Genomic DNA, 72089 nt, shown 5'->3' with positions numbered 1-72089 from the left:
GCGTACGGACGGAAGCACGGAATTCTTACGAACGGACATCTGTTTGGCATTTCTTTTGTTACAAAGTTTCTAACAAAATTGTCTTAAAGTACCCAGTTAGCAGTGCGAGATGAATAGAATTTACCAATGCCTTTTATAATCAGTTTTAACCCAAATATACATGTCTTTTGGTTTCTCAGCAGCCCATTTATGTCCCAGTTTTTTTTTCCTATAAAAAACGAGACTGACAGTAACAATTAGGCGCATTTTCTTATTATGTCGAATCAAGACAAGAATATCATAGAACGGTGAATTAACAATGATAACAATAAGCACCATCGAAAAAAAAGTATTTATAAAATCATATTTGGATTTCGAGTTGTCCAGTATCGAATGCTGGATTAATTTGGCCACTCTCTTGATTATCTGAGGATGTCCGCCTCCTATGCACAGGTTTCGCTGGTGGACGAGGTACAGGTTTCGCTGGTGGACGAGGTACAGGTTTCAAAGGTGGACGATGTACAGACTCAAAAGGTGGACGCAATGCTTGCTTCAAAGGCACTTCAGGCTTCTCATTTTCTGCACTAGCTGAGGAAATTTGTCGTCTTGGAACAGGTTTAGTAGGTGGTTTGAGAGACTGAATCACATCACCAAGTCGTTTTATAGTATCTACCTCCTCATACCCATTATTCATGCTTTCATGTTCCGTTTCCTTTGCAGGACTACCGTTGTCGGCATTTATACTGGTATCAGTGCCAGTCCTTTGACTTTTGTTCTTTGATTTTATTCGAGGAATTGGTCTTGGTGGTATGCTTGGCAACACTTTTCTTTTTTCATCGTCAGATATGTTTTTAGAAATTTGATCGTCAGATATTTTTTTAGAAATTTGACTATCGTTGTTTACAAAACCTGTATAGTCAATAGTTTTTTTAACATTTTCGTTCTCTGAACTATCAATGTCGGGTAAACGCCTTGGGTGATTCTGTGGTAATGTCGGTCGACTATTCTGTGGAATTTTCTGGATTTCTCCTATACTGTCATAGCCATCAGGTATGGTTATACCATTAAGGGAGGACATAGGCATCCTGTCTACATTCCTATCGATTGTATCTGTAGATGAGTTTGACATACCACTCGCTCTTTTATAGTGTACGGGCTTACTCGTTCGTTTGCTTAAATCAGGACTTGGTTTTGGAGCTGAAAATGCTTTCTTCTTTGGCTTGTTTGGTGGTACTAGAGGTTTAACCTTAGGTTTATTTGGTGCTGTATAATGAACGTCATCTGTAGTTGTTACTGGCATGGTAGCAGGCATCATATATCCATCAATGTGCTCTTTAATAAAATAAAAAAAACAACATCATATGAGCTTCTACAGAAATAAAACAAGATGTGTTTATTCTACTTTCTCGTTAAACAGCATGTCCAAAATATTTTTCTACTTTCTATTAAATTCATTAGAAAATTATACATATCAATTTGATAAACGTGCACTTATGACAAAAGGACATGTATGTCTGAGTATTACAAATATTCCACAGCCGACCAACATACGAATAAACTATGACACAAATGTTCATTCTCAGTATAGTTGTGCGTAAAGTGGTATATTTCTATCACACGGCACTGCGGTGGAATGATCATTGTTATATACAAACATCAAGTGTTCAGGCCACATATGCACCATCAGGCTGTACGGCTGTATACATTATGTCTTTTTAATTTGATCTTAATATGTACTGTCTCCATTTTTTTCGTTATGTCGTTATGTTTTTGAAATGCAGGTTAGGTTAAAAACATCATGATGAAAAAAAACGTATATATATAAACGTTTTTAAGTTTGACGATGTTAGACTAGTTATTGTTGGATCACAATATGTATCCGTGTAAGAAATAATGCCCTAAGCCCACGCGATTATTGATAATTGTGTATGATTTAAACTGACAATGCAAAAAATAAATGGCTGTTTCAGAATTTGGTAAAACCCAATCTTCCTAGTCAAAAATGCAAAGTACGTAAATCACGATATGGCGTAGTGCGTATAATGTAAATAAAGTGAGAAAATGGATGTAAAACCAATTAATCGGTAAAAAGCTTGACAAGAGTAGTTTAAAGTTCAATAAGAGTAGTTTAAAGAGTAGTGTAAAGCTCGACAAGAGTAGTTTAAAGCGATTAATGATGAAGGAATGTTATGGTGTATATTTTATATAAAAAAAAAGTTGTTAGTTTTAGTAAAGAATGTGGACAAATGGGTTCGTGGGGAACTAGAAGTGGATAACTATATTATAAACTGTAGTAGCAGGATCCAGACATTTACTTACATTTGCTGTAATAATCAAACGCTTACCAAGTTTCTGTAATCACACGACACGTGTAAGTAACGGAAATAATGCTATATATCATTTCAAGTAATTCTGTTATTTCTTACACTATAGTCAACACTTTTATTGAACTAACTCAAAATAAGTACAGAACAATTAGACTTTAAAACCAACTAAAAACCCTAAATCCTTCTGTGACATTCCTGTACATAAGTCTATTTTGACACACATAATTGTTAAAATACTCACCAGAGGAACCATCCCCAATGACGCTTATCGGAATATTTGCAACACTGGGTTGAGAGGATAGATTACTTCCTCGTCTCGGGGGAGGATGGTGTGGCTTCTCTCTCATTACTGATACAAAACCGATATTATCCTGTAAAGTTTAGAAATGCATTGTACAAAACTTATATTTTCCTGTAATACAAAACCCGTATTATAATGGAAAGGAGAGAAATCCATTGAACAAATCCGATATTATCTTGTACGTGTAAGAAATGCAATAACCTTTAGCCTGCTGGCGGCAAGTGATTCTGCCACTGCAACCAGTGCAGACCAAGATCAGCCTGCACATGCGTGCAGGCTGATCATGGTCTGCACTGTTCGCCATTCAGTCAGTATATTTTTGGTAAGCACCCCTTTCAAAAGTTAATGGCACTGTCCAAATTGAAAGATGGCCAAGTTCATTATAGAAATTTAGCAGGTGGAGGGTTAAATAATAGCGATATTATCTTGTAAATGCAAGAAACGCATTTAACAAAACTGATATTATCTTGTAAATGCAGGAAATGCATTGAACAAACTGAAAACACAACGTTACCTCGAAGTAAATCATATAACATCTATTAATATCTTTACACTTTCATGTATAAGTAATTATGTAAGAGCAGTAATAATCATACATACGTATGCGTTATCCACGGACGGTTTACGTCCATTTGCGGCTGCCTTTTTCGCCTTCCTTCGCTTCAGGAATATACACATGATTACAACCAATACAGTTACAACTACCGCTCCTGCCACACAACCAGCAACAACAAAAACCAAGCCTGAATCTAAGAACGTATTAAACAGTATATAAAGCATGCTTTAATGAACCACAAAAGTCGTGGAGGTTGTGCGTATGAGCGGGTATGATACGGGTACTGAATTGTCCAGAAAGCGGATTCGTGAGAGATTCAAATAAGCGTAAAGTTTCGTCACAATCGGGCTAGAATAGATTAGTACAAACTTCACCAAAGATATGCGATTATATAACTACGTTTGATGTTTTCAGACACGCATGCAGATATCGGCTGGAAATGTACGAAAGTAGAAAATGTGAAAAATAAACTAAAATGTGAACAAGAAATATATCAACAGCGCGAGAACTATTTCTTTTGGGCAACTGAATAATGAAACTGTCAAAGAGTACAATATAAGAATAATGGAGTCCAATCAAATATTTGTATAAAATAATATTCTGATTAAGACGCTGCACGGGGACGTAGTGTGTTGCATATTTCATAACCTCACATGTAGAGACTGTCATTAAGAATCTGCTATCACTTTTCTTGCTTACCTTCTAGGTTTCCATTGGAACTTCTTATTAATTTGCTGTAACATTTAAAACTGCTGGTTTGTCGTATTTTTTATAGAAAGTTGTTGAACATGTGTAATGATTCAAGCATGTTTTAAAATACAGGCAGACGCTATAATAAGGTTACCTTGTGCTTCCACAGGTGTTTCTGTGGAGGTAATTTCTGTTTGTTTTGTAATTTTTGTGGTACTTTCCGGTTTAGTGCGTGATGGCTGTGTTCCCCTTGTAGCTGTTGTTTTCGTGGTAGAAGCTGATTTTCTTGTAACAGTTGTGGGTTTTGTAGTAGGTGGTGTTGTTGTTGTTGTTGTCGTTGTAGGTGTGGTCCGTTTTGTTGTAGGTGTGGTCCGTTTTGTTGTAGGTGTGGTCAATTTTATTGTAGGTGTGGTCAATTTTGTTGTAGGTGTGGTCCTTTTAGTTGTCGTAGACGTTGTTGTTGTAACTGTTTTTGCCGGATCAAAACACGTTTCACAACAGATGGTTAGTTCTTGAGCAGTATACCGCCAGCAACTATCACTGCGACATCCGCTAGCCTTGTCACCGAATTCACACCCTGAATTATACGATAGAGTTACTTCCTGTGTTTTATATCATAGAAGGTTATTATCCTTCTCGTCATGACTCTAATATATCAAATCTTATATTGATATAAATTCTGCAGTTTTTATGATATTTAGTTCATTTTGATAAATATAAATTCATGTTTTCGCTTAATAAAACTAAAAGCATTCTCTTTGTGAGATGAAAAATATGATTGTTGAAATTCTACCTGGTAACGCGGAATTCTTTACTTGTGCACATGTTCCACAACAGTACTCTTCATTGCTGTAGCATCCGTATCTTGGCATACTGGAGCAAAAGCTTCTTCCGTGATCACCAAATTCACATGCTGTATTCAAAATTTGTATGATTTAATGATATTATACCAAATATATAATAAAGAACAACTCAAACTTTTGAACACTGTTTTACTATTTCTTTTCTATCATGTTTAGGCTTGGAGACTAGATACAGCAAGCTATGCTTTACCACATGTTTCATAGAATTTCTGATATCAATATTTGACAAAGATATAATTAAGAAAATTTCTAAGTTAAGAAAGAAAAGTTTCCAGATTCGGTAGCTTCTCTTGGCTGACCCGGACAAAAGCTGAAATATTTTATATTAAATACAAACTGATAAATAACAAATTGTTCAAATTTCTTTTCGTATGCGCTTTTATCTTTGTATATTAAGTGATATAAAATCATATCATGGTTAAATGGATGGAGTGAATACGAAATTTTACCTATTTAATCTAATAACATTGAACTTAATCCAACAGATGGAACAATGTGTGTGGTCCTTGTTTTAATGGGATCAACAATTATATCAAAATAACCCCATGGGTTTTAAATGATATGGAAGTTACAAAATTTGACGGGTGGACGGACAAGCGAACGAACAACTTACTGAACGAAACTAGGTCTCAGTGATACATACTTGCCCTTACTAGAAAAATTAGCAAAACTAGGTCTTAGTTATGCATGCTTGCACGTAAACCCTTACTAGAAAAAATAGCAAAACTAGGCCTTAGTTATGCATGCTTGCACGTAAACCCTTACTAGAAAAAATAGCAAAACTAGGTCTTAGTTATGCATGCTTGCACGTAAACCCTTACTAGAAAAGATAGCAAAACTAGGTCTTAGTTATGCATGCTTGCACGTAAACCCTTACACTAGAAAAAATAGCAAAACTAGGTCTTAGTTATGCATGCTTGCACATAAAGACGAGTACTACAATGTACTTGTCTTTCAGTGACAAACGTTTTCCCTAAACACCGCTAAACACGAGAATTAGGTCTAAGAGATAATACTTGTCCCTATAGTTAACACGAGTTGTAACTGAACGAATTGTGTTTCAAAGAGAAATTTCTTGCCCATTATCACTATCAGTAATTAAGTGACCGAAACTAGAGATACATACTTGCATCACCCGTTCTCTTGGAATTGCAGCTTTCACAACAATTTCCCCCGGTGTAATCACCGTAACATTTCGCAGGGTCATCCGCTATATATTGTGCACAGGTTTTACCCGTGTTATCAAAAAGACCTGGTCTGTCTCCAATTGCACAATTATCTGCGTTGTTATTTGGGGCACGTGCTGATGCCACACACCTTCCCTGGTCACACCACTGCAACGACAAAAGGGGAAAATCAATATTTCGTCTCCTGGGAAATTGACTTGAAAAGTCAAGAAAGTTAACTGTCGATACACTTTGTTTTATGTAATGACACGAACTTACACCGGTTACCGAAGATGGTTATTGTATATGTGGAGATGCGACACTCACATCGACTTACGAGGATGGTTATCATATATGTGAAGATACGAAACTCACATTGACTTAACGAGGATGGTTATCATATATGACTCACATCAACTTAACGAGGATGGATATCATATATGTAAAGATAAGAGACTCACATTGACTTAATGAGGATGGTTATCATATATGTGAAGATACGAAACTCACATCGACTTAACGAGGATGGTTATCATATATGTGAAGATACGAAACTCAAATCGACTTTACGAGGATGGTTATCATATATGTGAAGATACGAAACTCACATCGACTTAACGAGGGTGGTTATCATATATGTGAAGATACGAAACTCAAATTGACTTAACGAGCATTGTTATCATATATGTAGAGGTGGTCACATCATATATGTGACGATACGAAACTCACATTGACTTAACGAGGATGCTTATCAAATATGACTCACATCGACTGAACGAGGATGGTTATCATATATGCGAGGATACGAAACTCACATCGACATAATGAGTATGGTTATCATTTATGACTCACATCGACTTAACGAGGATGGTTATCATATATGTGAAGAGACGAAACTCACATCGACTCAACGAGGATGGTTATCATATATATGACTCACATTGACCTAACGAGGATGGTTATCATCATATATGTGAAGATACGAAACTCACATCGACTTAACGAGGATGGTTATCATATATGACTCACGTCGACTTAACGAGGATGATTATCATATATGTGGAGATACGAAACTCACATTGACTTAACGAGGATGGTTATTATACATATGAAGATACGAAACTCACATCGACTTAACGAGGAACTTAACGAGGATGTTTATCATATGGTCAGAGACCACCAATTCAAAAAAGTACAGAGAACTTACTGGGAATGAGGTAATTGTATACCTGGGAATAAGGTAACGTCAGTGCGTTTTGATTGGTCAGTCATGTAAACAAACCCAGGAAGTGATTATTTTTTCAAAATTGATGTTTTTTCACTGCATTTACAGTATTTTATTATACATTTTGACAAAATTTGCTACATTTTATGTGGATTGAAAAAAAGTTTTATCAAACGAATTTCTCCCGCCATGTTAATGATGTAAACAGGGGGTCATCTCATTCACACGAAAATTACTTAAATAAAGTATCACTATTCATATGTTTTTCGTCCGATATTTTGGTAGAACTAAGATAGCTCTTGAAAAATTTGTAATTAGATATACATGTTTCGATGTATGGAAGGCCGTACACGCCATAATGTTACAATGTAAGTCTATGAGAAAACAATTGGTGGTCTCTAACCATATATGTGAAGATAAGAAACTCACATTGACTTAACGGGTGTGTGTGCGTACGTACGTGCGTGCGTGTGTGTTTAACGCCTTTTTCAACAATTTTTTCAGTCATATACTTGTAGTAGCAGTAAATACAATGCCAAACTTTATAGTGCTGCTTCACTGGAATATCACGCGGTAGACACATGACATGATACCCAACCCAGTCAAATTATACTGACGCCGGGCTGACCAGTCCTGGCACTATCCTCTTAATGCTGGATGCCAGCCGAGGAAGCTACTAGTACATTTTTACGTCTTTGGTATAACGCGGCCAGGGATCGAACCCACGACCTCCCGCACTCGAAGCGGGCGCTCTACCACTAGGCTACCGAGGTGGTTTGACTTAACGAGGATGGTTATCATATATGACTCACATCGACTTAACGAGGACGGTTATCATACATAAGGGTATACTAAACTCACATCGATCAACAAGGACGGTTATTATACATTAGGGTACATCAGGATATACGAAACTCGCATCGTCTTAACGAGGATGGTTATCACATATGACTCATATCGACTTAACGGGGACGGTTATTATACATAAAAGTATACTAGTACTAAAATCAAATCTATCAACAAGAACGGTTATTATACATCAGGGTTTACGAAACTCACATCGATCAACAAGGACGGTTATTATACATCAGGGTACATGAGGGTATACGAAACTAGCATCTATGAACAAGGACGGTTATTATACATGAGGGTATACGAAACTCACATTGATCAACAAGGACGGTTATTATACATCAGGGTACATCATGCTATACGAAACTCACATCGATCAACAAGGACGGTTATTATACATAAGGGTATACGAAACTGACATCTGTCCACAAGGATGATTATTAAACATGAGGGTACTGGTATACGAAACTCACATTGATGAACAAGGACGGTTATTTATATACATATGGGTATACGAAACCAGACGATTATCATACACTAACCTATATGGAGACTGCTATACTTATATTTTTTTCCAAGTCAGAAAAAAATGTTTTACTTTGCAGGGATGTTGAAATTGAAATGGTTGTATAAACACCTTTCTTTTCATAACAACGAAGTTTTTGATCTTATATGTAAATATACTTAGTATAATGGTGAACTAACTTCGAGACTGAACGAACTGTCCCTTCTGCAGGCACGCTGCTATAAAAATGTTATATATATATATATATATTCGCCTTATGCACGATGTTTTCCTCTTAAGGTATACCTTTTTATTAGTGTAGTAATATCTTATTTTTTCTTCATTGTTTCAACTGAAGGGAAATGTGTTATAATAGTACAACACATTCCTTCTTACTCTAATTCAGACTTCACTTTTTGCGTAACACATACATACCTTCCCTTTACCACAAGGTGTGCCCTCTGCAGGAATGGTGCTGTAGCACTGTGACGTGCCTGGCTGGTTACAATACATTAAGATACAGATTGTATCATAATCTTGAATCGACTGAAAAAGGTTTATGTAATGTTTTAAAAATATATATGCTATGGACCAGGTTATGTGCATTAAGTATAACAACAGGATTAAGAATGAAATGATTAATGTGAATGGTCAGAATATCATCAATGGTAAGCAATATCTATGATAACAACCTGCACCTCCAGTATGCACTTTAAGTGTACGTATATTTTTCTGAAAACATTCTCCAAGTATCATTTATGATAAGCCTCCTACCTACTAGATATGCTTCAATAATAATGCAATGTGGCTTCGTCTTGTTCTTATGACGGGGTGATACTTACCCTACAGACATATGATCCTTCTCCAAATCTATAAACACATGTATCATCGGCAGGATACGCCTCAGCCATGGGCTTCAGTGTCGTTGGCAGCTTGGATGAACTACTTGTCTCCAGCATACAGTTGCTATTGCTTTTGTTTCGTAAAAAAGAAACCAACTATTGTGACTTTTAATTGAAACTGGACGCTAAAACTAATATATATCCGAATATAAAACTAGGTAAAAGATAACGTTGCAGTTTTGTTTAGCATTCTTGGATAAAAACTGCTTTTTCACTAGAGTCGCCTACGTATTGGAATAAAAAAAAATGTTGAAAAATCTTCAGTACATGCTTTTGGTAGTGTTGCTGATTTCGGGCCCCGGTTATTGATACTTACAACATGTTTATCGTTATCACATATGAAACAAGAGCTGTCACTATTCCTGACAAATGCCCGCAATCATTTATGCCAAGTAATTTTAAAATCCCTTCATCGATGGCAGAGTTATGGACGGGACAACAAACCTCTAAATGTGACCTTGACCTTAGAGCTGGATTTTGCGCAAGGCATGTCGTCTCATTATGGGGAGCATTTATGCCAAGTTATTTCAAAATGAACCGGAAACGAAACAGACCCTGTTTTCACCTTTGATGTTTTAGTGTTACCTTGACCTTGGAGCTAGCCGTCTGGGTCTTGCGCATGACACGTCGTCTCATTGTGGTGAACATTTATGCCAATTTATTTCAAAATCCCTTTATAGATGGCAGAGTTACAGCCCGGAAGAGAATTTACTCTTCGGGGGCATAAAAATAAATTTAGTTGTCGTTAAAATTTTTTTATGTGAGTGAGTAAGTGAGTTGCGTTTTACGGTGAATCGACACAAAAAAGTCATATATCGCTGATTTTTATGCGAGAATAGCGATAATACGCGTTTGTTTTGTGTATTGTCTGCAGAAGTCCTTGGGATAAGTTTGTAACCTCGACCTTTGGTCCCGGTCACAAACATTCCCGCGGCCTTCTGTAGTTAATACACAAAAAACGTGTATTATCCCTACATTGGAACTGGTAACGAATATAAAACTGGACATAAGATAACGCTGCAGTTTTGTTTGGCATTGCAACTGGTAACGAATAAACACCTGGGCATAAGATTTTTCAGCATTGGACATGGTAACGTACATACACCTGAGTATAAGATAACGTTGCAGTTTGTTAAGCACTGGGCATGGTAACGTATATACACTTGAGTGTAAGATAACGCACTGGGCATGGTAACGAATATACACCTGAGTATAAGATAACGCTGCAGTTTGTTAAGCACTGGTCATGGTAACGTATATACACCTGAGAATAAGATAACGCTGCATTTTGTTAAGCACTGGACATGGTAACGTTAAACACCTGAGTATAAGATAACGCTGCAGTTGTTAGCATGGCATGTACGTATATACACCTGAGTTTAAGATAACGCTGCAGTTGTTAAGCACTGGGCATGGTAACGTATATACACCTGAGTATAAGATAACGTTGCAGTTTGTTAAGCACTGGGCATGGTAACGTATATACACCTGAGTATAAGATAACGTTGCAGTTTGTTAAGCACTGGGCATGGTAACGTATATACACCTGAGTTTAAGATAACGCTGCAGTTTGTTAAGCACTGGGCATGGTAACGAATATACACCTGAGTAAAAGATAACGTTGCAGTTTTGTCAAACACTGGACCTGGTAACGAATATACACCTAGGTATAAGATAACGTTGCAGTTTTTTTTTAGCTCTTGACCCGGTAATGAATATACACCTGGGTATAAGATAACGTTGCAGTTTTTTCAGCTCTTGATCCGGTAATGAATATACATTTGTACACCTGGGTATAAGATAACGTTGCAGTTTTTTTTTTTGCTCTTGACCCGGTAATGAATATACACCTGAGTATAAGATAACGTTGAAGTTTTGTTAAGCACTGGACATGGTAACGAGGTAACAAATCTTATTTAGAACTACAGTCTGCTGTCAATACATACAATAAATATACTTAATTAGGAGTTGTTAGACCATAGTATTCTCACCTGTCAAGATTGTTTATGTATGCTTTAATTTTTTGTGCAGAACAAGATGAAAACTTCCAGAGATTTTGTCCTCTAACTTGGTCATTAACAACACTGTTAACGCTAGCCATTATGTAGTTGTCATTTCCGTTACACGTGTTACCATCACCGTCATGTAAGGCACCCAGGCTGTAAAATAAATATTATTTTACGAGCAACAAGTGTCACTACTGAATTGGATAATAATAATTAAGAATAAATAATGAATTAAGCTTACAATGAACTACTGACACACTTACCTCTGAACTACTGACACACTTACCTCTGAAGTACTGACACACTTACCACTGAACGAACTACTGACACACTTACCACTGAAGTACTGACACACTTACCACTGAACGAACTACTGACACACTTACCTCTGAAGTACTGACACACTTACCACTGAACGAACTACTGACACACTTACCTCTGAAGTACTGACACACTTACCACTGAACGAACTACTGACACACTTACCTCTGAAGTACTGACACACTTACCACTGAACGAACTACTGACATACTTACCTCTGAAGTACTGACACACTTACCTCTGAAGTACTGACACACTTACCACTGAACGAACTACTGACACACTTACCTCTGAAGTACTGACACACTTACCACTGAACGAACTACTGACACACTTACCTCTGAAGTACTGACACACTTACCACTGAACGAACTACTGACACACTTACCTCTGAAGTACTGACACACTTACCACTGAACGAACTATTGACATACTTACCTCTGAACTACTGGCACACTTACCACTGAACGAACTACTGACATACTTACCTCTGAAGTACTGACACACTTACCTCTGAAGTACTGACACACTGACCACTGAACGAACTACTGACATACTTACCTCTGAAGTACTGATACACTTACCTCTGAACTACTGACACCCTTACTTCTGAAAACATGCATTTAATGATAGTCTCTTTCCTGAATGTCATTTATCTTATTTCATATCTACACATAAAACTGGAGTGAATCAGTTTTTGTCCATCGGGAATGATTTATTTCCGTTGTGAATACTACTTTTTGATCCACCATGTCCGTAAGAGTGTTTAGTGATTTTCAGATTTATTTTGCAAGACCCAGATCAAAGTTATAAACTACGCGACAGGTCCCCATTAGACTGGCTCCCGTACCTACGTTTTTGTCTGTCATATTTTTCGTATGTTAAGTTTTCCTCACTAACAGAGGACGTAACTCCAGCAGGTTGTTTCTGTATTAACATGTTTATTGCTCCTGGCTCCGAACATATGTTATGTATAGCCGTTAGATAAAAATGTAATATTTTAGAGACTTAAAATTTGCTTATAAAATGTTTGCAGTATTTGTTTAAAAAAAAAAAAGAGTAACCATTCAGCCAGGGAGTCAGGCAACGTCTTAATGGGTGGCGGTAGGATTTTTTTTTTAATTCAAATGTGTCTTAAAATTATCAGTTTTACAACCAAATGCTTTTCTGACAAGTGATTTTTTTTTCTGTTGTTTCGAATTATATTGCTTTCATGCTTATCAAGACATCTTGAAGACCAAAACGGAAAATTTGGAAGTTCTTCTATTACCATTGTTACATGCTTTAACATTGAAATATACCTTTCCAACTCGCTCCTTTTGATATATTAAAACCTAATTAGAATTTTTTGAAAATTAAAGTTCCTTCAGAATGATGTTTAATATAAATGATATTTCATGCTTAAAAAGAGAACTAATGAGAAATTGTAACATAAAAGGTGGACCAAACAGTTTTCATACTAAATAGATATAACTATTAATACCTATGTCCAAGTTCATGAGCAGCCGTTGTCATGGTTACGAAGTTGAAGCTGTCCTCAACTATAGATGTACTATCTGAGGTACAGAGGACTTCAGTGTATGCAATCCCTGAAAATATACAAGTTAACCTACAATTTCTTCATACATGCTTCAACATTTCATTTGAGAATGCCTTAAATCAAATAAAACAGGAGTTAGCATCTTACTAGTACATGACATTCAACAAGAATTCTTCTCTAAGGGCATATTGAGTGCATTCGCAAAGTAAACCGCTGTCCAATTATCAACGTATTTTGTATAAACATTGCATCAATATGTATAAGAATATTACGTTTATTAAGTTATTTAACATTGTTCTGTACAATACGGAGATGTATTTGGACGAGTAGATAGATAGATATGATAGGATAGGATAGGATAGGAATTGGGATAGGGATAGGGATAGGGATAGGGATAGGATAAGATAAGATGATAGGATAGGATAGGATAGGATAGGATAGGATAGGATAGGATAGGATAGGATAGGATAGGGATAGGGATAGGGATAGGGATAGGATAGGACAGGACAGGACAGGATAGGGATAGGGATAGGAATTGGGATAGGGATAGGGATAGGGATAGGATATGAATTGGGATAGGGATAGGGATAGGGATACGATAAGATAAGATGATAGGATAGGATAGGGATAGGGATAGGGATAGGGATAGGGATAGGGATAGGGATAGGATAGGGATAGGATAGGGATAGGGATAGGGATAGGGATAGGATAGGGATAGGGATAGGGACAGGGACAGGGACAGGGACAGGGACAGGGACAAGGATAGGATAGGATAGGATAGGATGGGCATGGGCATGGGCATGGGCATGGGCATGGGCATGGGGATGGGGATAGGATAGGGATAGGGATAGGGATAGGGATAGGATAGGATAGGATAGGGATAGGGATAGGGATAGGGTAGGGATAGGGATAGGGATAGGATAGGATAGGATAAGATAGGATAAGATAAGATGATAGGATAGGATAGGATAGGATAGGATAGGATAGGGATAGGGATAGGGATAGGGATAGGATAGGATAGGATAGGATAGGATAAGATAATAGGATAGGATAGGATAAGATAGGATAGGATAGGAAAGGATAGAATAAGATAAGATAAGATAAGATAAGATAGATAGATAGATAGATAGATAGATAGATAGATAGACAGATAGATAGATTTTAATATTGTTCTGTATAAAACGGAGATGTATTTGGACGAGTAGATAGATAGATAGACAGATAGACAGACAGACAGACAGACAGAATAAGATATAGAGAATCTGTCATTGGTCTTCGGTTAAGATCAGAAAATCCCAACCCGAGGGCGCACCGCTCAAGTCTTAAACGAGACTGTGCGGTATCATATTGTATCATAGCTCGGTGTTTTTTCTTAACAAATTTGATGCAGGTAATTCGTATACTCTGAGTACAGAGTGCGGTAACTAAAAGTGTGCAGGTATTTAATACCCGCACGCTAGTTACCGCACTGTTGGATAGGAAAGTATGCCAGCGTGTCTGGAACAGTAGACAGCGAAGTGTATTTTATTGATTTTCTGCTCTAGCATTGGTTTGTTTAACCTGGACTTTACACATTTGTAAAGCAAGGATTTTAAGTACTCACTGAACTGCTGTATATGGCAATGTGGAACGCTTACAACTACCATATATGGATGGCTATGATACAAAACAGAAAGAACATTAAAACTCTCGGGTAAAAGATTTATACTCGGGGGCTACGCCCCCTCGTACAAATCGTTTACCCTGGTATTTCAATGCTCTTTCTACTACATACACTACCTCTGTTGAATCAGTTAAACAGATGTATAGTCACATACTGAAAGTCACTTACCGGAACTATCTCCAGATCCTGCACTTACAACGTCATATCTATCAAAACAGTGAAAATCAATGGTGTTACTTTCATATAACAGTTCGAAATATCTATGATAGTAAAAGAATAACATGTCTTTAAAACATTTTCTTTCTTTCTTTTTTTTTTTTTTGAAAGTCTATCCCGCTTAAAAAAAACTAAAATTCAGTTACCCCGATGTTTGTAATTTGTATTAATTTTGTTAAAGCTGTCCAAAATAAACAATTTGATAGCATATATGTTGAGTAGAAATATATACCCTGTGAAACCCATGGCATGATCAAACTGTGGCATATTAGTTTGATCTTTTATCCACTGCGTGAAGGATTCAAGAGTTGCACTACTCGACACTCTGCCATTGACCATGTTGTCCTCAGACCAAGGTGATGACTGTGGAGTCTGTATAATTATATAAATAGATAGCTCGCAAACTACAATCTAAGCATACAATCCCAATATTTGAAATAAGGTATCTCTAAATTACTGATTATTGAGCACTTGGACACAACTTCCGTCAGAAAATAAGAAAAATCATAAAAAGAAACAAATCAAATGCGACTTACATCAGCAATATATACACCCGCCAACAGTATATCAAAAAAGATGTTTTCTTCTGAAAGTGTTTTATAGCGTATATCAACCTGAAACATAATAATAATAATAATAATAATAATAATAATAATTAATAATCCAAAAGCGTAACTGGAAAAGAACTTGAGCAATCTTCGTACAAGCTGACGAAGTATCTTCAGTACAACAAAATGAAAAAAAAAATGGTATCATTGAAAACTCCAATCGGAGTATACGTATTGTAATTTACTCTAGGCTAACATTTAATGAATTAAATCTTATGGTAGAAAAGAATAGGATGTACTGACATCAATGAGGAGAAAATGAATTTGTCTTACTGAGTTGATGATATAAGCGATATACTGCATCACAAGCTGCACGGCGTCAGAATGCCTGCTTGCACCTGACGTCATATCATACCAACTGAAATAATAGTTTGTAACTTATAAAACACGTCATATCATACAAACTGAAATTACAAAAAGACGTCATATCATACCAGCTGAAAACGTGTTTAACTTTTCTATAATTTATAAACAATTAAAGTAATGTATAATGCCTTTCAAACTTAATTTAACTGTTGTGGAAAAAGACCTGAAGTGTAGTAGAAAATCTCTGAATAATGAAATATTTCATCAATTATTTACCGCAGAGATTTTTTCCAAAGCTAAATTAAATTCGGTCGAATATGAAAAAGACGTGATAACATACAACTTGTAACTTTTGTAATCGATAACAGATAGCACCTCGACGCTGTATGTCTCTATTTGTCGTCTGTTTCTTCTATTACCATAGTTACCTTTAACTACGTGCTGTCGAAATGGAGGAGACAGAGCATCGGACACAGCACCTATTGCAAAAATAAGCAAATTTTATATTTGTTTGTACAAACATTATTGTATATGGTATTGGACGTTGTTTCTTTAATTGCTGTAAGTAGAAGTATCAGTAACAGAGATATTTATAAGTGAATGTCTTTTCAAAACAAAAAGTGCTATTTTTGCTTACTGAATTTCAGGTAGATGAAAATTTGGTAAGTAAAACCAGCAGCCGTTTGAACTTTTAACTAATCATAAAGAAGATGTTAATGTAGTTTATCATATTCGGGAACATTTTCTTTTACTTTTTTATACCTTGTGGAGTAATGCTTTCAAATATAAGCTTCTGCTCTGGTACCCGCGACACTACATGACCGTCACCTTCAGTCTCAAGGTCGACATGAGGTTGTATAACGTACAGGCTGGAGTTAAGGTGAAATGTACCGAACTAAAACAGTGAAAGGGAATATTCCATTTTAACAGACACGTATTTATTTCAAAACAAAGACTTTATTTACAGTTAACGGTATTTACTGTTCTGGCAAGTGCAGCATCTGAAGACATTATGCTAGAAATAATTTTCGCTAATGTACATTTTACTTAACAAAACAAGAGTAAATATATTTTATGTACATACTATTTCCATGTTACTGACTGTTATGTTTCTGTGGCGAGTGACTAGAAATGATCCTCCAATATCCGGAGCTTGGTAGAGAGCATGTTCCTGGAATATACGTAACGATTCAACTTTTTAACATCTCTTAGATCACTACCATCAGAATTACAGGTTATGATTACTTCTATACATCAATGTAGAAAGTAAAACCAAGTAAAGTCATTCCGAAAATTTGCAATAGATCTTAAGATCACATAATAATCAACATTATTATAAAGAATATTTTTAACTCAGATATTACCTTGTCTAGCGATATATACGTTCTTTCCACTTCGCCGTTCTTTCTTAAAAATAATGGAATGGTTGTAACATCTATATTGTAGTTCTTTTCTAAAGAAATAAGACGATGTGTTCCAGCAACTCTAAGTTTCAGAACGGGTTTTTCAGGAAGATTTCTCGTGTCTCGTCGTATACGGCCAAGACTTGTGGGCGATAAAAACTCTACAGTTGTTTTCTCTGTAAATTGATTAAACCATATTTGAAACAACATAATGTTTTTATTGCTGATGATGTTGGATATACTAAAAATAACCATAACTAGATGTGACCCACCCCCACACTCACCCAAACTCCTGTTGATAATGCAAGGCTAAGTAAATGTTTAATTACGTCTGGTGGGGAGGGGGAGGGGTGGGGGAGGGGGGGAAGCGGGCATTGATACTACGAATCAATATCAATTAACACAAGATAAAAGGAAGTGAAAGAGCATTTCTGAAGGAGGGATGGGGGAAAGTCAAATTCCAAATAAAATCCCGGATGTACAACTCCATATGCTGAACAGCATTCCTATAAAGTTCCATGACTCAAGGTCAAATACCTTCTATAACACGTGGGCACAAATTTTTACACCCTAAATACATATTTTTGGGTCAAGGACCATAACGTTGGTATTGCAGAGTAAACCATTTATGCCACCTACTCAAGTATGAGGACTTCTGCCTGATATAAACAGAATACTGGGTAAATACTGAATACCATATATCTCATTACCTTAGTGCATACATTTGTAATGGTCAGGTACTGAAAAAGGTTAAGGCAGCTTTCAAGAAAATGGTCAAGTTCGACACTTAGTTGTTGTGTAAATACGTTTATACGTATGTATGTTCAGTTGAGAACAGGATTGTCTTAAACTGCCACATTTATATCAAAGTCCTGGCGAAATTTGTATTTCGTGTTTGTTTTGTTATTTTATTTCTTCTACTGAATGGCATGTTGACTAAATGTTACGTGGGATGAACACGGCTGATTTGTGTAGCTGTTGACCTGAAGCGGTTGTTAGTTTATCTTCATTGTGATCTCGTGTATCGAACATTTTCATCTTTTACCGACAAGGTATCTGTACACCGGCTGCCCCCTTTAGGCATTGCTGTAGTCAGGACAGTACACATAAATATGTATGAATTTTTTGTGAAATAATCTGAATTACAGCCAAATGTATATTTGTTTAATAAGTTTAAGCAGAGGCGCTCTCCAAATGTTGACTGTGCGAATCAATATTTTGTCACGATCAAGTCGTCTTTTTAAATCCTACTGTCTGATTTCTCTAATGTGGCACACAATTTATCCTTTATCAGACTGTAACCAATACAAGTGGTTTAGGGTTGGGGAACACAGTCCTATTACATTATCAAAAAATTTAAATTGCTATAATTAGAGTTATAACTAAAGAAAAAAAACTTCAAAAAGACACCGACATCTGCAAAATAAATTAGATGCAACAAACGAAAAAAAAGATAACTCACATATTTTCACGTATACAGATTGAAAAGTCCAGCTAAATATCCCGACCTCTACACTTCTGAATTCATACAGATATTAAACATTAATTGCTGGTAGTTTTTATTACATTGTATTAGTTTTAAGCTATAAATCGTCAAATTCATAGAAAAAAAACTTCCGCTTTGGTATAATTGGTACACGAGTGGTCCAGTCTCAAAGAAAAGAAGGCACTGTAGTCTTTTTTTTGAAAATAGCAAGGAAAGTACTTTGCCTTTGTAACGCTAGAATAATATGAAACCATGAAAGTTTTAGCCTGAAAGTTCTTGCCCGTGTAACTGTTAATCGTGCTACAATTTAGCAATCTGCATTGCAGTAATTTTTGCGTACTGAAAAATTGGGGTTTCTTTTGTTTGTTTGTTTTTTGTTTATTTTTTTTCGTTTATTTTTGGGGCAGTCTATTATTCGACTATGTTCGAATTGTAGTTCAACCATGATCATAGAAAGCACTTATTTATTTACCGTACAGTCCTCGTCTACTCCACTTGGTGGTGGCCCCCTCTAAAACGTTCATTGATGATTTATGTATCAGGACATTAATCTCGTATGTGAAGCAAACCCGCAATGAGGAAACAAATATTGTAATGACGTAACGTCAAAGTTGCAACCCATTAGTGTAACATAAAAACGACGTCAAAATCATGAAAAATCATTAGTTTACACATGATAAAAACGGGACGTCTAAATGCTATTATTTCATTTCAGGCATATTTTTGTTTTATGTTATATTATAAAAAACAATGCATACTTATATTAAAGTGTACATTTAAATGTAAAAACATTTTAACAGTACAATTAATACATTTTATAACATCTGAATGTTAAAGAACATTTTTCTGTCTCGTAAGTTTTTGTGTTTCTTTATAACTGTGAGATTTCACCCACAATGTCAAGAATGGTTTCGTGTAAATAAACCGGTAACGAAATAGAGTGTTTGCAATAAATTTCTTTAATAACACACATTACTAAACTTGAAGTAGTGCGCATTTTTTTTTCATTATCATCTTGTATGACAGAGATCCTGTTTTTGGATAGTAAAGACCGCGGTAATAATCTGAAATATACATATCAATTTTTCTGGTTCTCTTTGAAAATCCACTTTTTTAAACAAATGGCAGACCTATCTATCATTGTAGGGATATTCATTGGATTTTGCCGTTATTGAATTAATAGAAGACAGAATAAAACGTATCTTGACGTTAATTTCTTTTGACGTTAGTTTTTTAAAATGTGACAATTTTAAGAACTCATTCATCCGTAAATAAAAATATCATCTTTGAAAGCATTTTCAAAATTAGACTTTCATTTTACAGAGAAAAGTAAGCGAAATTGATCAAACTTGTTAAAATACAAAAAAGAAAACAGTATTTTTTGTTATCCCAGTTTACAAAACATGGTTAATTTTTTATATGTTTAATAATTGAAAACGTGACAATTTTAAGAACTTGTATTCCTGTAACTACAAACAAAGAAAAGGCTGATTTTTAGCTTAGCGTTGCTTATACAGATACTGTGAAAACAGCGAAGTAAAATAATCTGAAAATAGTTAGATTTTATCAGATAATGATTTTTTCTCAGCATTTTATAGCTCAACATGTCTTAATTTTGTATTATTTTAAGTGAAAATTACATAACTCAACTGCCGCGGAAAACACATCCATCTTGTTTTTTAACGTATTCACAACCGTCAAAATTACTTCACAAACGTTATCACGTTCAGTGACAAAGCATGCAAAATTTCCCGCAATTTCAGTCACGTAAAAAAAGAATAATTTCCCTAAAAGTACTGTTAGTTTTAAAAAATTGTTACAAATTACATACAGTTTTTTTGGCAATTGTTTCATGCAATTGGTGTTGTTATTTCATATAACTTTGATTAAACACTAACTGTTTTAATACTTTACTACAGCCTAATTATTGCTGTATATTTTGATACTTTTTTCGAGAAAATAGGATGAATAGTCATTAAAAACTTTACATTTATTTATATCACTTCAAGGAATTTTAGCATGGGTCGCAACTTTTGACGTTACGTCACTGCGTTTAAAGGCAAATAAATTGGAAGATTTTGTTTCACTATTAATGAAACAAAATCGTCTTATTACACCATTGATGTTACATGTTTACTTTTTGTTAAATAGTAACTTTACACTGAATGAATCGTACTGAAAATGATGAAGAATTTAGTTTGTAGCTGGTCCAATATTTCACTAAACTTTAATCAGATCCATTCACTAAAAACAAATGTCATCTTACCTATATATAACTGACCAGAATGCGGAATATGTAATCCCCGAAGAAGACGGAATAATGTCAAATAAAGTCCAATCCTTAACACATCATATTCCATTATCATATAGCTATTCCCTGCTTGTGTTTTCGTCTGTTTCGTTAAGTTACCTTTGTTTGAAAATATATTTAGATCATTGATAGGTATAAATTATGGGAATATTGTTTGCCTTAAGAGAAATTCAGTGAGATAACCTGTTCGATCGGAGTGTCACGTATGTTAATGTATCCTGTTCAATTATGAATATATAGCTTTTAAATAGTTTAGTCATTAACGCATTAAAACACTCATACACACCCGGATTACAGTTTTACCTTATGGATAAAGAGAAAACGCGATGTCATCAGGAAAAAGTATTGACACATAAATTGCTTCAGCAGATCCGATCTTGCCATATATAGCGACGGGTAGCTTTCATATCAACTGGAGCAGAACCAATTCATACTCGTTTACATTCGTTATACAACAGCGATCAAATCGATAAATTCTATAATTACGATGAAATATACTTTGCTATTGTGGGTTTGTCACGACTTCATGACTGGGTGGCTTAAAATTTAGGTCATGCTTTTCTGAGTCATTACTTGATGAGTAAAAAATAGAACAAGAAAGGAAAATTTATTTAAGCTAAACAGTAAATGACAATCCTTTAATAAGTTTTCATATCAGTGCAATTGTTAGTACACTGTATGTGATCTTCATGTTACTATATTTAATCCTCTATAACATGGACAGATAGGCAAAACACATATTTCACAGGTAATTCAATGATACCATCCATTCTGTAAAGGATAATAGGGAATCGATCTTACCAATTTTCGTCGCGAAGCGCGAAAATAGGGATCGATCCATCTACGGTAACATGAATGAGATATGCTATGATGAATGTGTCACAGGCATACAGACACTAAATAGAAAAATGGCGCGAAAAAATGGTAGTATTCGCATAATGGCGGATACAAATAGTCCTCAGTTTTTTTGCTCTGTAGAGCTATTTTCCTTATTTTCTTTGCACTTTTTTTGCTAAAATCACATGACAGTTCTATGATTGACATGTAGGTAGCATTTTCATGATGGAATAATAACATGACAAAAATTTTCATGGAAACTTAGATCATACACCACCAGTATAATTTGGGGAACTCATTTTTTAGCTGATTTTGCAGTTTGTGTGTTTGAGTGAAATTATTTTTCTTGCATCAAACATGACCCCCACTTTTCTTTTGATTTTTATTTACCACTGACAATATTCTTCAAGGAAATGTAGGTTACAGACATTTAAAATGGGTCCTGATGTGTGCTGCAGCCATTGGAAATAGGTCAATTTTATATAGAAGAAAGAACAACAACTATTAAGTGTGTTATAACCTCACAGAGCGTCTGACTTGTGCTTAATAAGCGTCCACATAACTTGTCCGAACGGCAACGTCTTGCACCTCAGTACAAATATGGGCGGTATTGTTTTTTATTCAAAAATCTATCTTTAAATTGATACAAACGCATATTTCTGGGCAAGCTGATGGATTGTAACGATTCCCGACTGACGCAGTGCTTATTTCATATTATATAGGAATAATTAACTAACAGTATATACGGTTTGTTTAAACATATTTTATTGCCAATATATACATATATAAACAGATAACTACGTCAATCGTTATTGTATATACGGTTAGAACTGTCACAGGAGTAGCGAATAATGCCTTGTTACAGAAGTATGGCAATCATAGGCATAGGCAAATTTTAACTTGGAAAGGGACCATAACTACATAAAAAATTGTGGTTTGTAGGCAAAGTCGAACTAGATCTGTAATATTTTATGATGTTACACATGTGTACCAAAAAATATTTAAATCTGTCAAGCCTTTGGTGAGTTATTGTCCGGAAACCATGAGTTTGGCAAATTTTAAGTTTGAAAGGGGCCATTACTAAGTCAAAAAATGGGGGTTTGTAGGCAAAGTTGAACTTGATCTGTATTTCATACGGTGTTCCGTTAGGGCCATCATGGTTTTGCACTGTCGTCTTAACTGGGTCGAAATCGCGAAAACACGATGCGATAAAGCGAAAACACGATGCGGAAAATATCGCGTTTTCGCGCTATTAATGTCGTAATTTCGCGTTTTTCGCCCTCTATCCCTTATCGTGTTTCCGTGTGTTTTATTTAGCCTTTGCGGTCAGTAGGACGAAAACGCGAAAACACGATATTAATAGCGCGAAAACGCGATATTTTTCGCATGGTGTTTTTGCGATCTTGTATCTTGTTTTCGCCTACTAAAGGGGCAATAATTCTTGCTTTGCAGAGTCAGCTTTTAATGGCGAATAACTGCTCAAAATTTTAAAGAAATAGCTTTGGCCGTTAAGGAGAAAAGTTGACCTAAACGCAAAACTTAACCAAGAAATCTGATATTTTCTAAGCCATAATTCTTGCAAAAAAGCAGGATAGAATAATGTTTCTTGCTGTACAGAGACAGCTTTTGATGGTGAACAAGTGTTGCATGTTTTAAAGCAATAGCTTTGTTAGTTTAGGAGAAAAGTTGACCTAAACATAGAATTTAACCAGGCAACGCCGACGCAGACGCCGATCAAGTGATGACAATAACTCATCATTTTTTATAAAAAAAAATCAGATGAGCTAAAAATGGTGCATTCTGCATTTTGTGGCATATAATTCAAGGGGTCTTCGGACATCTAATAGGTCAAAAGTTTGGAAAATTTTAACCGATAAAAGGCTCCCCGGGAATTTTTCGAGACTTAGATAAAAAAAAATAAAAATGGTGCATTCTTACGCATTTTGTTCTAGGAGACTTTGGACATTCAAAAGGTCAATATGTCGGCAGTCATCGACACCTTAAGCATTAGCATAGGATAACTGATTGTTTACTTATGACAATATTAGTTGAACTAATTTTCAACGTTATTAATTATTCATCCACATCATCAAATAGTCCATAGTAAGGCAATACGAGTATAAAACAACCACAAATACAATAAGTCGTGGAGGCAGTTATCGACACCATTCGGCAGTTATGGACACCCTCACATTTGTTTGAAAAAAAAATCAAAGAAGTATGCCCACAAAGGATAGTAAGCTACGAGATGAAGAGAAGTCAGTTGTAACACTTGAAAATGTATAAATAAAAATGATAATAAGTTGCAACATGTTTAAGACTTTCCATCATTTTGGATAGAGCTATATTGTATATTGGCACGTAATTTAAACAAGAAGCAAGTAGACATAGACTAGCTCTAAACTTAGTATGCAATAGAACTTTTTAAAGCCAATAAAGGACGAAACGCAACAATTTTCAATGTCTAGAATATACAACTGTAGAGAATATATTAGTTCTGTGTACTATGTACCAGACTGAGTGTTATTTATCCCCGACTTTTATAAATAAATATTGACTTGACTTGACTTGAAGCACCTTAGTTTCGTAGCATTTTTCAAGTTTTTCGAGTAAGCAGGGTTAAGGTTTCGTACACAGTTACATGTCTGTAAACCTAGCCAAATCATGGACCTACTGACTTTAGTAACAGCAGTAGTTTATATCAGAGTCTAGATCTGATAATGTAGGCAGCTGAAAATGTTTTTCAGTCAATTACACTGACAAACGAACAGACGCATTAATAAACAGACACACAAATAGAATCCCTGCCACTTTTTCTAAGTAACTAGGTCGATCGCTCAGTAAAACTTACGTTTCGAATAAGGAAAGCTCTAAAAGTCTCAATATAATAGGGCTATTATAATAGTAGCTCGATCTGGGATGCTATATTCGGCTCAGGTGGATTTTTGCCAGATAGGATCTTACAAGGTGCGCAAGGTGTGGCGGGCCGCATAAAAAGTGCGTTAGTAAATTCTTTGCGGCATTTGTTTAAAATATCTAGAAAAACTCCCAAGGGTGCTAGTTTCGCAGTCAAGTATTGACACCATATGGCTGGAATTTATTTTTGTAGAAGTATGCATAAACCTATAAACAAGTTATAATTGTCCTTTTTACCAAGAACTACAACACAATTAAAATGTGTGGACTTCCATGATGACGTTGGCTATTTTGGGTACATTGACGTTATCACTTGGCACAACGTTAGAAACCGCACTTCAGAAAGACAGCAGTCGACATTATTTTGCCAAAATGGGTTTGTTGTAAACCTAGGAAGATGGGGAAGATCGAACGGGTATATGAAGAGTGGGGGAAAGCACAATTAGCTGACAAATACAAAGTTCATCAGCCAGTAAATCAACACCTCTGGACAGAAGAATTGTTAGAGATTGTAAGGAACTATAAAGATATCATGGATTCTCTTGGCGTAGATGAATCTCTTCCTACGACCGAAAAAGGGGAAATATCTATATGCACACCCGAAAAAGGTAAATTTTTGTTCCGACTTACAATGTAATTTTTGTTTCATTTTTACTTCAATTAGGCCTAAGCCATTTAAAATATCAAATCCTTTGAAATTGTAGTGATTGGAATTTAGTTTAATCTATATAGTGTCAAGGGTGAATGTTGTGTTTAAATGCCTATTATGTCAATTCTATCTTTTTCATTATAATTACATGATCAATTTTTATCTATTTTGTGTTGAACTGTTGATTTTTTTAATTTATAGGAGGCCACATTGAAATTTAATATTTGGAATAATGTTCTAGAACTGTTATAATTATGTCTTTATGTGTCACCTTCTTTGAATAAAGTTGTTATCATTCAATATTTACATTCGCCCTACCCTTTTCCATTGAAACTTTTGACGTTCATTTCGTATGAATACCAAAAGGAAAGACGCGAAAGTTACGTCACCGCTGCTTAGTGATAACCGACCGCTGTTTTGACGACGTCCGCGTATAGTAGTGAGAACGTTCCTTAGATGACGTCGCAGTTGTTCCGTGTGGTGAACAGAATGGCCGGGAAGCTGATTTTAATGTTAAATGCTACAATTATATGCAATTTATAATATTATATAGTTTACAAATGGAAAGGATATATAATGTAAATATAAGGAATGAAACTATTTTTTTCGGTGTTCTGGATTTGCCGATCCTATTCTGTCGTTCATTTCGCATGAAAACCGAAAAAAATAGTTTCATTTCTTAATATTATTATTATTATTATTATTATTATTATTATTATTACTTGGGACAGCTCTAGGATTTTGGGTTAGAGGGTGCGAGTTTTCAAGGAAACTTTCAGAAACTTTATGTCATAGAGCAGACAGATTTAAACCCCCTCATCTAGCCCCTGATTTCATGCGTGTGTGTGTGTTTGTTTGTTTGTTTTTTATTGTTGTTTTTTTTTTTGTTTTAGATATGTATGTTATATTCAAAGGTTGAATATCTCGAAATACGCTTTACTTGGAATAACAGTTTTGGTGACATGTTAGGAATCGTGCGGTCTCCTGGATGCAATCCGCAACCTCGCGGTTGAGTAGCCTAGCCGATATCTTAACTACTAGACCGAGGGAGCCAAAATATCTGAAAAGGAAAACTAGAACAAAACACAGATTTTATGATAAATATTTGTTGAGATATAATATGTTTAATTGATATGTAGTATTCGTCGAATCACCAAAAACATGAATGACATGTAATATTATTGCATATATATTTACATTTCTTATTTTACAGCAGACAATCAGAAAGCAGAATTACTCGTGCTTGATGAATGTAGCAGCACGGTTGCTATGTTCTGGTCTTCACAGATGTAAGAACCGAGTGGTGTACGGTAGAACGCCGGACTCCTGGCACGGAGGGCGCAGATATTAGGCTACGAATCGGACAATCATTAACTGTCTGGTACTGTCCGAGAGTCCTAAAATGGCTGTGATCGAGTTGTAAGAACTTTCTACAAGAAGATGGCAAGTTTCCCAAACAAAGGGCGAGGCGATGGCTGCACCACAAAAGAAATGAAATGTGTCCATATAATAAAATTTAAATTCACTCGCCTTATTCTTTTCCGTTGAAAATTATGACGTTCATTTCGTATGAACAGCAAAAGGAAAGGTGCGAAATATACGTCATCGCTGCTTAGTGATAACCGACCGCTGTTTTGACGACGTCCGCGTATAGTTAGGGAAACGTTCCTTAGATGACGTCGCAGTTGTTCCTTGTGGTGAACAGAATGGCCGAGAAGCTGATTTTAATGTTTAATGCCACAAAATATATGCAATTCATAATATTATCTTGTTTACGAATGGAAAGGAAATATAATGTCAATATAAAAAATAAAACTTTTTTTTCGGTGTTCATGCGAAATGAACGACAGAAATGGATCGGCAAATTAAACATGAATCGCGTTCGATTCATGGATTTGCCGATCCTATTCTGTCGTTCATTTCGCATGAACACCGAAAAAAATCATTTCATTTCTTAAATGAACCTGAAACTATTGAGGCACATTAGGTAAGAATGAAACATAACTACGAAAAATAAAAATACAATATTCCCTTATAAATATGATATTTGATATCAGATTGATAAAACTCTAAAATTTGCTCATGCAAATTGAAATCACAATATATAATTCCACGATGAAACTAACTGCAATTGCCAATAAATTTATAAAGATATATTATTGTTTTAGCTTCATTTTTTCTTCGTAACTCTTTGAAAAGGGACACATTTAACACGTCAGTGCGGGTTATTGCGGCAACAATGTTATACAATTATTATATGGCTTGGCGATGATTATATTTTTGACTAGAGACCAGCAAGCCATTCAATAAAATATTTGACTTCAGCCCAGCAAAATTAAGGGTTTATGGACCGAACAATAGCATATAGATCGACCGTTTATGTAAATTCCTTACACCTAATCATCAAGGCAAAATATGTGTTTTACCAGACTTTGAACTCTTTAGAATAATATCAATGGTGTTGTTTTCTCATAAAAGGTAAAGTTTCTTGTTTAACGTGGGTAGTCGGCGAAAGTCCCCACCTGGAATGGATAGAACAACTTATTTCCAGCCGAGCCCACGGCAGGTGTCATATTTACCTCTCCAGCATCCAGTCTAGGCAGATACTGCTGGAAACAGTACTGTACCAATTTAAGTAAATCTTAAAAGAGAAAGTAAGAAAAACTTTGTCTTGGAAAAGGTAGATAAACAGCTGAATTGAATTATAGAACGGAATATAATACAGAAGCGCAAACAAGAAACATAGAGCTAATTTTAACCGCTGAAAGTACCAGTTTGAGTAAGATTATGAGAAATATTAACATTGACATATTTAATGTTTTGACCTCTTCAAAGGTCTGTTCAGATGGTGACGGGCGCGACAACACTCATAGCTTTCGCTGCGACAGTGTTTTACATATTATTTTCTTGTTGTTTTTTGGGGGATTTTTTTTCATTCTTTTTTTTAATAATATTTTCTGTATACCTTGCTTTCCTGCAAATAGGTATCATACTCGCCTGCTTGCATTAAAGATGCTATAGTTTAGTAAGATACAAGATACAAGAAACTTTATTTAACGTCGGATATGAATTTAACTATTAACATTAGCTTAAGCTATTTCCCGACAAACAAATGATATAGTAATAACAAAATAAAAAGAAAAAAGAAAACAGCTGTAAAGAAAAAGCAGTCATAAAAGAGCAAGGGAAGTAACTTTGTAACAGTACATATACATTACTGACTTTGTTACTCCCCTTCAAAGCAAAATTCGGTTTAATCATACATGCTGAAAAGAGGGATACAAAATAAATAAGCAAAGTAAAAATTCAGTTAATTACAAATAAGTAGATGACATATGGGTATTGTGGCAAGTGTAAAACAAAAAACCTATCAAAGTAAGTGTGCCAAAAAACTACCGAAAGAAAGGTGTAGATTTGGGAAAAGGGCATGGAAGGGTCATTCACTTCACCACACCCATATCTGTCATCTACCCTAGGTCACATTCATATCATTTTACCTCTACTGGCTACGCCAGCGGTACGGCCACTCAACACGCGCTGAAGCTACACCAGACGAGGAAAAAAGAAGCAAACAGGTTAAAGCATAAAAAACACAACAACTTACAGTACATATTTACATAAAATTAACTAAACTAAGACAAACTAAGAGAGGAGCACATTATTAATAATAGGTTTTTAAAAGCACATGCAAACTAATACTAGGGAAACTAAACTAAAACTATAAGATGCAACTAAGAAATTTAAAAAAAATGAGACATGAAAAATATAATACAGAAAAAAAGTAAAACCTGTGGAAAAGCTGCTGATCTTGACCTGGCCTAAAATCTGCCATAAAAAGTAACTATATATAAAACTGATTAGAAAAACTAACACAAAAGTGTGACAATAAGATGAGATTAAGAACAGATATCTCCTCAAATCAGATTTGTGAAGGATTGATCAGCAACTTTCTCACAGAGAGTCATGTTTACATGGTATGTGATAACAGCAGCATTTTTAAAACAAGCAGAGAATTAAAAAATGAAACATAGTTTGAACAAAGGATATGAACTATAAACACAAAAACAAAATATGCACTCAAGACAAAGCATGATAGAGAGAGAAAAAAAGCAAGCAAAAAACAAAGCAAACAAAACAAAGCAAGCAGGACAACAGCGCATACAACAAGCAAACACTCACTGACAAATGGCACATTTACATTTGGGGCCAGTCCAGGTGCGGCCTAGTCTGACAAAGTCTTTGTACCTATCTATGGTTCTCATGTCATTTGGCAGACTGTTCCTCACCCTGACGGCCTCAAACCTAAATGAGTTTCTTCCATACCTTGTTGTCCTTACTTATGGCACTTCTAGAGCATTTTCCTACCTGAAATCATAATTAGAAGATTTTAATTTTACAATATTTTGCAGATATTCAGGCGAAAGATGATGTATACATTTAAAAGTTTCGATGGCAATGGTTCGTAGTCTGTTTAGATGTAATGTTGTTAGTTTTACTTTGTTTAAGAGAGTTTCATATGATTATAGATTATAGACAATCTGGGCTCTAAATTGTATTTTTTCAAGTTTCTCAGTGATAGTCTTTGAATAAAAGTGCCAAATGAGAGGACAGTAGTTAAAATTTGATCTAATAAAAGATTTAAAAATAATTAATCTTGTACTTTCATTGAGAAATTTGCTCAGTCTCTGTAAGACATTAAGTTGTTTGGCGGCCTTTTTGCAGAGATTTGTAACCTGGGAGTCAAAATTTAGCTGGAAATCAAGATTGACTCCTACTAGTTTAACCTCGTGACGTCTTCACATATTATTTCATTTTGACCAGGGTCTTTCAAAATGTCATTTTGAGTGACCCTGTTTTGACCTATGTTGAGGGATTTGACTGCTTTATTAGTTTTATTTCGTATGCAAATGGACTGGAATTTTTCTGGATTAGCTTGCATTTGGTTTAAACCGAACCAATATCAATAAGGATTTAACTTTCAGATTCTAGTTTCTTTGAATACATCTAGATCCTTTTGTTGGAAAGAAAGGGTATTGTCATCTGCATAATTGTAAAGAGTTGACCTATGTACGAAACAGAAGATATCATTTAAGAATATATTAAAGACCAGAGGCCCGAGGATTGAACCTTGAGGGACACCTTTAAGTATTTCTTGCCATTCACTAGTAATTTTACCGAGTTTAACCCTTTGAGAACTATGTAACCGATTACTGGCACGTAACTCTTGTTATGGCAACAAACATACCTGGAATTTTTTACATTACGCACGTGCGTACTGTGCGCAATGGGCGCTACGCCCTTGACATACATTTATGAAGGAAATATTTATCCTACGTTCCTGTAAGATAGCGAAGAAACAAAACTGCATATTTGCCTCCCTTACTTTGATTTACGTGCCAGTATCCGGTTACTTCCCTGAAAATTGTTTCCTCCATTTGTAGGAAATAAACAAACGGATGACTAACATTGTTCACAGAGTAGCAGGTTGGTTTTTTAGTGGAAATTCTGGAATGGAAGACGTTGGATCTATCAAAGTTTACAAAAACACAAATCATCCAACAAAAGCTTGGTCAGAAATTTCAGTAAAACAAACTGTAAACAAGGTAACTATGGTGGAAATAGTCGTCCTTACTAATCAGCTAATAGGAGAGATCTCCATATTTTCTATTTTTAGAACTGATTCACGTTTAGATTGTTTTATAATATAAATTATATTTGTGAAGGGGCAGTCTAAACGTCAAAACTTTATAGGACCAAAATAATGGAGGCAGTACACAGTCATGGAAAGTCTGTTAGTTTTAGGGGATGTTAGTCAAAACGTCCCCTAGTCAAAACCCCCCAATTTTGGTCAAAACGTCCCCCTTTTCTGGTCAAAACACCCCCCTTCCAAAAATTACCAGGTCAAAACATCCCCTTTAGAAATTATATATGTAAATACAATGTACATATTATTTAAGTTAATTTGGTAAACATTATTAAATTACAATGTTCATTATATTGTTTTACATGCATAGATTTTAATTACTGGTCCAGTGCCTAAATCCGGACAGTGCTTAATAATTCGGACACCGTTAGAAACCGCTTTATGATCGTGATTTTTACTGGAATGAACATGATCGAAGCAGACGAACGCTTTGATGGCCAGTTGTAAACAACAGTGTGTGAATGTAAGTATTTCAAGAGAAAATTACCTTCAAATATCCGCACCGCTAAAAGTAAATATTGTGTGTCGTGGGGGATGACGTCATACAGCGCACGCCAGTAATTTGAGGTGCGACAAGGTACATCAATCTACAATGGAAGACAGACACAGAACCAACAACTTATGTGAGTCTGGGAACAATTCATTCCGTGTGTCTTAAGCTTCGTCTGATGAGCTGCTGTGTTCTTTTTCCTTTGTTTGGTTGTTGGTTCACCAATCTTAACTCTTTCCAGTTCAGTCTCTACCAGACAATTGTCTTTCTGCAGGCAGTTTATCACAGTCCACATACTTGGATTACTGTGTCCAACTAGCACACGGAATGAATTGTTCCCAGACTCACATAAGTTGTTGGTTCTGTGTCTGTCTTCCATTGTAGATTGATGTACATTCCATGTTTCTAATGGGAATCTAGGTTGGGTTCTTCTGAATCTTAGGATTCCATTGGCACCACGGACAGCTCTGAATCCACCTGACACATAAGTACAATCAAAATAATCTAAAATGCCCTGCAAACAATCAGGAACTGATTCGCTTAGTACTGTCATACCAGCACTGACATCAGATACAGGCAGGAATGCCAGACCATCTATCATCCCACAAAAGTGCTTTACATCCTCTTGTGCAGAATAGATGGTCTGTAATCCTTCAGCCTGTATCTTACGCCATGTGCTTTGTGTTAAATGGTAAAAACAACCCTGAATGTTAATATGATCACCTAAGACTGACTTAACAGCATTATGTATGGCATGTTCATAATCACACACAACTGTCACAGGGTTTGGTCTTAAGTTCTTGACTAAGCATACATCTAAAAGTGCTGATAAAGTTTCTTCATAGACTGATTGTTCCTTAGAAGGTAGCAATGCATATAAACATGAAACTGAAGCATCACAGGGGGGATTTTGTCGGGATCCGGACATTTGCCCCCCAGGACATTTGCCCCCCAATGAAAAAGTGGACTGCTGGACATTTGCCCCCCAGTTGAAATGATAGATAGGACATTTGCCCCCCAGTGCTTATTTTTGAAACGGACATTTGCCCCCCAATATTTTTGTCCCCCAGTGACTTTTTAGGAACTTCGTACAAGACATTCATCATATTCTAGGGTACAATATCTTTGTTTTATACAATTTTGTAGTAGAAAATAGCCAAATTAACAAGTTTGAGTGTTAAAAACATTGCACTAATTAAGAAATTATAACGCTGTTATGAGCACTTTTATTACTCAATAATATGCTATTATTTATCTTAACACCTAAAAGTAATTAACATATTTATCAAATTATTATTAATAAAACAGTTTTTTTTACTGAAAATTGCCTTTTTGAGTAATTTTGATAATAAAACAACAAAAAATTCAGTTATATATACTGGCATATTGGACAAAAATATTGGGGGGCAAATGTCCATTCCAAAAATAAGCCATGGGGGGCAAATGTCCTATCTGCCATTTCAACTGGGGGGCAAATGTCCAGCAGTTCATTTTTTCATTGGGGGGCAAATGTCCTGGGGGGCAAATGTCCTACAATCGATTTTGTCCTACCTGTTATTTTCACAGGGGGGATTTTGTCCAGGTAGATTAAAAATAGCAGGGGGGATTTTGTCCGTTTCCCCTTTTGTGGAATACTTATATTCCAAATTGTCTAACTACTTGTTTAGCAAATATGAAATTTTCTGTCAAAATCTGATTAACTACCTTTTACCATTTAATAATATCTTCATTTCATTTTATAAAATATTGAAAATTTGGCCAGAAAGAAAAAACAATATACAGATCATAATCACATAATGAAAAGCAAACAAATTCAAATATACAATTAATCAATGCATTGTCAAGTTAATCCAATCAGAGGTGATAATGTGTTATAACAGGAACAGATTACAATAGGTGTTAATTCAATCAAGAGATTCTGTATGTATTGAATTGATTAGTAAAAACAAATGAGAAATAAATGATAAATATTTATTTACAAGTACCAGAATTAAAAGACAGACAGACAGGCAGATTTCTTTATTACTACCCAGGTATACATTTACATATACAATATGGGGATTTTCTAATAAAGTTATTCATAACAGTATATATCCAGTAGTAAACATAAAGATAGATGCACAAGTTTAAACAATATCAAATTCAAGCGTTAATGATGTCATACATGATCAAAATTTGCTACAGATGGTGGGGGAATTCATATATTTTTCTGATCAAATATTCAATGTATTAAAGTTACATATTAAGGCGTCATTATCAATTATAAAGAAAGAAAAAAAAAGATTGGTCTTTACTGCAGCAAGCATATTGAAGTTTCAACATTCTAAAATACGTTTGAGATGGTCATTTTGTCAAACAAGATGATTTTAATCATTTTACAAGAAATCATGATATAATGAAGAAATATGGGCCGTTCCATGAGGAAACCTGTATTAGTGACAAAAAATCAAAATTAAGATAACAAAATATTCTACCGACAGCTTGTTCATTGTAATATTTGGGTTCATCACTATGATTTGACTTCAAACTTTTAATACTTTAAATATAAAATAATTTAATAAAAATGTTTTTTTTAATTATAAATACGTATATCTATGGGGATCCGGACATTTGCCCCCCAGGACATTTGCCCCCCAATAAAAATGTGGACTGCTGGACATTTGCCCCCCCCAGATGAAATGGTAGATAGGACATTTGCCCCCCAGTCCTTATTTCTGAAACGGACATTTGCCCCCCATTATTTTTGTCCCCTAGTGATTTTTTAGAAACTTAGTAGAAGATAATTATCATATTGTAGATAACAATGTCTTTGTTTCTTACATCTTTCTAGTAGATAATTGCCAAATTAACAAGTTTGAGTGTTAGAAACATTGCACAAATCAAAAAATTATAACATTGTTATGAGTTCTTTTATCACTCAATAATAGGCTATTATTTACCTTAACACCTGAATGTAATTAACATATTCATCAAATTTTTATCAATAAAATACTTTGTTTTACAGAAAATTGCCTTTTAGAGTAATTTTGATAATTAAACAACATAAAACACAATATATCTACTGGCACATAGGACAAAAATATTGGGGGGCAAATGTCCATTCTAAAAATAAGAAGTGGGGGGCAAATGTCCCATCTGCCATTTCAACTGGGGGGCAAATGTCCTGGGGGGCAAATGTCCTACAATCCTACATTTTGACGACTTTTCTAGGCTGGCAGTCTGGCACAGATGGTTGAACCTTATGCACAATTTGTGATTTCTGTCTCCTATAAATAGTTCTTATGTCTTTTACAGCTACCGCGCAGGGGGTATGTCTGTGAGTTCCTAGCTAAAAAAGATAAACAGTGAATGAATAGTTTGATATGTTATTTTTACTTAGTAAATATGCAGTTGTGACTGTTCTGATGTTTTATTTATGTTTTATAAATAAAGTTATAACTCTGATCAGGATTTTGTTCATTCTACACAAATTTTGATTGTACCCATGCAAAAACAAGGCCTTTGCAGAATATACTTTTTATCTTTGCCAAATATTTGCCATAACCTTTGCAGAACAGTTGCAGCACATGATTGCTGAATATATTCCGCAGAGGAGTAGAAATGGAACGAAACGTGCAACTATTCTGCAAAGCTTTTGCAAATATACACAACGCACACAGAATGCAAATACTTCGCAAACAATTTAGAATTCGCAGCTGAAACTTCGGCAAATAAATCGCAAACTGATAGCAAAGTAATCGCAAAGTGATAGCAAAGTATTTGCAACTTGCATGCAAATAATATGCAAAGTATTCGCAAATACGTAACAAACAGCATAAAATGAATTTCTGAGGTTCAAAGAAAAGGATTTTGTTTAATATCTGAAAAACAGATGTAAATTCACAAAACCATTAAAATTTTGCAGTTTAAATAAATATTAAAAGTCAATCATTTCAGTGATCATTCAGTAACAATAACTAAAATCATGTAATAATGTAAGTTTCAACAATTGCTTGAGTAAAAAGTGTTTTGATTAACATTACCTTTCTACATGCTGCAATATTCTCTGGTTCTTGGAAGTCTTATTGCTTAACAACATGGTATTGCATTATCCTTATTCAACAAAGTTTATATCCAGAAAAAAATAATTAGAATATTATATAATCTGTTTAACACAAGTTTGCATCACCAAAATATTTCTACTAACTGATATGTAAACATTTCCTCACAATATTTTCAAAAATCCTGCCATTTGAATATAGACCAATCAGAAAACAGAATGGTTAATTACTTCCTGTACCTAGAGTCTACCAGCTAGGAAAGCAAATTCATCTGTGTTAACTATTTGCAAATGCTTTGCTCTTTCATTTCTGTACAAAGTGTTTATTTGCAATACCTTTGCTAAGTAAATGAGCTAAGTGTTTGTTTGCAGATGCTTTGCTGTCTGCTAATTTAATAAAGTATTTATTTGCAAAACCTTTGCAGTCTGTAATTTATCTAAGTGTTTATTTGCAAACCCTTTGCTTCAGTGTGATACGTTTTGCAGACTGTTTGCGAAAGTCTGATGCAAATACTTTGCAATCACTTGGAATATAGTTTCTGAGAAAACAAATATTTAAAATATATTCTGCAAATACATGACAAAGGGTTAAATGTGTATGGGTATAGAAGAAAAGATTTTCCCTTCACAAATGTTCACACCTTATTACTGGTGATTAATGGGTTTATGACACCTATCAATATTAAGCCCAGAGCTAAATTATGGAATAACCATGTATAGTTGATAGGTGTTGATTGCATTATTTTAGGTGCTAATAAATCAGTTTTGTGTATTATTAATACATAATCCTTAAGAAGTTAAGTTTCAAGTTGAAAAGATAATAAAATATATATGAATTAATTAAAAAGAATTAAGAATATTACAAAAAATATTAGGGGGTGTTTTGACCAAATTCTAAACTGAATGGGGGACGTTTTGACCAAAATGGGGGGTGTTTCGACTAGGGGACGTTTTGACTAGGGGACGTTTTGACTTGATATTGTTTAAGCCAGTCAGTCAGTGGCTAGGGGTCATGATTTTTAAAAATTTGTTTTCGTATTTTTCTCGTTGTTTTGAATACATAAGTAAGTCACAGGAAACTGAAGTAGGGGAGACCGGGGCACCATGGGACATCGGGATCCGGACATTTGCCCCCCAGGAGATTTGCCCCCCAATAAAAAAGTGGACTGCTGGACATTTGCCCCCTAGTTGAAATGGTAGATAGGACATTTGCCCCCCAGTGCTTATTTCTGAAATGGACATTTGCCCCCCAATATTTTTGTCCCCTAGTGATTTTTTTAAGAACTTAGTAGAAGATAATTATCATATTGTAGATAACATTGTCTTTGTTTCTTACATCTTTCTAGTAGATAATTGCCAAATTAAAAAGTCTGAGTGTTAAAAACATTGCACAAATTAAAAAATTATAACATTGTTATGAGCACTTTTAACACTTAATAAAAGGCTATTATTTACCTTAACACCAGAATGTAATTAACATATTCATCAAATTTTTATCAATAAAATACCTTTTTTTACTGAAAACTGCCTTTTACAGTAATTTTGATAATTAAACAACATAAAACACAGTATATCTACTGACACATAGGACAAAAATATTGGGGGCAAATGTCCATTCTAAAAATAAGAAGTGGGGGGCAAATGTCCTATCTGCCATTTCAACTGGGGGGCAAATGTCCAGTAGTACATTTTTTCATTGGGGGGCAAATGTCCTGGGGGGCAAATGTCCTACAATCTGGGACATCAGATGTAACTTTTTTTCTGGAAAATGATGGCGAAAAATCTTGCCTTTCTCAAGCTGTTTTTCTATACCGAGTTTGAAGGTGGGAGGATTTAAAATAAAACTTCAGTTGAGTTTTTTCATTTTTTAACTACTCAGAGTAAAAAACTTAATTCCAGATAGATCTATTGTCTCTTAAATTTCTGCAGTGAACTCTTTGAAATCATTTCTATATCACTGTTTATAAAGCACACATTGATTGATAATTTTGCAAAATGTTTAATCCCAGTGAAGCAGATGACCTTCATATTTTTCTGAAAATGTAAGGGTGTTTGGGTTTCGGCTCGATGGGACACATGCAATTGGGCACCATGGGACAGTGTTAAGTACAGCTGGAAGAAAACCACAAGTTATTACATTGGTGAATTCATTAATGCATACAAATGTAGAATAAAATCTGTAAAAAGATCCTTTGGAAGCATAGAATGCAACCAAAAAGAATTAAAGCAGACTCGGTTTGATTCTGTTCATGAGAGGTAATAAAACGTGCAACACCTCTCACGCCCCCTAGCACTGGCTTAAGCGGAACTCTATTACACTGAATCTATTGAACAGTCAGGGGTGTAACTGTTTCAAGTTATCACAGTTTATAACCCATTTGAGTTATTGCTTATACTTTCATAACTTGTGTCAATTCCTCATCTTGAATGAGACTAATGCAATTATTTCCTGAATCCCTGAACTTTTATCTTTCCAGCTATGCAGTAAAATTTTTTACACAGGGCTGATAAAGTTTTACGCATAAGTTTTAAAGCTATAAAACTCTTAACATCCCATTATGCTTATCAGGTCATGATCAGACTAAAAGAGAATTGGATTAACCACAGTTTGCTACTAATTTCACTTTAAAGGTCACTTTGTGAGAACAGCAAAAAGACTTTTTTTTAATAACTTACCTGAGTTAACTATAATTTATAACTAATACAGGTTATAAAATGCTTGAATTATGTTGAAAAAGTAACTGAAATAGGTTACATAACTTAAAACAGTTACACCCCTGACTGTTGAATGGACTCCATGATCCCAAAGGACCAGAAAATATAACAACACTGACCTCTACCTAACTCACTATTTCTCAGTAAAGGCGTGAAGATTGTTAACATGCCATTACTGGATAAATCAGTTATGAGAAGTCAGTTTAAACTTTAAGTTGAGAAGTTAATAAACATAATTATATATACTGTTGTTAGCTCACCTGTCACTTAGTGACAGGGTGAGCTTTTGTGATCACCCATCGTCTGTCCGTCTGTCGTCCATCCGTTCACAATTTCCTTGTGAACACGATAGAGACCACGTTTTGCAATCAACTTTAATCAAACTAACACACAATTTGTACTGGCATAATATCATTTGTCACCATTGGTGACAGCTCTTTTTTCTGACCTTAAATTCATTGCTCATATTATAGTAGTTTGTTGATGTTCAAGGAAAGTTACATAACTCAGTGTTTTTCGTTCCATCTGATATTTACTCAAGTATCTTTTGAACAGACTACATGTATTTAATATTTTGTAGGTAGTTCCTCTGTCGCCAGACACCCCCATATCTGTAGATAAGCTGAGGGTTGTTTGCATATCTGATACACATACAAAGATTGAGGCTGTACCAAAGATAGTTCCTGATGGAGATATCCTCATACATGCTGGAGATTTCACAAATGTTGGACTGGCAAATGAAGTGAAGAAATTTAATGCTTTTCTAGGTATGGTACAGTCTTTAACAATTTTCTAGGTATGGTACAGTCTTTAACAATTTTCTAGGTATGGAGCAGTGTTTGAAAGACACTTGTTTATGATCATTAGATAAGTAAGTAGACCATGAACATTTTTATGCCCCCCTTCGAAGAAGGAGGGGTATATTGTTTTGCAGATGTCGGTCGGTCGGTATGTAGACCAATCCGTTTCCGGATGATAAGTCAAGAATGCTTGGGCCTAGAATCATGAAAGTTGATATGGAGGTTGGTCATCACCAGCAGATGACCCCTATTGATTTTGAGATCTGTATGTCAAAGGTCAAGGTCACAGTGACCTGATTAGTAAAACGGTTTCCGGATGATAACTCAAGAACACTTGGGCCTAGGAACATGAAAGTTGTAAGGGAGGTTGGTCATACCAGCAGATGACCCATATTGATTTTGAGGTCAGTATGTCAAAGGTCAAGGTCACAGTGACCCTGATTAGTAAAACGGTTTCCGGATGATAACTCAAGAAGGCTTGGGCCTAGGATCATGAATATTAGTAGGAAAATTGGTCATGACCAGCAGATGACCCCTATTGATTTTGAGGTCAGTATGTTAAAGGTCAAGGTCACAGTGACCAGGAACAGTAAAATGGTTTCCAGGCAATATCTCAAGAACGCTTAGGCCTATTATCAAGAAAATTGATGGTTAGGTTGGTCGTGACCAGTAGATGACCCCAATTGATTTTGAGGTCATTAGGTCAAAGGTCAAGGTCAAATTTGCCAGGAACAGTTTAACGGTTTCTGATCTTCTTGTCCAAAACCTCAAGGCCTAGGGCTTTGATATTTGGTATGTAGCAAAATCTAGTGGTCCTCTACTAACATTGTTCAGATTATTTCCCTGGGGTCAAATATGGCCCCACCCCGGGGCCCACAGGGTTTACATAGACTTATATAGGAAAAAACTTTGAAAATCTTCTTGTCCAAACCACAAAGATTAGGGCTTTGATATTTGTAATATAGTCATCTAGTGGTTCTCTACCAAGTTTGTTCAAATTATCCCTCTAGGGTCAAATATGGCCCCACCCCGGGGATCTCATGGTTCATATAGACTTATATAGGGAAAAAGTTAGAATCTTCATGTTTATAACCTACATCATTCAAATTTGGACCACATGTATTGTTTTAAGTGGGAAGATGAACCTTGACATGAGTTGGCCTTGATCTTGACCTAGTGACCTACTTTCACATTTCTCAAGCTACAGCCTTCAAATTTGGACCACATGCATAGATTTGTGTACCGAAATGAACTCTGACCTTGTTATTGACCTACTTTCACATATTTGAAGGTACAGGCTTGGACCACATACATAGTTTTGTGTTCCAAAATAAAATTTGACCTCGATTTTGACCTGGTGACCTACTTTCACATTTCTCAAGCTACAGCCTTCAAATTTGGACCACATGCGTAGCTTTGTGTACCGAAATGAACTTTGATCTTGAGATTGACCTAGTGACCTACTTTCACATTTCTGAAGCTACAGGCTTCAAATTTGGACTGCTTGCATATTTTTGTGTTCTGAATTGAAATTTGACATTGATTTTTACCTAGTGTCTACTTTCACATTTCTCAAGCTACAGCCTCCAAATTTGATGCACATGCATAGTTCTGTCTATGCACTTTGACCTTGAAATTGATCTAGTGACCTACTTTCACATTTCTCAAGCCACAGCTTTCAAATTTGGACCACATGCACAGTGTTTTGTACCAAAATGAAATTTGACCTTGATTTTGATCTTGAGCTAAGTCTTGAAATTTGAACATTCAAAAATGACTCAGTGGTCGGTGCTAAGATCACTCTGTGATCTCTTGTGAGGTTAATAGGTTAAAGGTCAAGGTCAGATTGGACCAGAACAGTAGAACTTTTGTTTACAGTGAGCATATAATTTCTGTTCCTTGTGCAATTACTGAATGCATCAAGGGGGGCATTTCGTGTTCGACGAGCTCTTGTTTTCACATGCATTTTATCAGAATGATGGCCCATTTTGTACAAAAAATACCCTTAATATATTGCTTGTTTTTTTCCATAGGTCAAGTTTACTTGAATGCTGTAAGAGCAACAGAAACTTGTTTATAATCATAAAGTCAGTTTGCAGACAAAGAACCATAACTCTGATTTGCACTTTGTAATAATTATGGTCCTGAAGATGTACTTAGAATAGGTTAACTTTTCTTAGATACAATTAGAGCTTTAACTTTATATACTTTTTTATTGTCATTAGGTTAGTAATAAGGTCAAGAGTGATAACTCTCTCTTATATTTTGTCAAAATTATGGCCTTTTATATCTTTCTAATATTTCTTGGTTGAAGCAATCAATAACCACTAGTCTGATTTCAAAATTCTTTCAGAAATGTTCCTTGAGGGACCCTCTGTCAAACTTGTTTAAGTGATGTCAATTTGTAAAAGTATCTAGCCAGCAGGTGGTAGGCACAGTTTAACTATGTAGCCAGCAGGTGGTGGGCACAGTTTAACCATGTAGCCAGCAGGTGGTGGGCACAGTTTAACTATGTAGCCAGCAGGTGGTGGGCACAAATTAACTATGTAGCCAGCAGGTGGTTGGCACAGTTTAAATATGTAGCCAGCAGGTGGTGGGCACAGTTAACTATGTAGCCAGCAGATGGTGGGCACAGTTAACTATGTAGCCAGCAGGTGGTGGGCACAGTTCAACCTTTATGGAAATCTTTAACAGAATTATTGGGTTGCTTTTAAAACAGTTAGACAGAATTAATGCTTCTTGGATAACTTTTGATCAAAACTGTTGCTTGTTTGGGATGTGGAATGTAGGCAAGCATGTGATATTAACAACATGAAGCAAGTCTATTGTTAGGTTTTTAGTCATCTGAAGTAACTAAATAGGTAATATATATTTTAAGGTTCACTGTCACATCAAGTAAAAATAGTGATAGCAGGGAATCATGACCTTACTTTTGATGATGAGATGGTAAACAACCGACGAGATTATCTCAGAAGGAACTTTGGAGTGTCTGAAAAAGGTATCATTGTCATTAATATTTCTCAGTAAGTTAACTGAATCTTTTTCATTTAAAGTGTCATATGTGGAGGTTTGATATATGTACACATTTTGAGCACATATGAGCATGAAGTGCTCAGGGTGAGCTCTTGTGATTACTCACAGTCAGTCATCTGTTCATTCTTTCATCCGTCGACCCTTTTTTATGCCCCCCTTTGAAGAAGTAGGGGTATATTGTTTTGCAGATGTCAGCCGGATTGTCGGTCAGTGGGTCCGTATACCAATCAGTTTTTGGATGATAACTCAAGAACGCTTGGGCCTAGGATCTTGAAAATTGACAGGGAAGTTGATCGTGACCAGCAGATAACCCCTATTGATTTTGAGATAAGTAGGTCAAAGGTCAAGGTCACAGTAACCTGGAATAATTAAACGGTTTTGGCATGATAACTTAAGAACTCTTGGGCCTAGGATCACAAAACTTAATGGGGAGGTTGATCATTAGCAGCAGATAACCCCTCTTGATTTTGAGGTCAGTAGGTCAAAGGTCAAGGTCACCATGACCTGGAACAGTTAAACCATTTCTGGATGATAACTTGAGAACGCTTTTGCCCAGGATCACGAAATTATAATAGGGAGATTGATCATGTCCAGCAGATGACCGGTGTTGATTTGACAAAATAATGTATAATATATATTTTGAATTGTGATGTAATATTTTACACTTTGTGTATATTTAACTGTTTTGTTGTTGTTGTTTTAATTAGGAGTTTAATCTGCTTACCTTACTTTAAAATGCTATGTATCTTATTACCTTAAGGTAATTTTAAATTAATTCTGTAATAGTTCAGTTACCATTTTTGATTGAACATTATATAGATGCTTTTATATAAAGCACTTTTGAACATATTTTTTATATGAAAAGAGTGCTATATAAATGTGGTATATAATAGTAATAACAATTGATTTTGAGATCAGAAGTTCAAAGGTCAAGGTCAAAGTGACCCGGAACAGTTAAACCGTTTCCAAACAATAACTTGAGTATGCTTGGGCCTAGGATCATGAAGCTCTTGTGATTGCTCACAGTCAGTCATCTGTTCGTTCGTTCGTCCATCAACACTTTTTATGCCCCTCTTCGAAGAAGGAGGAGTATATTGTTTTGCAGATGTCGGCCAGTTTGTCTGTTGATGGGTCCGTATACCAATCAGTTTCTGGATGATAACTCAAGAACGCTTGGGCCTAAGATAATGAAAGTTGACAGGGAGGTTGATCATGACCAGCAGAAGACCCCTATTGACTTTGAGATCAGTAGGTCAAAGGTCAAGGTAACACTTTTTTTGACAAATAACTAGAGAATGCTTTGGTCTAAGATCACATTTGATATGGAGATCATTTATGACTTGTAAATGACTCATAATTATTGATTTGAGGTCAGTATGTCAAATGTCCAGTGTACAGTGACAAAATAATTTCTGTTCCTTGTGTAGTTACTGAATGCATAAAGGGGAGCATTTCATGTTCTACGAGCTCTTTTCTTCAGATGACATCTCCTCTGAAACTACTTATTAGAATTGCACAACACTTGGTAGACAGCTTCCTGACTTAGCCCTCTTCCACAGCTAAAATAGAAAAAAAAACATTTAAATGACTTATTCTCATGAACTGCTTGATAGATCTTCATTAAACTTTGTCTGTATGATCATTATATGGTTCTCTCCCAAATATGTTCAAATGGGACTGAGTGGCTTCTTTTAAGGGACTGCTCGAGCTAAAAATAGAAATTCCTTTAATCAACTTTTTCTCATGAGCCACTTGATGGATCTTCATCAACATTGATCTTAGAATCATTATAGGGTCCTTTCCTAAAGTTTATTTAAAGGAGCTTGGGCCCTTGCAGGGGCCACTTGAGCTAAAAACAGAATCACCGTTAACAACTTCTTCTCATGAACTGCTGGATGTATCTTAATCAAACTCGGTCTGTAGATTGTATAAGGTTCTCTCTTTATTTTATGCCAGTGGGGGCACTTTGCCACTTGTTAGGGCCCCAAAAAGTAAATATAGAACTATTTCAGAATACTTTCCAAAATAGCCCCAGCCTGCTGCAATTGTATGTGTGTGCTTTTTTCCATCCAATTTTAAAGACTGAAGAATCATATGCTGTTTGAACTGTTTGTCATCTGTCAAACTGATCTATGTAATTAACTTCTACTATCTCTGGAGCTTTCTACACCTGGAGTATATTATTGTCCTTTTCCAAAGTAGCACACACTCTTGCATATTCCAGCTCTGAAATTCAGGTGAGCAGTCTAGAGCCATCTAGACTCTCTTGTTTACAAGTGTATTTTCATTTATGCATTTGATATATGATGGATTTCTTAGAATTGTTTATATTTGTAATGATTTAATGTTAGAGTAATCTTGTATTGTTTATAACAGGTTTTGCATACACAAATATACTATAATTCAGGTTTTGAGCAGTTACTGGAAACATATAATGTACAGCATGTAAAAGAACTGCTGACAAACTGTGTATATCTGGAAGATGCTGGCATTGATGTATGTGGGGTTCATATCTATGGTTCACCATGGTAAATATATCATCATTTGCTTTAGTTTTAAGCTGGACTATGCAAAGAATAGGTAGAGCTATTGGACTCACTCATGCATCGGCGTCGGCATCTGCGTCGGCCTATTCAAAGAATAGGTAGAGCTATTGGACTCACTCATGCGTCGGCGTCGGCATCCTGATTTGGTTAAGTTTTTGTATGTAAGCTGGTATCTCGGTAACTGCTTGAGGGAATGGATTGAAACTTCACACACTTATTCACTGTGATAAACTGACTTTCATTGCACAGGTTCCATAACTCTGTTTTGCTTTTTTACAAAATTATACTCCTTTTTCGACTTAGTAATTTTTGGATAAAGGTTTTATATCTCTCAGTACCCACTAATGGGAATGGATTGAAACTTCACACACATGTTCACTGTCATGATCTGACATGCAGTGTTTAGGTTCCATGACTCTTTTTTGCTTTTTTTACAAAATTATGCCCCTTTTTGACTTAGCAGTTTTTTGGTTAAATTTTTGTATGTAAGCTGGTATCTCTGTACCCACTAATGGGAATGGATGGAAACTTCACACAATAGTCCATTGTCATGAGCTGATTTGCACTATACAGGTTCCATAACCCTGTTTTTCAATTTTACAAAATTATGCCTCTTTTTATGCCCCCGAAGGGAGGCATACTGTGAAATCATAAATATTCGTGGGGGACTAATTTTCGTGGATTTCGTGGTTGAGTCAATCCACGAAATTTAATCCAAACGAACAGGTAAAATTCCCATTCATTTTATGTTCAAAAGTTGAAATCCACGAGTTCATATCCCCATGAAATTGCCGTTTAGACAAAAACCACGAAATTTCATGTCCACGAAATTTAATGATTTCACAGTATTAGTTTTCAACTGTCCGTCCGTTTGTTCGTTAGTTCGTTCGTTCGTTCATCACAACGTTAACTTTTTGCATGAAGGCACCAAGGACCTTCAAACTTCACATGCTGATAGTACTTATTGAGTATACCACCCCTACTGACTTTGGGATCACCAGGGCAAAGGTCAAGGTCACAGGGGCCAACGTTAACTTTTTGCATAAAGGCCTTTTACTTGAGAACCACTGCACCCAGGACCTTCAAACTTCACATGCTGATAGTACTTATTGAGTACACCACCCCTACTGACTTTGGGATCACCAGGTCAAAGGTCAAGGTCACAGGGGCCAACGTTAACTTTTTGCATGAAGGCACTTTACTCGCAAACCACTGCACCCAGGACCTTCAAACTTCACATACTGATAGTACTTATTGAGTTCACCACCCCTACTGACTTTGGAGTCACCAAGTCAAAGGTTAAGGTCACAGGGGCCAATGTTAACTTTTTGCATGAAGGCACTTTACATGCGAACCACTCTACCCAGGCAGGCTTGTTGCAGTACTAGGGGTATAGTACTGAAGTACCAGTACCAGTACTTGCACATTTATGCAGTACCAGTACCAGTACCAGTACTAAATTTTGTCTGTGTACTGCAGTACCAGTACTTTTATTTTACGAGTAATGCAGTACCAGTACCAGTACTTTCTTGAGGTCAATTGTTATGGGTACTTGCAATAAACTGACTCATCATAAAACATTACATTTTCTCAGCTATTTTATTTCTAACTTAAATCTAGTGCATATTACATTAGTGCGAGAATATCATTTATGTATTTGTTTAACCTTGAACACAGCACTTTATGTATAGTTATTCATGTTTAAAGTTTCAACACACTTGTTAACTTTTTATGCATTTTTAGCTTCTGAATTGCATTTGATCATCGATTGAGCATATGATGTTATTACTGGTTGGGATTTCTTTGTCTTTTGGTCGTCACCTGCTTTGTTGGTACATGTTATCATATACTCCTCCCTGTGCTTGCACTGTAATATTGAAAAACAAACATGATTGACAAACTTCATTGAAGACAAAGGCTTGTGTGTTTGTTTGTTTTGGGTGGCAGCATTCTTATGCAAAGATAACAATACAGTTAATTACCACACTTATGTGCATAATAGATATCTGTGATATGCATCCGTTGTTCTTATTAACACCTTTTTCTATTGTATATTGTATTGTTTTGTCACAGTGTCAGACAATGTCTAAGGGATGTTAACATAAAGTTATGACATTTCATTGATATTTGTTATTGCCAGTGCCAGTATTAAATATTTCAAATCATTCATAAAATAGTACAATTTTTTGAAAATCAAAACAACAAAGAAGAAAAAACAACAAAAAAACAAAGTACTGGTTGAGTACTGCAGTACCAGTACCACTTTTTTGAGACAGTAATGCAGTATCAGTAACAGTAGTCGCCAAATTTTGACCAAGTAATTCAGTAGCAGTACCAGTAGTTGCTAAAATGGCTTCAGAAGTACTGCGGTAGCAGTACTACTGGTACTGCAACAAGCCTGTACCCAGGACCTTCAAACTTCACATGCTGATAGTACTTATTGAGTACACCACTCCTACTGACTTTGGGGTCACCAGGTCAAAGGTCAAGGTCACAGAGGTCAACATTAACTTTTTGCATGAAGGCACTTTACATGCGAACCACTTCACCCAGGACCTTCAAACTTCACATTCTGATAGTACTTATTGAGTACACCACCCCTACTGACTTTGGGGTCACCAGGTCAAAGGTCAAGGTGCTGCGGGGGCATTTGTCACCATTAGTGACAGCTCTTGTTCAACTTTAATATTAATTCAATTGAGAAGGCTGTTGAATATTCGAGTGTTGCTGTCCTTCGACTGCTCTTGTTATTAATGGTGTATTGGGTTTCTTAGTCTGTAACTTCCTATGTCAATGGTACATTATTGAAACTGAATGCTCATGCTTATGATATACTGGGTTTTCTATATTGTTGATTGGCATGTCAGTGGAATATAATTGAAACTGTATGCACATACAAATACTGTTCTGGGTTTAGTAAGAATGTTGCTGGATATGTTAATTGGTATAGGATTGAAATTATATGCGCATGCTAATGGTACACTGAGTTTGCTTAAATTGTTCCTTAGCATATCAATGGTTTATTATTATACCCCCACAAAACGAAGTTTTAGGGGTATATGAGCTTGTCTGTCATCAGTTGGTCTGTCAGTCCGTTGGTTTTCTTGGTTTCTGGACAATAACTCATGAAAGACAGATTTAAATAAAAAAAATTTAACACAGGGGTAACATCAGAAAATGCACGTCAAGTTTGACTTTGAGGTCAGTAGGTCAAAGGTCTAGGTCACAATGACCCTGAACAGTAAAACGGTTTCTGGATGATAACTTGAGAACGCTTTGACCAAGGATCATAACTTCTGGTACACAGGTCTAGGTCACAATGACCCAAAACAGTAAATGGTTTCAGGATGATAACTTGAGAATGCTTGGGTCTAGGATCATAAAATTTTTTGTACATAGGTGTAACATGATAAAATACAGGTCAAGATCGTCTTTGAGGTCAGTAGGTCAAAGGTCAAGGTCACAATGACCCAAAACAGTTAAACGGTTTTCGGATGATAACTTGAGAACGCTTGGGCTTAGGATCATGAAAATTGATAGGGAGGTTGGTCATGACCATGAGATAACCCCTATTGATTTTGAGGTCGGTAAGTCACAGGTCAGGTCACAGTGACCCAGAACTGTTAAACGTTTTTGTGGACGATAACTTCAGAATGCTTGGACCTAGGATCACGAAACTTAATAGGGAGGTTGGTCATGACGAGCAAATGACCCCTATTGATTTTCAGTTCAAAAGCTCAAAGGTCAGAGTGACCCTGAACATTTAAACTGTTTCCGGACAATAACTTGAGAACGCTTGCACCAGGGATCGTGAAACTTCATAGGAAGGTTGATCATGACCAGCTGATGACCCCTATAAATTTTGAGGTCAGTAGGTCAAAGCGCAAGCTAGAATGTTGCTTGATATGTCAGTAGTTCATTATTGAAACTGTATGCATATGCTAATGGTGTACTGGGTTTACTAGAATGTTGCTTGATATGTCAGTAGTTTATTATTGAAACTGTATGCATATGCTAATGGTGTACTGAGTTAACTAGAATGTTGCTTGATATGTCACTAGTTCGTGACTGGGTGGGGTATCATGCCACGTGTCTACGTCGTGATATTACAGTGAGGCAGCACTATAAAGGTGGGCATTGCTACAAGTAGACACCTTTGTTTATATGACTGAAAAATTGTTGAAAAAGACGTTAAATGCACATGCACACGCACACGGGTCTGTAGTTAATTATTGAAACTGTATGCATATGCTAATGGTGTACTTGGTTTACTAGAATTTGCTTAGCATGGCATTGGTACATTAGTGAAACTGTATGCATATGCTAATGGCTTACTGGGCTAACTAGAATGTTGCTTGATATGTCAGTAGTTCATAATTGAAACTGTATGCATATCCTAATGGTGTACTGGGTTTACTAGAATGTTGGTTGGCATGGCATTGGTACATTAGTGAAACTGTATGCATATGCTAATGGTGTACTAAGTTAACTAGAATGTTGCTTGATATGTCAGTAGTTCATTATTGAAACTGTATGCATATGCTAATGGTGTACTGGGTTAACTTGAATGTTGCTTAGCATGGCATTGGTACATTATTGAAACTGTATGCACATGCTAATGGTGTACTGGGTTTACTAGAATGTTGCTTGATATGTCAGTGGGTCATTATTGAAACTGTACGCACATGCTAATGGTGCACTGAGTTAACTAGAATGTTGCTTGATATGTCAGTAATTCATTAATGAAACTGTATGCATATGCTAATGGTGTACTGTGTTTACTAGAATGTTGCTTGATATGTCAGTAATTCATTATTGAAACTGTATGCATATGCTAATATTGGAGTACTGGGTTTACTAGATAGTTGGTTGGCATGGCATTGGTACATTAGTGAAACTGTATGCATATGCTAATGGTGTACTGGGTTTACTAGAATGTTGGTTGGCATGGCATTGGTACATTAGTGAAACTGTATGCATATGCTAATGGTGTACTGTGTTTACTAGAATGTTGCTTGATATGTCAGTAATTCATTATTGAAACTGTATGCATATGCTAATGGTGTACTGGGTTTACTAGAATGTTGGTTGGCATGGCATTGGTACATTATTGAAACTGTATGCACATGCTTATTGTGTACTGGGTTAACTGGAATGTTGGTTAGCATGGCATTGGTACATTATTGAAACAGTATGCACATGCTAATGGTGTACTGGATTAACTAGAATGTTGCTTAGCATGGCATTGGTACATTATTGAAACTGTATGCACATGTTTATCGTGTACTGGGTTAACTGGAATGTTGCTTAGCATTGCATTGGTACATTATTGAAACTGTATGCACATGCTAATGGTGTACTGGGTTTACTAGAATGTTGCTTAGCATGGCATTGGTACATTATTGAAACTGTATGCACATACTTATGGTGTACTGCGTTTACTAGAATGTTGCTTAGCATGGCATTTGTACATTATTGAAACTGTATGCACATGTTTATCGTGTACTGGGTTAACTAGAATGTTGCTTAGCATTGCATTGGTACATTATTGAAACTGTATGCACATGCTAATGGTGTACTGGGTTTACTAGAATGTTGCTTAGCATGGCATTGGTACATTATTGAAACTGTATGCACATGCTTATGGTGTACTGGGTTTACTAGAATGTTGTTTAGCATAGCATTGGTACATTATTGAAACAGTATGCACATGCTAATGGTGTACTGGGTTTACTAGAATGTTGCTTAGCATGGCATTGGTACATTGGTGGAAATGTATGCACCTGCTAATGGTGTACTGGATTAACTAGAATGTTGCTTAGCATGGCATTGGTACATTATTGAAACTGTATGCACATGCTAATTGTGTACTGGATTAACTAGAATGTTGCTTAGCATGTCATTGGTACATTATTGAAACAGTTTGCACATGCTAATGGTGCACTGGGTTTACTAGAATGTTGCTTAGCATTGCATTGGTACATTATTGAAACTGTATGCACATGCTAATGGTGTACTGGATTAACTAGAATGTTGCTTAGCATGGCATTGGTACATTAGTGAAACTGTATGCACATGCTAATGGTGTACTGGGTTTACTAGAATGTTGTTTAGCATGGCATTGGTACATAAGTGGAAATGTATGCACATGCTAAAGGTGTACTTGATTAACTAGAAGATTGCTTAGCATTGCATTGGTACATTATTGAAACTGTATGCACATGCTAATGGTGTACTGGGTTTACTAGAATGTTGCTTAGCATGGCATTGGTACATTAGTGGAAATGTATGTACATGCTAATGGTGTACTGGGTTAACTAGAATGTTGCTTAGCATTGCATTGGTACATTATTGAAACAGTATGCATATGCTAATGGTGTACTGTGTTTACTAGAATGTTGCTTAGCATTGCATTGGTACATTATTGAAACTGTATGTACATGCTAATGGTGTACTGGGTTTACTAGAATGTTGCTTAGCATGGCATTGGTACATTATTGAAACTGTATGCACATGCTTATGGTGAACTGGGTTTACTAGAATGTTGCTTAGCATTGCATTGGTACATTATTGAAACTGTATGCACATGCTTATGGTGTACTGGGATTACTAGAATGTTGCTTAGCATTGCATTGGTACATTATTGAAACTGTATGCACATGCTTATGGTGTACTGAGTTTACTAGAATGTTGCTTAGCATTGCATTGGTACATTATTGAAACTGTACACACATGCTTAATGGTGTACTGGGTTTACTAGAATGTTGCTTAGCATGGCATTGGTACAATATTGAAACTGTATGCACATGCTAATGGTGTACTGGATTAACTAGAATGTTGCTTAGCATGGCATTGGTACATTAGTGGAAATGTATGCACATGCTAATGGTGTACTGGGTTAACTAGAATGTTGCTTAGCATTGCATTGGTACATTATTGAAACTGTATGCACATGCTACTGGTGTACTGGATTTACTAGAATGTTGCTTAGCATGGCATTGGTACATTATTGAAACTGTATGCACATGCTTATGGTGTACTGGGTTTACTAGAATGTTGCTTAGCATTGCATTGGTACATTATTGAAACTGTATGCACATGCTTATGGTGTACTGGGTTTACTAGAATGTTGTTTAGCATGGCATTGGTACATTATTGAAAAAGTATGCACATGCTTATGGTGTACTAGATTAACTAGAATGTTGCTTAGCATTGCATTGGTACATTATTGAAACTGTATGCACATGCTAATGGTGTACTGGGTTTACTAGAATGTTGCTTAGCATTGCATTGGTACATTGGTGGAAATGTATGCACATGCTAATGGTGTACTGGGTTAACTAGAATGTTGCTTAGCATTGCATTGGTACATTATTGAAACAGTATGCATATGCTAATGGTGTACTGGGTTAACTAGAATATTGCTTAGCATGGCATTGGTACATTAGTGAAACTGTATGCACATGCTAATGGTGTACTGGGTTAACTAGAATGTTGCTTAGCATTGCATTGGTACATTATTGAAACAGTATGCACATGCTAATGGTGTACTGGGTAACTAGAATGTTGCTTAGCTTGGCATTGGTACATTAGTGAAACTGTATGCACATCATGGCCTTCTTGTTAACTGTTAATCAGAATAAGCATAAAGTTTGGAAATAGGGAGTAGCTGCAAGTGCATTTTTTCCTAAGGCTTGGTTCAGTGAGGAGGCTTGGAATTATGTAAAAGAGGCATACTTGTTGTGTTATAGAATTTTACCTATATATGAGAATCTCTTTGTACATTATTGTAGGCAGCCAGAGTTCTGTGACTGGGGATTTAACCTTCCAAGAGGAGAAAAATGCCTGGAGAAATGGAATCTCATACCCAGCAGCACTGATATTCTGATTACACATGGACCTCCAATTGGTAATGTTTACAAAAGTAAAAGCTCTGGTCTTCCTCTGGAAATCAATGCAGCCAAACCATGTCTGAACCATGTATTGAACAGTTTCATAAATATTAAAAACTTGTCCAAAATAACATGTTTCAGCTTTATTTTGGTCACAGTGCAGCTATGATTGAAACATGATATATCACATTAAAATATTAATTGGCCCCCATTGCCAAAAAGATGTTTGATCATTGACAAAAACAGTAGTGATATGACCATTATACATCACTTACCCGGCATTGTGCTCACTGCTACAAGTAGACACCGTCGTTTATATGAATGTGAAATTGTTGAAAAAGACGTTAAACCCAAACACACACACACACTTAGTTGTGACTATGTTATCATAGTTCTGCCCAAGAGATTGTTTTGTTTTGGATATTCTTCTAATTATAATATGAATATGTTATGTCAGTAAACTACTGCCGAAATGGCTGTTTATTCACTAAAGTTACTGAACATGATAAAACTCTGTTACAGAAATAGCGAGCAGCCAGGAAGCCAAGGCATGAAAGGCTGTAGTCAGTTCCTGTACATATTATGAAAGAACATTGTCTTTAGGATTGAAAAAATTTTTCCTGTGACACAAAATCACAGGTGAAGTTTATGAATTATTAGGGGAGATAACTCTGTATAGTTGCAGTTTTATAAAGTTTTGAGAGGCTGTTTTATTGACAAACAATGGCAACACATTTTTGAAATAGGTTCGCATGTTTTGTATATATTTATTGCTGTTGCATATCAGGCATATGCTATAAAATGGTTGAACAACCAATGGCTCTCCTGAATGTAATTGTGATGAAAAATATGTCCTTGTATAAGCAAGTGGGTGATTTTAGATGTGAAGGCTTTAATTAAAATGCTGTGCCACTACTTCCATTTTTAACAACTTTGTTATAGCAATAAATTGGATTTTTACAACATTTAAACTTAAAATGGTAACTTATAGTCAATAAAAAAACGTGTTAAACAAAACTTTTCAAAAATATATAAATTATGTGTTTGAAAGACTGCCTAATCAAAAATATTGATTTTCGCAAAAAAAAATATTCAAATTCTCCATTTCTTTTTGTATATGATATTGTTCTATTATTATTTACATGGCCATTTTAATGACTTAGTTAAGCTTGCAGTAAGCAGGCTTGACAAAAACAACTTCTTGTCATGAATTGCTTGATGGATTTTCACCAAGCTTGACCTCACAGTGGCATCCTTATGTCCTCTCTCACACACATCATGAAACACTTGATGGATCATCACCAAGCTTGACCTCACAGTGGCATCCTTGTGTCCTCTCACACACATCATGAAACACTTGATGGATTATCACCAAGCTTGACCTCACAGTGGCATCCTTATGTCCTCTCAAACACCTCATGAAACACTTGATGGATCATCACCAAGCTTGACCTCACAGTGGCATCCTTGTGTCCTCTCTCACACACATCATGAAACACTTGATGGATCATCACCAAACTGACCTCACAGTGGCATCATTGTGTCCTCTCTCACAAATTCATGAAACACTTGATGGATCATCACCAAACTGACCTCACAGTGGCATCCTTGTGTCCTCTCTCTCAAACATTCATGAAACACTTGATGGATCATCACCAAACTGACCTCACAGTGGCACCCTTGTGTCCTCTCTCTCACACATTCATGAAACACTTGATGGATCATCACCAAACTGACCTCACAGTGACATCCTTGTGTCCTATCTCACACACATCATGAAACACTTGATGGATCATCACCAAACTGACCTCACAGTGGCATCCTTGTGTCCTCTCTCTCACACATTCATGAAACACTTGATGGATCATCACCAAACTGACGTCACAGTGGCATCCTTGTGTCCTATCTCACACACATCATGAAACACTTGATGGATCGTCACCAAACTGACCTCACAGTGGCATCCTTGTGTCCTTCTCACACATTCATGAAACACTTGATGGATATCCCAACTTGACCTCACAGTGGCATCCTTATGTCCTCTCTCACACCATTCATGAAAACTTGATGGATTATCACCAAGCTTGACCTCACAGTGGCAATCCTTATGCATTCTCTCACACACTCATGAAAAACATTATAGATCATCACAAGCTTGACCTCACAGTGGCATCCTATATGTCCTCTCTAACACATCATGAAACACATATGGATCATCACCAAGCTTGACCTCACAGTGGCATCCTTAGTTCCTTATCTCACACAGCATGAAAAACTTGATGGATCATCACCAAGCTTGACCTCACAGTGGCATCCTTGTGTCCTCTCTCACACACATCATGAAACACTTGATGGATCATCACCAAGCTTGACCTCACAGTGGCATCCTTGTGTCCTCTCTCACACACATCATGAAACACTTGATGGATCATCACCAAGCTTGACCTCACAGTGGCATCCTTATGTCCTCTCTCACACACATCATGAAACACTTGATGGATCATCACCAAGCTTGACCTCACAGTGGCATCCTTATGTCCTCTCTCACACACATCATGAAACACTTGATGGATCATCACCAAGCTTGACCTCACAGTGGCATCCTTATGTCCTCTCTCACACACATCATGAAACACTTGATGGATCATCACCAAGCTTGACCTCACAGTGGCATCCTTATGTCCTCTCCTCAAAACATTCATTGAAACACTTGATGGATCATCACCAAGCTTGACCTCACAGTGGCATCCTTATGTCCTCTCTTCACACACATCATGAAACCACTTGATGGATCATCACCAAGCTTGACTCACAGTGCATCCTTGTGTCCTCTCTCACCACATCATGAAACACTTGATGGATCATCACCAAGCTTGACCTCACAGTGGCATCTTGTGTCCTCTCTCCACACATTCATGAAACACTTGATGGATCATCACCAAGCTTGACCTCACAGTGGCATCCTTATGTCCTATCTCACACACATCATGAAACACTTGATGGATCATCACCAAGCTTGACCTCACAGTGGCATCCTTATGTCCTCTCTCACACATCATGAAACACTTGATGGATCATCACCAAGCTTGACCTCACAGTGGCATCCTTATGTCCTCTCTCACACATTCATGAAACACTTGATGGATCATCACCAAGCTTGACCTCACAGTGGCATCCTTATGTCCTCTCTCACACACATCATGAAACACTTGATGGATCATCACCAAGCTTGACCTCACAGTGGCATCCTTATGTCCTCTCTCACACATCATGAAACACTTGATGGATCATCACCAAGCTTGACCTCACAGTGGCATCCTTATGTCCTTTCTCACACACATCATGAAACACTTGATGGATCATCACCAAGCTTGACCTCACAGTGGCATCCTTGTGTCCTCTCTCACACACATCATGAAAACTTGATGGATCATCACCAAGCTTGACCTCACAGTGGCATCCTTATGTCCTCTCTCTCACACACCATGAAAAACTTGATGGATCATCACCAAGCTTGACCTCACAGTGGCATCCTTATGTCCTCTCTCACACACACCATGAAAAACTTGATGGATCATCACCAAGCTTGACCTCACAGTGGCATCCTTATGTCCTCTGTCACACACATCATGAAACACTTGATGGATCATCACCAAGCTTGACCTCACAGTGGCATCCTTATGTCCTCTCTCACACACATTCATGAAACACTTGATGGATCATCACCAAGCTTGACCTCACACTGGCATCCTTATGTCCTCTCTCACACATTCATGAAACACTTGATGGATCATCACCAAGCTTGACCTCACAGTGGCATCCTTATGTCCTCTCTCACACATTCATGAAACACTTGATGGATCATCACCAAGCTTGACCTCACAGTGGCATCCTTATGTCCTCTCTCACACATTCATGAAACACTTGATGGATCATCACCAAGCTTGACCTCACAGTGGCATCCTTATGTCCTCTCTCACACACATTCATGAAACACTTGATTGATCATCACCAAGCTTGACCTCACAGTGGCATCCTTATGTCCTATCTCACACACATCATGAAACACTTGATGGATCATCACCAAGCTTGACCTCACAGTGGCATCCTTATGTCCTCTCTCACACACACCATGAAACACTTGATGGATCATCACCAAGCTTGACCTCACAGTGGCATCCTTGTGTCCTCTCTCACACATTCATGAAACACTTGATGGATCATCACCAAGCTTGACCTCACAGTGGCATCCTAATGTCCTCTCTCTCAGATATCATGAAACACATGATGGATCATCACCAAGCTTGACCTCACAGTGGCATCCTTATGTCCTCTCTCACACATCATGAAACACATGATGGATCATCACCAAGCTTGACCTCACAGTGGCATCCTTATGTCCTCTCTCACACATTCATGAAACACTTGATGGATCATCACCAAGCTTGACCTCACAGTGGCATCCTTATGTCCTCTCTCACACATTCATAAACACTTGATGGATATCACCAACTTGACCTACAGTGGCATCCTTATGTCTCTCTCACAATCATGAAACATGATGGATCATCACCAAGCTTGACCTCACAGTGGCATCCTTATGTCCTCTCTCACACACATCATGAAACACTTGATGGATCATCACCAAGCTTGACCTCACAGTGGCATCCTTTTGTCCTCTCTCACACACATCATGAAACACTTGATGGATCATAACCAAGCTGACCTAACAGTGGCATCCTTGTGTCCTCTCTCACACATTCATGAAACACTTGATGAATCATCACCAAGCTTGACCTCACAGTGGCATCCTTATGTCCTCTGTAACACACATCATGAAACACATGATGGATCATCACCAAGCTTGACCTCACAGTGGCATCCTTGTGTCCTCTCTCACACACATCATGAAACACTTGATGGATCATCACCAAGCTTGACCTCACAGTGGCATCCTTGTGTCCTCTCTCTCACATTCATGAAACACTTGATGGATCATCACCAAGCTTGACCTCACAGTGGCATCCTTATGTCCTCTCACACACATCATGAAACACTTGATGGATCATCACCAAGCTTGACCTCACAGTGGCATCCTTATGCCCTCTCTCACACATCATGAAACACTTGATGGATCATCACCAAGCTTGACCTCACAGTGGCATCCTTATGTCCTCTCTCACACATTCAAGAAACACTTGATGGATCATCACCAAGCTTGACCTCACAGTGGCATCCTTATGTCCTCTCTCACACATTCAAGAAACACTTGATTGATCATCACCAAGCTTGACCTCACAGTGGCATCCTTATGTCCTCTCTCACACACATCATGAAACACTTGATGGATCGTCACCAAGCTTGACCTCACAGTGGCATCCTTGTGTCCTCTCTCACACATTCATGAAACACTTGATGGATCGTCACCAAGCTTGACCTCACAGTGGCATCCTTATGTCCTCTCTCACACATTCATGAAACACTTGATGGATCATCACCAAGCTTGACCTCACAGTGGCATCCTTATGTCCTATCTCACACACATCATGAAACACTTGATGGACCATCACCAAGCTTGACCTCACAGTGGCATCCTTATGCCCTCTCTCACACATCATGAAACACTTGATGGATCATCACCAAGCTTGACCTCACAGTGGCATCCTTATGTCCTCTCCCACACATTCAAGAAACACTTGATGGATCATCACCAAGCTTGACCTCACAGTGGCATCCTTATGTCCTCTCCCACACATTCAAGAAACACTTGATGGATCATCAGTGGCATCCTTATGTCCTCTCTCTCACAGTCATGAAACACATAATGGATCATCACCAAGCTTGACCTCACAGTGGCATCCTTATGTCCTCTCTCTCTCTCACATTCATGAAACACATGATGGATCATCACCAAGCTTGACCTCACAATGGCATCCTTACGTCCTCTCTCTCACATTCATGAAACACATGATGGATCATCACGAAGCTTGACCTCACAGTGGCATCCTTATGTCCTCTCTCTCTCACATTCATGAAACACATGATGGATCATCACCAAGCTTGACCTCACAGTGGCATCCTTATGTCCTCTCTCTCACATTCATGAAACACTTGATGGATCATCACCAAGCTTGACCTCACAGTGGCATCCTTATGTCCTCTCTCACACATTCATGAAAAACTTGATAGACCAATCTTGACCTCACAGTGGCATCCTTATGTCCTCTCTCACACACATCATGAAACACATGATGGATCATCACCAAGCTTGACCTCACAGTGGCATCCTTGTGTCCTCTCTCACACACATCATGAAACACTTGATGGATCGTCACCAAGCTTGACCTCACAGTGGCATCCTTGTGTCCTCTCTCTCACATTCATGAAACACTTGATGGATCATCACCAAGCTTGACCTCACAGTGGCATCCTTATGTCCTATCTCACACACATCATGAAACACTTGATGGATCATCACCAAGCTTGACCTCACAGTGGCATCCTTATGCCCTCTCTCACTCATCATGAAACACTTGATGGATCATCACCAAGCTTGACCTCACAGTGGCATCCTTATGTCCTCTCTCACACATTCATGAAAATCTTGATGGATCATCACCAAGCTTGACCTCACAGTGGCATCCTTATGTCCTCTCTCACACATTCAAGAAACACTTGATTGATCATCACCAAGCTTGACCTCACAGTGGCATCCTTATGTCCTCTCTCACACACATCATGAAACACTTGATGGATCGTCACCAAGCTTGACCTCACAGTGGCATCCTTGTGTCCTCTCTCACACATTCATGAAACACTTGATGGATCGTCACCAAGCTTGACCTCACAGTGGCATCCTTATGTCCTCTCTCACACATTCATGAAACACTTGATGGATCATCACCAAGCTTGACCTCACAGTGGCATCCTTATGTCCTATCTCACACACATCATGAAACACTTGATGGATCATCACCAAGCTTGACCTCACAGTGGCATCCTTATGCCCTCTCTCACACATCATGAAACACTTGATGGATCATCACCAAGCTTGACCTCACAGTGGCATCCTTATGTCCTCTCCCACACATTCAAGAAACACTTGATGGATCATCACCAAGCTTGACCTCACAGTGGCATCCTTATGTCCTCTCCCACACATTCAAGAAACACTTGATGGATCATCAGTGGCATCCTTATGTCCTCTCTCTCACAGTCATGAAACACATAATGGATCATCACCAAGCTTGACCTCACAGTGGCATCCTTATGTCCTCTCTCTCTCTCACATTCATGAAACACATGATGGATCATCACCAAGCTTGACCTCACAATGGCATCCTTACGTCCTCTCTCTCACATTCATGAAACACATGATGGATCATCACGAAGCTTGACCTCACAGTGGCATCCTTATGTCCTCTCTCTCTCACATTCATGAAACACATGATGGATCATCACCAAGCTTGACCTCACAGTGGCATCCTTATGTCCTCTCTCTCACATTCATGAAACACTTGATGGATCATCACCAAGCTTGACCTCACAGTGGCATCCTTATGTCCTCTCTCACACATTCATGAAAAACTTGATAGACCAATCTTGACCTCACAGTGGCATCCTTATGTCCTCTCTCACACACATCATGAAACACTTGATAGATCATCACCAAGCTTGACCTCACAGTGGCATCCTTATGTCCTCTCTCACACATTCATGAAAAACTTGATAGATCATCACCAAGCTTGACCTCACAGTGGCATCCTTATGTCCTCTCTCACACACATCATGAAACACTTGATGGATCATCACCAAGCTTGACCTCACAGTGGCATCCTTATGTCCTCTCTCACACACATCATGAAACACGTGATGGATCATCACCAAGCTTGACCTCACAGTTGCATCCTTATGTCCTCCCTCACACACATCATGAAACACTTGATGGATCATCACCAAGCTTGACCTCACAGTGGCATCCTTATGTCCTATCTCACACACATCATGAAACACTTGATGGATCATCACCAAGCTTGACCTCACAGTGGCATCCTTATGTCCTCTCTCACACACACCATGAAACACATGATGGATCGTCACCAAGCTTCACCTCACAGTGGCATCCTTGTGTCCTCTCTCACACACACCATGAAACACATGATGGATCGTCACCAAGCTTGACCTCACAGTGGCATCCTTATGTCCTATGTCACACACATCATGAAACACTTGATGGATCATCACCAAGCTTGACCTCACAGTTGCATCCTTATGTCCTCTCTCACACACACCATGAAACACATGATGGATCGTCACCAAGCTTGACCTCACAGTGGCATCCTTGTGTCCTCTCTCACACACACCATGAAAAACTTGATGGATCATCACCAAGCTTGACCTCACAGTGGCATCCTTATGTCCTCTCTCACACATTCATGAAAATCTTGATTGGTCATCACCAAGCTGGTCAGTTACTATAGCATCCTCATATAATCCTCTCTCAAGTATAGTCAGATGGTTCAGTTTGACCATTTTTATAGTTTACTGGATCTAAAATAGTAAAACTTTAAAATAACTTCTTCTCATGAAATACTTTCACAGATGTATTTTATTGTTTCAGCTTGATTCCATGCATGTGCCACCTGTGCTAAAAAAAGAAAAAACTGCTAGTAAAACCTATTAACAGCTGCATTTCATGAGTCTTAAATTTGCATGGACCTTCACCAAACTTGCTGCGTAGCATTCTTGTTTTGATCCTTTTTCAATTTTGTTGAAATATTTTTGCACAGCTAACATAGGAAACCTTTCATCAACTTCTTGTATGGCTATTCATCAAACTTGTTCTGTCATCACATCATAGTAAGGTTTTCTCTCAGCTTTGTTGAAATTGTCTCCAAACATGTTATTTTTCAGGTCATGGTGATGCATGCTTTGATAAAAACAGAGCTGGATGTGTTGAACTTTTGAGTACAATACAGCAGAGAGTAAAACCAAAGTATCATATATTTGGACATATCCATGAAGGTAACAAAAAATTGGACACGTCTTGTTAAGTGTTGTTCAGGAGGTATCACAAAAATGTGCAAAATGAAAAGAAAATTACAACTTTAAAGTTCATACCCAAATACATTGATCTGTTTGCAATACCGTTTGGAAATTATCATAAAAATACATTGCATACTTCTCAAAGTATAGCATGGTAATGATGAATGCCACATGTCAATGATATTATTGATTATGTAAAAGTTAAACATGTTTAACACTTGAGTCGTAAGAAGCCTTTGCACAACAAAGTGAATTTTAACCTGTGATTATATCACAAAGATTTATACAGCAGTTACTTTTTGTCATTATGATATAATCAAATTAGGCGCAATTGTTTAACAAATAATCCAGGCCTTCATATAATTTGCTGTCTAATTTATCATGGTTCAGAGTTCAGATGTGCAGGAATTGAACCATAAGGGTTTAGCTAGTCAAAATAATTCGAGGGTCAGATTGTTTAATATACATATATGCGACAGGCAATCTAACGGTCAAAACTTCGAAGGACCAGAATAATGGAGGATAATCACAGTACACAGTCATGTAAAGTTATTGATTTTATCACTTGCGCATATTGCCATGTAGACTTTGAATTAAGAAATAATTTATAACAAAAGAGTGCAATAAGACTACTTATGCACGATGGGCCATTATACGTTGGGGGTAATAATTTCTAGCGTAAGCGTGTTTGGAATAGGGGGTTAGCCAGAGTGGTTAAATATCTGAGCATCTGAACGATGAACCATGATAAATTAGATGACAAACCGCAAGAAGGTCTTGATTGTTTTCATTATCCAAGTACAGTTAAACTTTGTTTGCTTGAACATGGTGGGACCATCAAAATAAGTTCGAGTTACCAGTAGTTTAAGCCATTGAAAATTTAACATTTTATGGAGATTTACCAGGACCTGATGATGAGTTCAGGTGAAAGGTGTTATGGATGGTCATCTTTCAGATTTCTCCAAAACTAGGTCATCCATGCAGAATTCTGGTTGCCATAGCAAAATAAAAACCATAAAAACTTTGGTCTAAGAAACTTCCTGCCTGATTTTGAAAAAGTTTCACGGAAAAGTTCCTTTGCTGACCCTATACCAAATTTTTTCAAAACATTTTGTTGTTCATAAAAATGGCTGTCAGTGGTTTAGGCTAGTTTTCTCTAAATGGCCTTCTGGAAAATTTTGAAAATCTTCCTTGAAACTGCTGGCTCAATTTCAAAATAGTTTCGTTTGATGGTACCAGATTCCTTCAGTTATTCTGTTCCATTTAAAAGCCTGACCTCTGTGGTGCAATGCTTGTTTTCCCTATATTGCTATATGGAAAAACTTGAAAGTCTTTTTCTCTGAAACAGCTGGCCCAAAGTCAGAATAATTTCACAGCGGCGTTCCTTAAGTGACCCTCTAAAATTTTTCAAATCTTTCTGGTTCGTTTAAAAACCAGAGGGATGGGGCTAGTTTTCCTAACATGACTTAATACTTGGATTCAGTGTTGCTATATTTTTTTATCCTTTGGGATCATGGAGTCCATTCATCATATGTGTAATAGAGTTCCGCTTAAGCCAGTGCTAGGGGGCATGAGAGGTGTTGCACATTTCATTACCTCTCATGAACAGACTCAGTCAAACCGAGTCTGCTATTATTATTCTTGGTTGCATTCTTTGCTTCCAAAGGATCTTTTTACAGATCTTATAAATAGAAAAGTTTGAAAATCTTCTCTCAAATTACTGGTTATGGTGTAAAAAGATCGTACAGAAATATTCTTAAATGGCCTGTTACCAAATTTCTTCAGATCATTAAATTTTTTATCCTAAATTTGTTTAGGGGTAAAGGTAATATAAATCAGACTAAAATGATAAAAGAAGAGGTGTGTCTTTATTTTCCGAGGTAGTACCTGACAAATACTTGCTATATTTAAAAAAAAAAAAATTCAAATATCATAAAGCTATTTTGACTGATTCCTTAAATTTTGAAAGTAGTCAGTATAGTATAGAAATATTGGCACTTTTTTCATCCAGTGAGGACTCGCACTAGGTTTAATGTCATTTTGAGGTTAAAGGCCAAACAAAAGGAACAAAAAAGTTATCATTTTTGTGCAAAGAATTACCCTTGTCCATCCTTCTCTCGAGCCGTCTGTCTGAATTTGTATCATTCATATATCAAAAAGTATTTGACCTAGAGTCATCAAACCTTACATGATTGTTATTTAGTACAGGGAGACATGCACTAGGGGTTTTAATTTGGTTCTGAAACAGCCAGACTAAAGTTATTGTCCTTGATTTAAGTCAAAAATATGCTTAAAAAGGGTCTGAGTTTGTGTCACATTTATCTCAAAAAGTATTTTACCCAGTACTATCAAACATTACAAGAGTATTATTCAGCATATGAAATTGTGCAATGTGGGCCATCTAGATACAAAAAAAAACTAGCAGTCATTTTCATGAAGATTATTCCGGCTGTTCTCAGGTGAGCGACCTAGGACCATTTGGTCCTCTTGTTTTCTGTAATTTCAGTAAAATTTCTTTTTTAAATATCATTTGATATTGATATTGTTTTCTAGGTTATGGTGTAACAAGTGATGGGCACACAACTTACATCAATGCATCAACATGTACACTACGATACCGCCCGGATCATGCACCAGTTGTCTTTGACTACCCTGTGCCTGAAGGACATATGAAAGATGAACTGCTGAAAATATCACCTCAGAGACTTATTAGATCTGCTTTCCACTAGGAATGTTTACAAACATTTATCAGTATCAGGACAACAGTTTTAATCCTATATGATTTAAGACTTGCATAATAATGTAAAATGATGTAGGTCTTTGTTGAGTAAAAGATATTATTACATTGCCTCTTATATAAGCCACAGGTCCATAGGTTTTTTAGCTCACCTGAGCACAAAGTGCTCAGTGTGAACTATTGTGATCACCCTGTATCTGTCATGCATTTTCACTAGGTCACAAGGTCAATTAATAGGAAAACCTTGTTAACAGTGTCTCCCCAGGTCACATTTTCTACCTCTTCTTTATGAAACTTTGTCAGAAAGTTTGTCTTTATGAAATGAAAATGTAGGTCAAGTTTAAAACTGGATTACCTGAGGTTAAAAACCAGGTCACTAGGTCCAATTTATTTGCCAAATTTTGTAAATATATTCTGAATTTTGAAAAAAAAAGAAATAATCTTGTTCTACATTGTAGAAAAAAATTATCTGAATGTGCAGAATTACTTTAATGATCTACCTTATTTACATAAAACATGGTCAAAATGTTTGTCTATGTGAAATCTTGGCCAAGTTAGATACTAGGTTATCAGTGGTAAGAACTTGGTCAGGTCAGTGTTACAGGGCTTTCAGGCCCCTCTTATCTATATGACTGGTCAATGTCAAGCACAGGGATACAGGGCTTTCAGGCCCCTCTTATCTATATGACTGGTCAATGTCAAACACAGGGATACAGGGCTTTCAGGCCCCTCTTACCTATATGAATTGTCAATGTCAAACACATGATTACTCAGGGTTAATAAGTATAGAAATTAAAGATTAAACTGAAAATAGACTTGTGTTGTTGTGTAAAAAAAACATTAATATTGAATGGCTCCTGTCATATATATACACTTTATGTAATTTATTTTATATGTAAATGTTTGTATTAACTGAAGGATGGGTTCCAAATTTGTTGGCCTTCCATAAATTAGACCCTACATTTTTAGCTCACCTGATTTTTGAAAAAAATATAAGAGGTATTATTTCATTTAATTGTCAGCATAGGCTTTGGTTGAGATTTTTGTTTAGGTCCACCTCTCAGAAATTATAACAGCTATAGCTTTGAAATGATGCTCACTTGTGTCTCATTTTTGTTGAGCAAGTAGGCCAAGAACCATAACTCTCACATGCAATTTGTCAGAATGATGACCCTTTCTTTTTTTTTAAGTTCACTTTCTTTAACATTCTTTAAACATATTTCTGATATGCAATTTGTCAGAATAATGGTCTTTTGTTTACTTAGAAAAATGGAATTATCTTGGCCAATAAATATTCCCACTACAATACTAACGTACAACAAAAAGAAAATGTCATAGAATTTCACTGCTGTGCAGTATCACTATATATTTTATGAATTATGTCTCCCACCACACAGTGGTGTGGGAGACATATTGATTTACTCCAGTCTGTGTGTGTGTGTGTGTGTCTGTCACAAAGCTTGTCCACACCCTAAGTCGAACATTTCTCGTCTGATTTTCACCAAACTTGAACAAAATGTGTTTGACCAATAAGGCCTCGGCCAAGTTCGATAACTAGCCAAATTGGTCCAGGCGTCTTGGAGTTATGGCCCTTGAATTACCAAAAATCGGTCTTTTTACTCTTGTCCGCACTCTAATTCGAATATTTCTCATCCAATCTTCACCAAACTTAAACAAAATGTGTTTGACCACGAGACCTCAGCCAAGTTTGATAACTAGCCAAATCGGTCCAGGCCTTTTGGAGTTACGGCCCTTGAATTATCGAAAAATCGGCCTTTTTACTCATGTCCGCACTCTTAATCCAACATTTCTCATCCGATCTTCACCAAACTTGAACAAAATGTATTTGACCATGAGACCTCAGCCAAGTTCGATAACTAGCCAAATCGGTCCAGGCATTTTGGAGTTACAGCCCTTGAATTATCGAAAAATCGGCCTTTTTACTCTTGTCCGCACTCTAAGGCGAATATTTCTCATCCGATCTTCACCAAACTTGAACAAAATGTGTTTGACCATGAGACCTCGGCCAAGTTCGATAACTAGCCAAATCGGTCCAGGCATTTTAGAGTTACGGCCCTTGAATTACCAAAAAAATCCGTCTGTTTACTCTTGTCCACTCTCTAAGTCGAACATTTCTCATCCGATCTTCACCAAACTTGAAGAAAATGTGTTTGGCCATAAGACCTAAACCAAGTTCGATAACTAGCCAAATCCGCCCAGGCAATTTTGATTTATGGCCCTTGAATTACTAATTGGATCTACTCATCCAGACCATCTAATTGGATCCACTCGTCTAAAACATCTAGAGAAACTAACATTTTTCATAGGGGCAGTTGTGGGATACATGCGCTTTTCTCAAAAGCATCTCTAGTTTGTTTTGATTTTGATTAAGTGCAATAAAGTGTGGGTAGCCATGTGTCTTTTATTTTGCACATTATAATGATGTTTTGGAATCCTGGTATTTAACCATTTTAGTCCTTATATCTGTCATGCATAAAGGATTGTTGGTGTTACTCTGTTTAAACTTTTTCCATGAGATAAATGGACTTTTTCTACCTTCATTTAGAGTGTAACATTGCATTTTGTTTATAATATTTGGTTATATCTAGTTCCATAATGTTATATGCATTTACAAAAAAAGGTACCATTAATACTAGAAATGTTGACCCATCTTTTTTTTGTCATGGTTAATGATTCAGTGTTTGCTTTTTTTGCAAATCTGTGCTAAAGGCAATAAGCCATTCATGTTTCAAAAATGATTCCTTCTTAAAATATATTTTACATACAGATATATATTATTTCACTTTACGTCAATGATAGCTAGTGTGGATCAAAAATAATAAGCTGATTTGACACGATATTAATCACATAATGTGAAATCATTAACATTCGTGTATTCATTCATATTCCCATGAAACAGCCTTTTTGGGCAAAACCTTGAAGTTTCCTGCCCACAAAATTATTTCTTAAAATATGCATGTATTTGAAATGTTTTTCGGTTCCTAGCAAGTTTTTTAACTCTTGCTTTTATTTTGACAAAATTATGCAGATTTTTCAACTTAGAAAATTTGCTTGTACATCACAGTATTAATGCAATATATGCTGTATAGTTATGAATTTAAATGCATAAATGTTACATGACTGTATTTCTAATGTTTACAGAACTTAAGTTATTATTAATTCCATTTATACATCTGGTGATGGTTCTAATTGTCTGGTAGCATTTTCATTTCCTCTCAATGATTTCCTAAGATTTGCTAACTTGATATGCTCATAACATGACCCCTTGATTTTGAAGTCATTGGATCAGAGGTCAACATCTCAGTGAATATTAGTACAGAAGCCGTTTCCTCTCAATATTTTAAGAACCCCTTGCCCTACCATCCTCATACTTGACAGATACATTGTCCATTGGCAGTGCATGACCTGTACTGTATTGATATGTTGATCAGCAGTCCTCAAACTGGACAGGAATATTGTCCATGAGTTATGCATAATGGCTGTTGATTTTGTGGTTAGTTGCCCTTACCAACATATCAGACTTCCGGCAAATGTTGCGGCAAATTGTCTTTTGGTAAACTTTTACCATGCAAATTAGTTTGCGGTGAATTTGCTGAGAACAGTTCATGCAAATGAAGTTCGCAGCAAATATGCGGCAAACCTAATGTTCTGGCGAGCTTTTGGCAAACTATTTATGCAAATTAGTTTGTGGCTACTTTGCTGCAAACAATTATGCAAATTTTTTTGCCGCAAATTTGCTGCAAACTTTTGGCGCAAAAGTAACAGGCACTTCATTTTTGCAGAACAAAAGAATTTGGGTTCAGCAATATATTTTCAAGAAAAGTAAGACCAGGCATATTTGTCTCTTAAATTAGCAAAATATATCATCTGCTGACAATGATTTATCTTTTCTTAATAATTATACAGAAAGAAATACAAATGTACGAGATCAGTATGATACAGTATGTCTTTAGTAAATATGTTTTATGCTTACATGGGTATTTTAAAGGTTGTGAAAGCTGATAACTGATTTGCAAAAATTTCCCCTGTGTGCAAATGTCTTAATTCATTTGCAGATTCACTGTAATCTATTGTATCTAGTCATGGTCTTCAGGTAGCAAAAGCCTAAAATAAACAAAAGCTAACCGTTAAAAAATCATTCAGTTTTTTGCATGTGTAATAATGTGAAAACTAACCTTACATCGCAACATTTACTTCCGTGATTTATCAATCTTTTTGTAAAGTTCTTTGTTTAGTATGAAATGTTAATACATCGATGTTCAACTACTGTTTGGCAGTTTGAAAATTGAGCCAAACTCAACGCAGCCAATAAAAACAAAGAAGAAGTCATGTGACACTGTTCTGGCAATCCTCTGGCAAACTTTCATATCTTGTCAAATAATTAAAAGATTCTGGTGACGTTTTGGTGAACAAAATCATGTGATAAAGTTTCTGGCGATGTTATGGCAAACTCTTCATTCAGTAAAGTCTGTGATGAGTTTGCAGCAAAGTCACCGAAACGTTTGCCAAAAGATCGCCGCTACCAGCAAACTCCTGCAAACATTTATTACTCTGTTCTTGTGAACTAAAATGTTTGGGGCAAATTTGCCGCAGGCTTTTCATTTTGGTAAGGGTGGTAAGAGGTTAAGGTCACAGTGATACAATCCAGTTTAGCATAATATTTTGAGAACCCCTTGACCTGCAATCCACAGACTAGACTTTAATGTTTTTGAGGTTGTCAAGGTCACAGAGACTGTTAGTACAAAACTCATTCCTGTTCAGTATCCCTTGACCTAATATTCTCAAACTTGGAAGGAACGTTGACAATACAGGTCACAACGACTGCACAAAAATTGCACAGTATTTTAAGATCCCCTTAACCTATGGTCCTGAAACTTGACATTAACATTGTCCATAAGCAATACCCTTATGATTTGAATTTAGTGGGTTGAAGGTCAAGGTCACAGTGACGGTTTTTACAGTAACTGTTTCTGCTGAGTACAACGGTGTAATTGAGAACGACATCAAAATTTCAAGCAAACTGAACTATAAAGTAAATTAAATCTATAGTCATATTTTTGTGAATCATAAGGAAGTTTAATTAATAAAATAAAATTATATCCTTGCACAACTGGATATTTTTGAAATTTTAACATGTTATTAAAACAAGTTATTCTTGAGGTTTAGTGAATTGTAAGTGTATGTTCAATAGACGAAAAAGTAAATGAAGGGTTAGTTGTTTCGTTCAATACACGATAATTTACACTAGCATGTTTTGTGTTTTATATATCATGCCTTCAAGTTGCCTTTGGGTGTATAAGGAATATGGTTTAAAGATACTGCGTTCTTGAAGCCGGTGGCTCTTCTGTAAAAATGGATATATAGATGAATATACAACCCCGTTGATTGCCCTGTTGTTGAACCAGATGTTTTGATTTTAATGCACATGCGCCCTTTCCGTGTGGCAAAAAGACCACTCATACATAACATACATAAAGTTCTCATCATATCACGAATTGTATTGCCACAATGAAAACAAAAATTGATCGCGCAATATATCGATGTACAGAATGCCTTGATTAAAGATAGATATGGTATTAATTATAATTTACTGAGGAGCCGTCTTAGTTTTATTTCCGTCTGTCGGCAAACATTCCGAAGTCTAGGTCCACTCACAAAACATACCTAAAACTTCTTCCTTACAATTGAAAATATCATAGTTCCTTTCATTTCTCCTTCAGATATCTACAGTATATATTTTCTTCCGACTTAAATAACATCTATTAAAAATTAAAGGGACGTGGCTCTGAAGTTTCTGTACTTAGTAATATACGGGGAAACTATTACGTAATTATTATGCAACTGACATGAAAACACAGGTCACCTTGAGGTCTTTTTTTGGACGTATGTCGTCGGCATTCCTAAAATCCTTCGACAATGTGGTAAGTATTTTTATTTGCACATATGCACAAGCAATATATCCACATGGTTTTATTTATCCTCAAGTCCTTCAGAACGCTGCGAATTACAGCAGTAACAAGGATTCGAGCCCATTTTTTGTCACCTGAAAAATGCTTAAAATTACGATTATCAAGAGATTTTACCGTTCTTCGCAGGAATATAAAGCATAAACTGCTAAAACTAATTTTTTTTTTGTAAATAATAGAGACTTCATTAATGACCTTAGGAGACCAAATCGTGTCTCATGTACATCGTTTCGGCGCAGAATACACTCATGCGGCAGCATCTAAGCACCAAAATATGTTTCAATTTTGTGAGGAGGCGTTTTTTCGACGTATGCCGACGGCATCCTGAATATCCGCCGGCAATGCAATATGTACTTTTATTTGAACATACATACCAGCAATATATCCACATAGTTTGATTCATCCTCATGTCCTCCTGGACGCTGTGGATTACAGCAGTAACAAGGATTCGAACCCATTTCCGTACACCTGGAAAATGCTTTAAATTGAGATTTTCCGCACATTTCACCGTTCTTTGCCGAAACATTTTGCAAAAAGTGCTGAAACTAAGTTGATTGTGTATGTTATAAAGACCCCAACAATGACTTAAGATGACCAAATATTGACTCAAGGACAACGCTTTGGTGCAGAAAACAGCAATAACTGAGCAACAAAACATGTTCCATTTTCGTGATAACGTATTCTTTGGACGTATACCGTCGGAATAATGAAAATCCGTCCGCAATGAAATATATACTATTATTTGGACAAACATACTAGCAATTTATCCATATGTTTTGATCAATACTCAAGTCCTCCTGGACGCTGTGAATTACAGCAGTAACAAGGATTCGAGCCCATTTTCGGACTCCTGAAAAATGCTGAAAATTACGATTTTCAACACATTTCATTGTTCTTCGTCGGGACATATTGCATAAATTGCTAAAACTAAATTCATTTTTATATATCTCATAAAGGCCTCAACAATGACATAAGATGACAAAAGAATGAGTTCAGGGCATCGTTTTGGCGCAGAATACAGCAGTAACTGACCAACAAAACATGATCCAAATTCGACATGAGGTCTTATATAGACGTCTGCTGTCGGCATTCTTCAAATCCGTCGGAAATATGATATGTACTATTATTTGGACATATGTACAAGCACTATATCCACATGGTTTTATTTATCCTCAAGTCCTTCAGAATGCTGTGAATTACAGCAGTAACAAGGATTCGAGCCCATTTTTGATCATCTGAAAAATGCTTAAAATTACGATTTTTAACAGATTTTACCGTTCTTCGCAGGAATATAAAGCATAAACTGCTAAAACTAATTTTATTTTGTAAATAATAGAGACTTCATCAATGACTCAAGGAGACCAAATTATGTCTCATGTACATCATTTCGGCGCAGAATACAGCAGCATCTAAGCACCAAAATATGTTTCAATTTTGTGATGAGGCGTTTTTCCGACGTATGTCGTCGGCCGC

General features: G+C 36.5%; 2 protein-coding genes across 2 annotated transcripts in view; one reads left to right on the top strand and one right to left on the bottom strand.

Annotated features, from left to right (window-relative positions):
- The window catches only part of LOC123537879 (uncharacterized), a 23695-nt gene extending 2061 nt beyond the window's left edge, over positions 1-21634 (bottom strand). The window contains exons 1-19 of the mRNA XM_045321770.2: positions 21182-21634; positions 17391-17605; positions 17111-17197; positions 16789-16921; positions 16367-16505; positions 15994-16078; positions 15649-15726; positions 15345-15484; positions 15065-15102; positions 13177-13282; positions 11358-11525; positions 9307-9436; positions 8900-9010; positions 5843-6050; positions 4647-4766; positions 4008-4430; positions 3208-3356; positions 2548-2677; positions 1-1311 (exon numbers count right to left, since the gene is read on the bottom strand). The exon at positions 1-1311 is cut by the window's left edge and continues 2061 nt beyond it. Coding sequence (XP_045177705.2) covers positions 341-1311; positions 2548-2677; positions 3208-3356; positions 4008-4430; positions 4647-4766; positions 5843-6050; positions 8900-9010; positions 9307-9436; positions 11358-11525; positions 13177-13282; positions 15065-15102; positions 15345-15484; positions 15649-15726; positions 15994-16078; positions 16367-16505; positions 16789-16921; positions 17111-17197; positions 17391-17605; positions 21182-21281 — 3531 coding nt within the window. The 5' untranslated portion in view covers positions 21282-21634 and the 3' untranslated portion in view covers positions 1-340. The remainder of the gene's footprint in view (positions 1312-2547; positions 2678-3207; positions 3357-4007; positions 4431-4646; positions 4767-5842; positions 6051-8899; positions 9011-9306; positions 9437-11357; positions 11526-13176; positions 13283-15064; positions 15103-15344; positions 15485-15648; positions 15727-15993; positions 16079-16366; positions 16506-16788; positions 16922-17110; positions 17198-17390; positions 17606-21181) is intronic.
- A 9417-nt stretch (positions 21635-31051) lies between these two features.
- LOC123538423 (metallophosphoesterase MPPED2-like) lies at positions 31052-69897 on the top strand. The gene is made up of 7 exons (XM_045322518.2): positions 31052-31231; positions 39157-39343; positions 42255-42374; positions 44817-44937; positions 52749-52864; positions 61761-61871; positions 64446-69897. Exons 1-7 carry the CDS (start codon positions 31085-31087, stop codon positions 64619-64621), a joined length of 978 nt encoding a protein of 325 aa, XP_045178453.2. The 5' UTR covers positions 31052-31084; the 3' UTR covers positions 64622-69897.
- Positions 69898-72089: the final 2192 nt, after the last annotated feature.

The sequence above is a fragment of the Mercenaria mercenaria genome, chromosome 18 (genome assembly GCF_021730395.1).
Source record: "Mercenaria mercenaria strain notata chromosome 18, MADL_Memer_1, whole genome shotgun sequence".
Lineage (NCBI taxonomy): Eukaryota > Metazoa > Mollusca > Bivalvia > Venerida > Veneridae > Mercenaria > Mercenaria mercenaria.
This window is presented reverse-complemented; position numbering and strand designations above follow the sequence as displayed.

Coding starts and splice junctions, on each gene's coding strand:
- LOC123538423 (XM_045322518.2), top strand. CDS start 31,085: ATGACTAACATTGTTCACAGAGTAGCAGGTTGGTTTTTTAGTGGAAAT. Junction 31,232..39,156: donor TAAAACAAACTGTAAACAAG/GTAACTATGGTG, acceptor AATATTTTGTAG/GTAGTTCCTCTGTCGCCAGA. Junction 39,344..42,254: donor GAAATTTAATGCTTTTCTAG/GTATGGTACAGT, acceptor ATATATTTTAAG/GTTCACTGTCACATCAAGTA.